General features: G+C 35.8%; 3 protein-coding genes, 1 non-coding gene and 1 pseudogene across 4 annotated transcripts; 2 read left to right on the forward strand and 3 right to left on the reverse strand.

Moving 5' to 3' along the window:
- The first annotated feature begins 15133 nt into the window (after positions 1-15133).
- On the forward strand, positions 15134-16371 carry LOC146937979 (putative F-box protein At3g16210; annotated as a pseudogene).
- Positions 16372-21678: 5307 nt separating this feature from the next.
- Positions 21679-24282, reverse strand: LOC146937980 (serpin-ZX-like). Its single transcript, XM_085757812.1, has 3 exons — positions 23803-24282; positions 23130-23276; positions 21679-22389 (listed from the first exon to the last, which is right to left on the reverse strand). The coding sequence occupies exons 1-3, from the start codon at positions 24190-24192 to the stop codon at positions 21757-21759; spliced, it is 1170 nt and encodes a 389-aa protein (XP_085613938.1). The 5' UTR covers positions 24193-24282; the 3' UTR covers positions 21679-21756.
- Positions 24283-35874: 11592 nt separating this feature from the next.
- LOC146937981 (serpin-ZX-like) lies at positions 35875-37675 on the reverse strand. Its single transcript, XM_085752042.1, has 2 exons — positions 37207-37675; positions 35875-36870 (listed from the first exon to the last, which is right to left on the reverse strand). Exons 1-2 carry the CDS (start codon positions 37594-37596, stop codon positions 36082-36084), a joined length of 1179 nt encoding a protein of 392 aa, XP_085608168.1. The 5' UTR covers positions 37597-37675; the 3' UTR covers positions 35875-36081.
- A 16471-nt stretch (positions 37676-54146) lies between these two features.
- Positions 54147-54253, reverse strand: LOC146937982 (small nucleolar RNA R71). The gene has a single exon (XR_015033815.1). It is a non-coding gene; the product is annotated as a small nucleolar RNA R71 (small nucleolar RNA).
- An 8890-nt stretch (positions 54254-63143) lies between these two features.
- On the forward strand, positions 63144-63709 carry LOC146937983 (uncharacterized). The gene is made up of 2 exons (XM_085749560.1): positions 63144-63362; positions 63455-63709. The coding sequence occupies exons 1-2, from the start codon at positions 63144-63146 to the stop codon at positions 63707-63709; spliced, it is 474 nt and encodes a 157-aa protein (XP_085605686.1).
- Positions 63710-72089: the final 8380 nt, after the last annotated feature.

The following is a 72089-nucleotide window of genomic DNA, read 5'->3' on the forward strand; positions in this document are numbered from 1 at the left end:
GTTGAATCTACTCCTTAATCACTTGCTTTGTGTTTATCTCTATGAAATAGCTCTAACCTCTCTCTTAGAATGTATAAAAATATCTAATGGAATAGTGAATGACCTAAAAGAGAGGTAAAAATGCTATTTAAATGGGCTGTGTTTTTGTACCTGCGCTAATAGCGCATTTCACGCTAATAGCGTGGTAAGTCGGCCTATAATCTGGCCAATTGGAGTGTGCCACGTTGGTCCTTCCCCTGTTTTCTTCGCCCTGGTTACGCTAATAGCGTAGTCTTCTAGAGCTTTTACGCTAATAGCGTAGATTACGCTAATACCGTATTTCTTCAAACCCAGCTTCTGCTTCGCTCCAGGTACGCTATTGGCGTACCTCTCTGGACCAATTACGCTATTAGCGTGGAGCTAATAGCGTGTTCTTCAATTGTGCTCCAGGAATCACGCCCCAAGTACGCTATTGGCGTATCTCTCTGGAACTTGGCATCTCTTGATCACGCTAATAGCGTATCACACGCTAATAGCATAGCTTCCTTGAATTTTGACGTTCCTTGTTCCTTGCTTGTATTTTCCTGCACAAAAAGGGTAGAATAAGGTTCAAAAGCATAAATGACATATTTGCATAATATTTGGAGTTTTCCATGGAGAATCTTGCAAAACAAGTCACTAAAATGCCTAAACTACCATATGAAACATATCACTTTTGAACACTTATCAAACTCTCCCCAACTTGGCTTTTTGTTTGTCCTCAAACAAATCAATCGAAAAGGAAACCTACAAGGCTTTGGACAAGGTTTTCAAAATGGTGTCAAACAATTCAAAACAAAAAATTTCAAATGGTGATTCAAATATGATCGCGCGGGCAAGCATGAAGTCCTCCGCTACTCTAGATGCAAACTAAGATTGTGAAACAAGTCCTAAGCACAAACTATACATCATAAACTTCAAAACATAAACATAACTATCTATGAACCACACCTAACACACTTCTTTAAAAGTAAATGAAATACTATGATAACAATAAGTGAGGGTAATGAACACACATTCAACAATCATGCTAACATCCTGATTAAGATAGGTGTCCATCCAAATATCGTCTCAAAAAGCACAAAAGCATGGATCAAAAGGTCTTTCAAGGGTTATAACTTGGCCGGGCTACAAAAGAAATGTCATATGTGGGGCTATTGATCAGAAAGCCTATCAAAGAGGAACATTCTTTGTATCACAACTTGAAATCCATAATCTTCCCTACCAATAATTACAACCTTTGGTGATAAACAATCAAACCAATAACCTTGACAACTTATTCTATTTTTGATTTTTTTTCTTTCTTTTTCTTCTTTTTCTTTTCTTTTCTTTTCTTTTTCAAATGTACAACTTTTTCTTTTCTACAATGTTGTCAGGTTATTTTAACAATTTCACCAGAAACTTGACATATAATGCCTCCTTTTCTCCCCATCTTGAATACAACAAAACTCTAATTGAATGTTCCCCTATCCTAAGGCAAGGGACAAAGTACAATAAAGTTAAGGGTTCAACAAAGTAAAAATATCAAAGTCCTATAAGAGTCAAGCATGAACTGGATTTTTGAAAAATTTCAGGCAAATTCAATGAGCATTGTGCTTATGAATATTGACAGTTCATGTTTGAGGACTTGATTCATTTGGCTCAGATTAGGGTATCAGATACTCGCTCTTCTCACTGGTAGGCTTTTATGTGGTCAATTCGGTTAATCTAAATTCAAAAAGTGCCTTGATCCTTTCCATGCTTTCAAACAATTCAAAATAATTATCAGATTTAACATAACAAAAACAAGTTAGACGGTGATTATCGGTCTCCAGCATATATATACAACAAATTGAAGCTACCTCACATTTATGTTAAGTACTAAGTGGTTCAAAAATATTTATGTTTATGACAAGAATTAAATGAGATATATTTTGTGTAAAGTACAAGTTTCAAATTCTTATTAAAAACCTAGAATAACAGGAGACCAATACCTTGGCTTTACGCTTTCTCACAATTAATATCATTATCACTCACCTGCTTTTGCTTAAACATGGCTCCATGGAGCACTTTAAACTTTATTGTTCATGAGCAATTTTCTTTTGAGAGACACAAGCAAGAATTAAACAAAAAAAAAATTCATCCAAAGTGTAAGTTAAAACAACCAGCTAAGTTATTCAAGAAATTTAAACTTAAAGTACCAAAGTATCAAGTCGAGCACCAAAAACCACAGTGCTCGAAGAGTACAAAATACAACAAAATTAAAATAAAATAAGTACCAACATCAAATTAAAAACATCAAGTTCGAAAGCAAAAACGAAAAACAACACTAAAAACTCAATAACAATCACTGATCATCATCTGCGTCGTCCATGTCAAGATCGACATTATCATCTCCATCTCCAGCATCATCATCCCCAGCATCAGGAGTAGCCTCATCATCAACATTACCCACCCCCACAAAAGGACCTGTCCTGCCCTCAGGCCAGCTAACATAGGCCTGGTACTGCTCATGTGTCATCACCGGGTAATCAGCATTCCCCGGATACATATGAGTGTTATACAGATGCTGATGGATGCTCATGTTGCTTCGATAAACAGCCTCGTTCTGGTCCATGATGAAGGAATTCTGGGTCCGCACATATTGGTTGTGCAACTGCTGTTCCTGCATAAAAGTTTGAAAAGCTGCAAAATCAAAAGAAGTGCCCTCAGATGGGCCACCTTCATCATCTGAGAAGTGATACTGTGCTGCCCTCTGCTCTCTCTTCAACCAAGTGTGAATGGCAGTGTCATTAATGGTGCCCTCAATGTCTTCATCAAAGGGTCCAGCAATGGTCACTCCATTGGCCTTAAGCAAACCCATTATAAGTCCAGGATAAATCAGAGCAATCTTCTTAGCACCCGTAGCACACTTCAAAGCGACCTGCTTCATCTCATTGGCTATGATCCGAGCAATGTCTACCTGAACCCCTTTCATAATACACCAAAGAAGTGGTAAAATAGCCTTTGGGGCATCTGAAGTGTGGGCTCTGGGTAAAGCATTATGGACAAGAAACTGGAAAACTAAACATGCCTTTGCATTCATCTCTTTGGTTAGGGCATGTCTGATGTCTCTATTGTCTTTCCTAACAAAGTACCTACCCTTGAGCATGATATCCCTCTCAATTTGCTCATATTTCCAGTTACCTTGAGCATTCCTTTTGCCATAAGTACACAAGGTGGGCACGGTTGGGTCAGGAGAAGACTCTAAGACTAAGCAATTGTCAATGAAGGTATTGATAGAATCTCTGTCAAAAGGGATTTCTATCCCTCTGACATGGGAAGTTCAGGAAAAGACATCAGCCAGGGTGGTGGGGGAGCTGTTAGGTACAGCATTGCAGTAAAATTCCCTCACTAGGTCAGTGTTAATCTCAATGGCTGGACAAATAAGTTTGTGCCACTTGCGATCCCAGAAAAAATGGTGCATATCCACATTTTGGCCATCAGGGTTTATGTCAAAAGACTTCTCATGCCAGGTTTTGTATTGTCTCATCTTATTAAACCTGGCATAGTGGACAGGTGTGGGGAAACGGTTATCAGGTTGGGATGCAGCAAAGGTAGAGGTAGATTTGCCTCTGGGACGTTTGGTACCGGAGGTCTTAGGAGGGTTCTTAGGTGCCATCTGCAAAACAACTAGGAAACACCAACATATTGTATGGAAAAAATTAGCACAAACTGGAATTGATCATTTAAAAACATCAAAAATTTTGAAAATCTGGGCAAGTCTGAAGAACCACGCTAATAGCGCCTGCCACACTAATAGCGAAATTTTCTGGAAAAATTTCGCTATTAGCGTATTTCTTCGTTCCTGCAATTTTCAAATTTTCAAAATCTTTGTTCCTGCAATTTCACAGCACAAACCAGCATATTTCAACCCTAGGTTTCATCCTATGTCTCAACAACACAATAGAATCATGAAAAGGAATCAAAATCACAACATTTGCACACAAATCATTCAAACCCTTGTTTTATTCAAAAATTTACAAATGGGTCTAGATTCAAAAAGAATGTTTGTTGCATGTGGGTTATGATTTTTGTTCCATTTCAAACTATAATTAATGAACAACAACCTCTAATCACAAAGCAAAATTCTAACCCTAACCTAACCATTGCTAAACATGCCAAAACATGGATTTTTTCAAATTAAAGACAATGAAAGGAAAAGAAAATCAAACATGTTAATGTAATGAGCAGCAGCACAAATGCAAGAAAGAATGATGCAAAATGGGTGCTTGACTTGAATTGAAAAGTGGGTTTGAGTTTTTAGGGTTAGTGTGTGAGAGAGAGTAATTTTGTGTGTGTTTGTGAGAATGAGAATGAAGAAACTGTAAAAGGGAAAAATGAGGGGTTGTGGGAAGTTAAGGGGAGTTAATCCCCTGGGCCCACCAAATTTTTTTTTTCAACACGCTGAAGCTACGCTATTAGCGCAGCTCTCTGGAGCTTCCACGCTAATAGTGCAAATCACGCTAATGACGTGAGGCTTCAGGATCAGTTTTTCAAAGTTGTTTCATTTTAGCTTTCAATGCTTATGAACTACTACTACATGCTATAAACATAAAAATACTTACAAAACTGGGTGTGACTCCCAGCAAGAGCTTATTTTACGTCATGAGCTCGACGCATTTATTGTGAAGAAATTCTTCATGGTTCGATTAGTAAAATCGTCGACATACTCCGATCAAATTCACCACCGAAATAGGGATTAAGCCTCTGCCCATTCACTGTCCAGTTGGATTTTGTGACAGGATCCTCAAGTTCAACAGCTCCATATGGTTTGACCTCTTTAACCATGAAAGGTCCGGACCACTTAGATTTCAATTTGCCCGGAAAAAGTCTTAGTCTTGAATTGAAAAGCAACACCATTTGCCCCGGCATAAATTGTCTCAGAATGATCTTCTTATCATGATATTTCTTGGTCCGTTCTTTGTAAAGCTTTGAAGACTCATAAGCTTGATTTCTCATTTCTTCAAGCTCATGCATTTGAACTTTTCGTCTTTCACCGGCTTTCTCTTGATCAAAATTTAGGAATTTTAGTGCCCAAAATGCTTTGTGTTCAAGCTCAACCGGTAAGTGACAAGATTTGCCATAGACCATTTGAAAGGGAGTGAGACCTATAGGAGACTTGTAAGCAGTCCTATATGCCTACAAAGCTTCATCAAGTTTAGCCGACCAATCCTTCCGAGATGTAGAGATCGTCTTCTCAAGTATTCATTTGACCTCCTGGTTGGAAACTTCTGCTTGTCCATTTGTTTTCGGATGATAAGGTGATGCTACCTTGTGCTTAACTCCATAGTGATCTAAGGCTTTGGCAAGTTGTGCGTTGCAAAAGTGTGACCCTCCATCACTAATGAGAACTCTTGGTGTACCAAACCGGGTGAATATATTCTTCTTTAGAAACTTCACTACCGTCTTGCTATCGGCTTTAGGCGATGCTACGGCTTCCACCCACTTTGAAACATAATCAACATCTACCAAGATGTACTCATTGGAATATGATGAAGGAAAAGGGCCAACAAAATCTATACCCCAACAATCGAACACTTCCACTTCAAGGATGATTTGTAGAGGCATCTCATTTCTTTTTGACATTGATCCGGTTCTTTGACATTCATCACAATGCTTACAATGTGTATTAGCATCTTTGAAAAGAGTTGGCCAATAGAATCCGGATTGAAGTACCTTTGTGGCGGTTCTTTACTCGTTGAAGTGGCCTCCATAGGGTGAATTGTGACAGCGCCATAGGATCTTCTTTGCCTCTTCATCATCCACACACCTACGCAAGAGATTGTCCGCTCCAATTTTGAACAAGTATGGCTCATCCCACACATAGTGATTAGCATCATGGAGGAACTTTTTGCGTTGTTGCCATACATAATCTTTCGGAATGAACCCGGTTGCTTTGTAGTTCACCATGTCGGCAAACCAAGGTCTCACGTTGATTGCAAGCAACCTTTCATCGGGAAATTCTTCACAGACTTCCGGTTCATTCTTTGTCACCTCATTGTTTGTCAACCTTGAAAGGTGATCAGCTACAAGATTCTCCGTGCCTTTCTTATCTTTGATCTCTAAGTCAAACTCTTGAAGCAACAACATCCATCGGATGAGCCTTGGCTTTGAGTCGGACTTAGTAAGGAGATACTTGATAGCTGCATGGTCAGTATAGACAACAATTTTGGAACCTACAAGGTAAGAACGAAATTTCTCCATTGCATAAACTATTGTAAGTAACTCCTTCTCAGTGGTGGCATAATTAATTTGTGCCTCATTTAAAACCTTACTTGCATAGTGAATAGCATGAAAAATTTTGTTCTTACGTTGACCCAAGACTGCACCAACAGCATAATCACTTGCATCACACATTAATTCAAAATTGGAGCAATGATTATTGGTGCAGTGGTCAATCTTTCTTTCAAAGTTTCAAATGCAAAAAGACATTCTTTATCAAAAATAAAAGACTTATCTTTGTTGAGCAAGTTGCTCATAGGCTTTGCTATCTTTGAGAAGTCTTTGATGAATCTCCGGTAAAACCCAACATGGCCAAGAAAACTCCGAACACCTTTGACATTCACCGGTGGTGGAAGCTTTCCAATAACATCGACCTTTGCTTGGTCTACCTCGATACCCTTTGAAGAAATCTTATGACCAAGGACAATACCCTCGGTAACCATGAAATGACATTTCTCCCAATTGAGCACCAAGCTAGTTTCAATACACCGCTTCAGCACGGTATCCAAGCTATTCAAACACATATCAAATGATGATCCAAAAACTGAGAAATTATCGATGAACACCTCCATGCATTTACCAATTAAATCGGAGAAGATTGCTTGAACACACCGTTGGAAAGTTGCGGGTGCATTACACAAGCCAAATGGCATTCTTCGATAAGCAAAAATACCAAAGGGGCAAGTGAAAGCCGTCTTCTCGTGATCATCTGGGTTGACGTCGATTTGATTGTAACCGGAGTAACCATCTAGGAAGCAATAAAAGGATTGACCGGAGAGTCTTTCAAGCATTTGATCCATGAAGGGCAATGGGAAGTGATCCTTCCTTGTTGCTTGATTAAGTTTTCTATAATCGATACACATCCTCCATCCGGTGACGGTTCTAGTTGGGATCAACTCATCTTTATCATTAGTGATCACCGTCGTTCCTCCTTTCTTGGGAACTACTTGAACCGGGCTTACCCAAGCACTATCCGAGATTGGATAGATCATGCCGGCTTCAAGCAGTTTCACTACTTCCTTGTGCACCACCTCTTTCATGTTTGGATTCAAGCGGCGTTGCGGTTGTGCTACCGGTTTGTAGTTTTCTTCCATCATAATCTTGTGCATGCAATAAGATGGACTTATCCCTTTCAAGTCGGATAACTTCCACCCTATCGCTTCCTTGTTGGCTTTGAGGACCTCTACCAACTTTGTTTCATCATTGATAGACAAGGAGCTACTAATGACCACTGGTTTTGTACCATCTTTCTCAAGAAAAACATATTTCAAATTAGATGGTAAAACATTTAATTCTACCTTGGTGTCATCATCTTTTGCTTCTTCCTTGAATTCTTCTTTAAAATCTTCAAGTATGGCTTGATTAGGAAGAATCTCCTTCAAGGAATCTAGCTCCTTCAAACACTCTTCAATGTCTCTTGCTTCATCTTCATCAATAGCATTGAGTGCGTCCACCAAAGCACTCTCAAGGGGTGTTCTCTTGTGCAATTGCTTCCGAGTAGTCAAGATGACTTCTTTGGTTGCATCCATTTTGAAGCATGCACCCTTGTCTTTTGAGTACTTCAAGGCTTCCCGGATGTTGAAAGTAACCTCTTCATCATTTACCTTAACCTTCATGATATTATAATCAAGATCAATCATCATCCGAGTCGTCTGCATGAAATTCCTTCCCATTAAAAGAGGCACATCCTCATCTTCTTCGACATCCATAACCACAAAGTCAGCCGGAAAAACAAATTTTTCCACTTTTACAAGAACATCTTTAGCCATACCTAGTGGTTTTGCAAAGGATTTGTCGGCCAATTGCAACATCATCCTAGTCCGCTTTATACAAAGGTCACCAACTCTTTTGGCAACAGACAAAGGCATGAGATTTATGCTTGATCCAAGATCAAGTAGTGCTTTACCTACATGTGTTGTGCCAATAGCTACCGGTAGAGTGACTCTTCCCGGATCTTGCTCTTTCTTAGGCAACCTTCTTTGAATAATAGCACTACAATTGGCATCAATTTGGATAGTCTCTTCATCATTGACTCTTCTCTTCTTGGAAAGGATGTCTTTCATGAATTTTGCATAGACCGACATTTGCTCCAAAGCTTCTGAGAATGGTATATCAATTTGCAACTTCTTGAAGAGTTCAAGAAACCTTGAGTATTGCCGCTCTTTTTATTTCTTCGATGGAGCATGTGGGTACGGTAATTGTTGAGCCGCCACTTGCTTCTCAACTTCATTTTTCTTGCCTTTATCTTGCCCCACATCTTTCTTCTTCCTCTCCATCTCCTCTTGTTCAACTAGTTCTCTTTTTTCATTTTTTTCTTTTTCAACTAATTCTCCTTTATTTTCTATGTACACATCCTTCTCTATCTCCACAACATCCTCCTCGAACTTCACTAGATCCTCCTCATTGACAACATCTTCAACCTTCTTTTCAACTATGATATCATCACCTAGCCCCTCATTAATCACCTTACCACTCCGTGTCGCAATAGCTTTTAATTACTATGCTTTGTTATGCTCCTTAGGATTTGGTTGTGTGTTGGCGGTGAACGTTCCCACTTGCGGATTACCTTGAGCCATTCGTTGTGCTAGTTGACCAACTTGAGTTTCAAGGCCTTTGATTGACGCGTCGATATTCTTTTGATTAGCCATTGACATTTGCATAAACTGATTCAAAGTCTCGTCGGTGCTTTGGGAACGGTTAGGTTATTGAGGGTTATTTTATGGTGGGAATTGATATTGGTTATTGAATGGTTGTTGGAATTGAGGGTATGGTGGTTGGTAGAAGTTGGATTGTGGATATTGGTTGTTGTAAGGGGTTCTCCAAGGTCTTTGAAAGTTTTGGTTACCCGGATATCTTCCTTGAAAGTTGGAATTACCCGGATTTAGAGCTTGTTGTGAGCTTCCGGCTTGTTGTGGTTGGTTAGGTCTTTGTTGTTGGTTTCCCACATAATTGACCTCTTCTTCTTCACAAGAACCAGGTGCGGGACAATAGCCGGTGGAATGATCTTCCGTACAAAATTCACATGTGTTGACTTGAGATGTTCCTCCTTCTTTCATGAGAGATTCGAGAATTTGCTTTGGCATGGCTCTCATCTCTTTTTGCATAGCCTCCATTTGTTGAGTGAGGAGCTTATTTTGAGCCAAAACCGCATCATTAGTTTCTAGTTCAAGAATGCCGGTTTTCCGTTGTTGAGGATTCCGGTTGTGAGATGATTTTCTAGTGTTGAGAGCCATTTGGTTTATAATCTTTACAGCTTCAGTTGGACTTTTCAAAGCTATAGATCCGCCTGCACTTGCATCTAACATTGTCTTGGACTCACCTTGAAGCCCTTGACGAAAAAGGTAGATTTGCATTTGGCTATTATAACTATGCTTCGGACAATTCCTAAGCAAAGATTTGTAACGCTCCCAAGCTTCACATAGTGTCTCACTTTGGCCTTGAGAAAAAGTTGTGATTGATGTCTTGGCTTCAAGATGCCTATCCTCCGAAAAGAACCGCTCTTGAAAAGCTTTCTCTAACTCAGTCCAGTTTTTCATCAAAGAAGTAGGTTGATCTATGTACCACTCCTTAGCCTTACCAATTAAAGAATGAGGAAATAATTTGGTAAACATGCTCTCTTCCTCATCTTCCTTCATACCAAGAGTACCGTCGGTAACATAGAAGTTGGTGAGATGCTTATAAGGGTCTTCATGATCCATTCCGGTGAACGGGTTTTGAGTAATCAAATGTATCAACCCCGACTTCAACTCGACTTGCTTGGTATTTTGATTTCCAAGGCTTGCAAGCCTTCTTGGACTAACCCAACATGGTAGTGCATTCTCATCTTGATTTTCATTAGCCATGACTTCACTTGTTTCCCTTTCCGGTGATGATGGTGGAGAAAAGCGTAAAGAACCACTCGGAGATAATGTATGAACCGAACCTGACCGAGAAGGTATAGAACTAGAAGAGCCCGGCTGAGCCAGCCTGGCTAGTCTCTTAGCTTCCTTTGCTTGTGCCTTAAGTAATCTAGCAGTTTTCTCAATCTCCGGATCAAACTAAAGTTGGTCTTTTGCAATTGTACCTCGCATAAACAAAGTTCACAAAGACTATACCTGGAGGTTAGCATAAAAATAATGAATGATATATGTGTATATGTATATGCATGAAAGAATTTTGTGCAAAATTGACTTAACATGACAAAATTGTTTCAATACTTATAATTTAAAATCCGCTACTCCCCGGCAACGGCGCCATTTTGATGCAGAATTTCTACATGTCATATAACTATGTACACGTGAGTATATATAGGATCGTTTTCCGCAGGGAGTTGCGTTAATCATAAGCATTTTCACAATGGTTCACATTAAGGTATCCTTTATAAATGGTTTGTTTGTAAAACGCTATTCCTAAACAACATAAAAGTAAAAACGAGAGAAGATCAAACTATTTCGCTTGCGGTATAAGATAACAATCAAGCATAACAACAGCAATCTCTCGATCGATTAACACACTCTAGCTTTATAACCAATATTATCACAATCATTTCTACAACATCCTTCGTGTCCAAAGCGATATCGTTATTTCTAAATTATCGTTTAAACATTCGTGTCCAAATCCCTTAAACGATAACAAAGTCGATCGGATAACTTAATCGACCGTGTCCAGCCTGATTAAGTATCCGAAAGCATTAAATTCATGATTAAAAGTAATTATCAAAGGTTTACAAACTTGTCAGGAATGATATAACTTAAGATAGATTGTTATTCTAGTTCTAGATTCAAGAGTTCGTATCCAAATCATCTTGAATCTCATTGAAAGCATTAAACATAAGAATAACAACAATATTGAATCATTAAGCTAGAACCTTATACATTAACAGATCAAAAGATTACATAATAGCTTGTTTTGTTACCTCAATACTACAATAGTAGATGATAGCTACACATAGACATGTAAACTATGCAAAGGATGAAGGAAAGATGAAGATTTCATGCCAAGATCCTTGATGTCTCAATGAATCTAGGGTTGAATCTACTCCTTAATCACTTGCTTTGTGTTTCTCTCTATGAAATAGCTCTAACCTCTCTCTTAGAATGTATAAAAATATCTAATGGAATAGTGAATGACCTAAAAGAGAGGTAAAAATGCTATTTAAATGGGCTGTGTTTTTGTACCTGCGCTAATAGCGCATTTCACGCTAATGGCGTGGTAAGTCGGCCTATAATCTGGCCAATTGGAGTGTGCCACGTTGGTCCTTGCCCTGTTTTCTTCGCCCTGGTTACGCTAATAGCGTAGTCTTCTGGAGCTTTTACGCTAATAGCGTAGATTACGCTAATAACGTATTTCTTCAAACCCAGCTTCTGCTTCGCTCCAGGTACGCTATTGGCGTACTTCTCTGGACCAATTACGCTATTAGCATGGAACACGCTAATAGCGTGTTCTTCAATTGTACTCCAGGAATCACGCCCCAGGTACGCTATTGGCGTATCTCTCTGGAACTTGGCATTTCTTGATCATGCTAATAGTGTATCACACGCTAATAGTGAAACACCCCGTTTTCCCAACATAAAAATTTAATCATAAAATCAGAGTATTTTGATGACAACGGAATGTCACATACTTCATTTAAATCATAAAATGGATAATAATAATTATCCTTCAAATTCAACATCATGAAAATCTTAAAACTGTTGAAGCGGAAAATAGTTCAACATTTAAAGTCTTGGCACGCATGCCTTATTGGAAAATCTCATAATTAGTTCATAAAAGAGACACGTAAGGAATAGAAGTAAAAGCAAGCCCCCATCCCGTTACGTATCAGAGCACCTAGACACCAAGTGAGGAGTCCACTCACGAACGCCTCTAATCTTTATTACCTGCACATTACCCACGGTCGAGGCAACATATACGCAGAAGCGGTGAGATTTCATAATCAATACATTAAGCATATAATCCAATAAAATGCATTTAACAACTTAAACATTAATAACATATCAACAATTAACAATTAGCATATTTTTCATTTCATAACAAATACAATCATCAAATACCATTACTAATTTTCATCACAAATCATAATCAACTTAACACTCAACTTGACGACACAACTCACCTTTGACCATGCAACTCTATCAACTCAACAACCACTTGACAACACAGCTCATCTTTGACCATGCAACTCTATCAACTCAACAACAACTTGACAACTTAAACATCATGAAACTTCTTGATATGCAAATGCATGTGGTACCAATCAACAACAAAATGAGCATAATAGGCTCTTCAACGTGTGAGCACAAAGGATGCCGGGCCTAAAGCCCCCAACTTTAATGAGTATGCAATGAACTCAACTTCCAACAACTTAGACAACAACATAAACAACTCATACGACTCATAATCATGGACCACTCCTTAAATTCCACAACATAGACCGACTCATGCAACTTCAAGACACTAACAGTCAATAGCAGGGAACAGCAGCAAGATATAGCATTTAATAACATTTGAATGCGTTAACATCATCTAAGGAATGAATTACATCAACATAAATATCATAAAGCATCATTATAACATTCATGCAACCACACTTCTAATCTCAGTCACCTGAACAGACTTCTGGAGCCTATGAAAGCATCCTAAACAACTCTCTTACTTACTTATAAGGTCAACTCAAGATTACACGTGCGAAAGGATCGCATCGGGACAATTTTGGGCAACTAACAGCCTAACTCGCAGTGGCGAGTAACTTTGCCCGCAATGGCGACCAAAGCGTGCATTCTGGGTTCCTAAGTCCTTACTCGCAGTGGCGAGTTATTCTGCTCGCAATGGCGAGCTTACAGGTCACTCGCAGTTGCGAGTTGCATTGCTCGCAGTTGCGAGCTCTGGGTTCTAGCTCGCAGTTGCGAGTGTTCTTGCTCGCAGATGCGAGCGATGAATGTCAGTACGGCCAGAAACCTAAAAATCACAACTTTTCACCTATATTCATGATTCCTTCATCCAAATAGCATCTAATTAACATCTTAAGTAATATCTAAGGTCTGTACACTAATTTTGCATCAATCTAACATCTGTTCATGATTCAATCATCAAAATTGATCCTAAACCTAATTCCCAATTCTCACCAAAACTTAACTTAATCATGCTAAATTCATCCTATAGAATTATACCCTTAATAATAATGAAAATTAGTCTCACCCTTACCTGATAATAGCAGAATCGCAGCCATCCCTTGGTTCTTCTCTCTTTTTGACTTTTCTCCCTTTTTCTCCAAAAACGTACGTACTATTTTTCCTAACTTATGTCTGTCTATTTATCTCTCCTTTTTACTCTTCTCACTACTAATTGCTCATCTCACAACACATCCCAATTTTTAATTTTTTTATTTTATTTCTCATATCTTATTTTATTTAATAATAAAATAAGCCATAACAACATAACAACTTCACAACAACATAAACCCCACATAATTCATTCATAAATCATATAACCACTCGACTTCATGAATCATAAAATTCACACATATCAAATCATATAACCACTCGACTTCATGAATCATAAAATTCACACATATCAATAATGAAAATCACTTAAATCATATATATATAAATATATCTTAAATAATCAAATAATTAAGACGGGCGTTACAACTCTCCCCAACTTATAGAATTTCGTCCTCGAAAATTTACCTCAAGCAAACAACTCTGGATAAGACTCCCGCATCTTATTCTCTAGCTCCCACGTCAAGCTTTCGCCAGTCGTTCCACTCCAAACTACTCTCACTAGAGGTATTTCCTTGCCTCTCAACGTCTTCATTTTGCGGTCATCAATCCTCAAAGGTAAAGTCTCCACCGTAAGGTTGTCTCTAACTTGCACATCATCATTCTGAATCACATGGGACGGGTCTGGGACATACTTCCTTAACTGCGACACATGAAACACATCATGCAAATTCGATAAATGCGGTGGTTAGCCAACTCTATAAGCCACCATGCCAATTCTCTCTGATATCTGATAAGGACCAATAAACTTCGGAGTCAACTTCTTAGACTTCAATGCACGACCAACACCGGTCATCGGAGTAACTCTCAAGAACACGTGGTCCCCTTCTTGAAACTCAAGGTCTTTCCTACGCTTATCATGGTAACTCTTTTGTCGACTCTGCGACGCTTTCATCTTTTCTTGAATCATTTTCACTTTCTCAGTAGTCTGCTGAACAATTTCTGGTCCTAAAACTACACTTTCACCTGTTTCAAACCAACACAACGGAGTCCTACACTTCCGACCATACAAAGCCTCGAAAGGTGTCATCCCAATACTTGAATGATAGCTGTTATTATATGTAAACTCTATTAACGGGAGATGATAGCTGTTATGGTTAAGTTTTACTTTCATGGAAATGATTTTTAAAACTTAAAACAAACATTGAAATATTGAATTCCAGATATCGCATTTTCATGAGTAACATTAGAATCCTTGAAACAAATACACCATAAAAATTCATTTAATAATTACTAAACTCCATAAATTAAATCAGGAAAAACAAAATTCCAGCTGGTGCAACTTAGAAATACAGCTGTTCTCTTCACTTTTGGTATTGCAGAATGAATTAAATTAAATTGGCATTTAATCAGAGTAAATGCACTGCTTAATGTGCAAAACTTATTTCGGTATAAAATTTGATTTTTATTTCCTTTTATAATTTTTATATGCTGATCACCATATTAAATATCTTTTTTACACGCTCTCAATTTTTTATCAACAATAGTGCTCTCAAATTTTGATTTCCCTTTTCTTCTATTGTAACATAACATATTCTTGATTGGTTTTCACTTGATAGCAACTGCTATTCTTGATTGGTTTTCACTTGATAGCAACTGCTCGTACACAACTAAAGGAATCAATGGCACTCACTAAAAAAAAAGGTTAGCAATCATATACCTCGTGATATTTCTTTTGTTATTCTATCCAAATTGCCTGTGAAATCTCTCAAGCGTTTTACATGTGTGTGTAAATTCTGGGCTAATTTATTTGAAAAACCCCAATTCATGACCATGTACCGCAACAATTTATTCCTCTCTAAATACGATGATCATCATAATTCAAGCTTCCTCCTAAAGCAGACTCCTGTTTTTTTGATTATGATAATCATGATAATTTATTTTTGCTTCTTGGTGAGACGTTTGAGAATAGTGTCAAGTTAGATTGGCCACCTCCAATTGATGTGGATGGCGAAGGTATTTTAATTGCTGGTTCTATTGTTAATGGTATACATTGTCAGACAAAGTTTGTCTTTGTCAAGGCAATGGAAGAGGTGACACCACTTGGAATGCGCAAAAAATTGTATTGTGGAACCCATCTACAGAGGAATTCAAGGTCATTCCTAATGGCTCTTTTGAACATGCAATTCTGAAAGCCTTTCCTCCTGGCTCTGTTTTTGAAGATCTTCCTGTTATGCCTACTATTGTTAACATTCATGGTTTTGGTTATGACCCAGTGTTCGATGACTACAAGCTGATTTGATGTTTTTGTTTTTTTGACAATCTCGAGAAGCATGATCCAAATGTTGAGATCTTATGGCAGATATATGACCTAAAAACTAACTGTTGGAGGGATCTTCAAGTTGAAATACCAAATCATCTTTGGAACGACCGGTGGCAAGAGACTGGTTATGCGGTGTACTTGCAAAGAATGTGCCACTGGTGGGGCTATGAATATTATTTTGGGGATAAGGTGTTGGTATCATTTAACTTGAGTAATGAGGTCTTCATTACAACACCCTTCAACCATAATTATGGTAGATTTGCTAAACACATGGTGGTGTTGAAAGAGTCCATTGCTATGATCGAGTATCAAGATTCTTCTTGTCTTTTCATATCAATTTTGGGTGAATTTGGTGTGGCGGATTCATGGACGAGACTTTTTAAAATTGGACCCCTACCCGGTGTGGTCGAACCTATTGGAGTTGGAAAGAATGGCGATATATTCTACGTAAATTATGATGAAGAAGTTTCAAGGTTTGATTTAAATGATGAAGTGATTGAAGATATGGGGGTTAATGGAAGGCATAATTGTTGTCAAATGGTTATTTATAATGAAAGTCTTCTTCCAATTGGAGGAATGCATGGTTGATTGTTTTCCTTAGCATATAGCTTTGCACAAGAGGTTGAAGAGTATGGTTATTAGGAATGGATGAGTGTGTTATTATTATTTTTTTTAAAAAAGTTCTATTAAATGGATTGTAAACTATCCATGTTATATTTTGAAAGGATAATGATGTATGGTTCAAATTGTATCAGACAAACAAATAAACGAAGTCTAGATGTTTTTCATTATCACCCATGATGTCAACATATCTCCATGAATTCCACCAAAAATGGAAATTTAAGTTTGAACATCCAATATAAGCTATGTATGTGTTGTTTCGTTGGTTTTCGTTGCTGGTAGATTGTTTGCTCTTCTTTATCCAATTGTAATACTCATTATAATATGAGTAAAATGTCTTCTGTTATCATGTTCATATGTAATCCAGATGGTTCTATCTATAAATACAAGGCAAGACTTGTTGCAAAAGTATTGCATCAACAAGGAGGCATAGATTCTCTGAAACATTCAGTCCTCTGGTCAAACCTACTACAATTTGTGTGGTTCTCACTATTCCACTCTCACAAAACTTGCTTATCAAGAAAATTGACATCAACAGTGCCCTTTTAAATGCTGGCTTATCTGAATCCATCTACATTTGTCAACCTCCAGGATTTATCAAAGGTCCGATTGGTTCACTAGTTTGTAAACTCAACAAATCTCTCTATAGTCTTTAATAAGCTTCCGGATCTTGGTTCCAAAAACTCAATTCATATCTCACTCAACCAGGTTTCAATCCACTAAGAATATGACATTTCACTCTTCACCAAAATCACTCATACTGTTCACCCTTCATATGCCTATCTATGTTGATGATGTGATCATCACATGACATTCTTTCCAAGACATAAATAATTTCATCTAATAAAAAAAATTGGCGTAAAGGTCCAGCAATGAGGCAAAATATCATAGTTTGGCATTTTTTTCCCAGTAAAATCTTATGGCTGCAATCACTTCTTCATGAGTTCAAAGTCCCTCAATCTATGGCACCAAAATATTTTGTGTATACTTTTAGTGAAGTTCTTCTTGCCTCTAATCATATCTTCCACCCTCGCACAAAACACTTTCAGTTGGACGTGACTACTTTATACGAAAAAAAGTTGAAGCTAAATATCTCCAAATTTTTCATATTCCTTCTTTTGAACAAACATATGACTTGCTCACTAAAGAAAATTCCATTCCTTCCTTACTCAAGTTTCGCACCGAACACAAAGTTTAGAGTTATATTTATTCTAGTTGCCCCCATTAACTTCCGGTTACACCCCGATTTAATGAAAATACCCTTCCACTCTTTTTAAATTGTCAACTATTACCCTTTCTCTTTCTCTTCATCCTCTTCCTCTTATTTTGCAATTCTAATCATTTTTACATGCTCATAAAAAACAAGGGATATCAACAGAAGAAAATTATAAACCATATTGTTTCTGATTTCTGTATTTATTGGCATCAAGTTGGAAAGTTTTCTTGAATGGATCTAGGGCCATTGCAAGACACCTCACCCTATTTATTGCTTCTTCTGACATCTAAGAAAGCAAGTGTTATTATAAAACTAATTAGGCACAAAAATAAAATCCAGAATCTGATTTCTGTAGATGTGCACGTTCTTTGCTAAGAGGAAGTATATGTGGTATATTTGGTACCATTCTTTTTGCTACTAATTCGGTGTGCATTACCTGCATGCATACAGGTAGGTATATGCTTATACATTTGTCGACCACTTATTTCCAGATTGGTCCTTTGCTTGGATCTCAAGGTATTAAGGCAAGAACGAAAGTTCGAGTTCAACTAAATATGCATGGTACTTTCAGTAATGAATCAGATACAATAAATAAGAAGTTTCATTTTCCCATTGTGGTACGAATTATGTGTTTTTCGTAGAGATCTAGTTATGCACAAACTTTGTGTGGCTTCAGTTGATCAAGGGTGATGTGAATGATCATCATTCAAATCTTGGCTTTGATAATCACAATAATGTACCTAGTTTTTTTTTTTTTAGTTCCGTTGTAACATTTTGCAGGCTGATTGCTCGCGAAAAGATAAAGCTAATAGAAGGCTTCCTATTACAGTGAATGAGAATATCTATACTGGAATGACAATGTCAGAGACTTCTGAAGCCCATGAAAAATAACACTGGTAGTTAGCCCAACAGGACAGGGCTGTGGAGCTAACCAAAGAAAAGAAGAATAGTTTGGAGTCCTATGTCTATGAGATGGGGAGTAAGATACTGATGCAAAATCAAGAGTTCCTTGAGGCATCCGTTTCAACAATAACATTTTGACTCAAATTCTTACCGTCCATGTAGTAGTTTGAAATTTTGAGACATTTCGTAGGACTCTTGGAAATAGTTGAGTTATGAAAACATTGGTAGCATCTAGCTCCTATGTAGAAGGTTGACATCCAGGCATCGTGTTCTTATTGGAGGAGTCTAGTTTCGTGGAACAGAAAAAAGTAGAATGTAGTTGAAAGATCTAATGCACAAACGGAGTGTTGATCCACTACTCTTCCTATATCCAGACTTGTAATGTTGGACATGGTGGTTCAAGATGCAGAGTAGACTATGAAATTGATCTGTGACATTCAAGAAACCTTGCACGTTGCCTCTAACTTGTTGTTTCTGATGCAGAGATAGGTTGTCATTTCATCAAATGAAATTTCTGTTCTAGAGAAATAACTGCCTCTTTCGTTAATTCTGTTGATAAGCTAGTAGATCTTCACAATTCTCTCAGAGGTTGAAGGGTAGTAGACAATAGACATACATATACGCAATAGGATTAGTGCATAAGACGAATATGCATCAGCTATATTTGTGAGGGAGTGTTAATATGGTTTGATTCGGTTGGTGTCTTGTATCAAAGAAAGTATTAATCTGCTGTGAAATGTGAATAGATATATAAATCCCCTAAAATTTGAGGGTTTAGATTTATTTTGTAATTTATGAATATAAATAGATGAGAGGTTTTCACTCAAGCAAATCCAGATATTCAAGGTCTGAGAATAATTATTCACAAGAATAACAGTTAAATGTCAGTTAATTAAACATACTTCATGTCTAATAAAGATCCGCATGATATGAATAGATCTGATAAAGAAATATTTCTCGTGAATCGTGATCATTCTGAATTACACACCTGCTTGTGCAAAACATTGTTCATATGTTTCTATGAATATGTTTATTATTATCCCTTGATTTTGTATCAAAACATAAAGTGATTGATGGTCATTGGTCCTTCCAAGGATTCTAGAGATTTTTTTATGATGTTTTCTCTAATATTTTCTGATGTGATATAGTTTCTTCAAATGAATCAAATAGATTCGTGGGGAAAAAAATGCTTGAAATGTGTATGTATTATTAGTGTCGTGGGACATGTTTGTTCACTGTGCTAAACAAAATTCACAAAGTTAATTACTCCCTCTATTCTCAGGATTTCAACACTTAAATGGTCCTGATAATTTCATTTGAAATGAAACATACAGGAAACTTGAAGGAAGAAACAGGGCGTGGATTTTATTAAACGAAAAGAAAAACAGAGAAAATAGAACATAATCATCTCTTACTTGGAAAAGTACTCTTGCTTGGAGGAAGAAATATCACCTTCATCGTGTACTCATATTTCTATAGGCTAATTCTATTTTACTCAAATAAGATGGTGTTGAGTTTGTTTTTCATAATTAGATCAATAAGTTCAATCATATATCTCACTTGATCTAATTGTGGGATTATTTTATCAACAATGAAAATCAGTGGCGGAGTCAAGAATTTTATAGAGTCTGGGCAAAATATTTATCGCAAAACGTTACTTCTTCCTACGAATAATTTCAAATTTCCTGCAGATAATTTCACATTTCCTGCGGATCCTAAACTCCTATGGTATTACCTCACCTGGAAACCTAAATGAATCCTTGGCAAAATCTGCAGAAAAAGTGTTTCCTGCAGAATTTACACAAAAATTCTCAGGTAAATCCGCAGGAAAAGCTAAAAATTCTAGTAATAGCTGGGCTTGCTCCAAAGAAAGTTGGAGATGAGCCTGGGCTAGTGCCCAGGCTAGCTGGGGGTGGCTCCGCCCCTGATGAAAATAAATATATGCATGATACAACACTTATCCCACCTAAAAATCTATTCAAGTCAAAGACAAATTCAAAGAGTGCATCTGATAACATGGTAAAACACAATTGTGAATTGAAGGAAAGTTGATCAAATACAGCTCAAGAAGTTGGATTGTGAAATCCTCAGAGGCATGTTTCAAAATAAGTTCTACAATGTTTTCCCTCTTTGCTTAAAATTTTCAAGCCATTCCTATCCAATTCTAACCCATACAGGTTTTCAAGTTATCTATCTTCCAACCTCAATAACATTTATGCCACTAGATACACTATCGTAAATGATCTCTACAAGTAATCTTTCTCATAATGAAGACAATACTATCAATTCAAAAATAAAAAGTCATTCTAGTACATGATACTACAGCTAGAGTGAATGGCTTCTAGTGGCAAACATGTTTTAGACATCAAAGGCTCCATATTGAAAGCAAAATGAAGACAGTAGCAACATTGGTACTCCAATTACCTTTATATTCATCAAAGGCTCTGTGGAAGGGAATTTACTTATTCTCTGTAATGCTTTTATTTGTTGTTTTACGAAGTAAAGAAAGCATGCCATATTTTATACTATCTAATTCTTCTATACTGCTATTCTTTCTATAATTGCTGTCTATCAACAAAAGTGGATATAAAGTAAAGAGCAAAGCAACAATGGAATTGTTGTTTGTTGAAAATGTTATCAATCCACCACCAAGATATAAGAAACCATTAGCTGAGTCCACTAAAACAGCTTGTTTAAACAACATAAAATTAGAATATGATTGAAGAAAACTAATTAACAACATTATTTTTACAAATGGGAAGACGGTAAGAAACAATTGTTTTGTTATTTTACACTAGCAAATTGTTATGGAAAAGGCAATTTCAGAGAATATTGGCATACAAACATCGTTATGCAGAGTTACATGCAAACTAATGCCATTCATTTGATTTTTCAGGCCATTCTCTTTCAATTCCCATTTTATTAACATGTATTATTAGGAAATACAAGCTGAAATATCATTTGATTCAAAAAAGAAAAAAACTGAAAAGGTTATAGCCTATTCTTATAGTCTTACCAATATTAATAAAATTACGGAAAATGGGAAGTACTGATATTTTATAAAATAAATTTAAAGAGACAGTTATGGACTCTTCACCTACCTAATACATGCCACTCACACATGTTTTTCATAATGACTATGTTTTTCATAATGACTATGTTTTTCATCATAAATGCATTTCTATTAGGAAGCAGGTTCCCTATTTGTTTATTGGCAATCCAATCTAGTGTAATTACCCAGCAAGAGGGTCGAGCACCTGTCCAACAAAGAGGATTGCTCCGGTCCAATCTTCTTTAATTAGAAATAAGAATGGGTGGTCTGCTACAAAGTCTAGTCGAGGACGAGGAGGACCAAAGGATTCGCAAAAGGCATAGGTTACCGCAGCAGCTTCAGTGCCTTCTTCATTCACTTTGATGAAAGACTTGTGAAATATTTTGGAAACATAAAGCTTTTGATCCTCAACAGAGTCAACCATTTTTGTCAGACCTCCGGTAGAGAAAGGTAATACCACTCCTAACTCCTTCAGCATATCAGAAGTTTCAAACCCAAATGAAACATTGAACCTTGGAATTCTGAAGTCACCTACTTTAACTTGAGAAATAGAATGAAGCTTGTGGTGTAGTGACTCAGATTCAGAAGTCATCTTCTCAACCAAAGCTGAGAGGCCATCTTTCGCATCTGGAAGAATAAAGTACATAGAGAATTGACGGTCATCTTGGCCTAGTTTATAAGGAAGTTTAAGTACTTTAAAACCATCGGAAGCACGAATATATTGATCCTTCGTGCTGGTCATGAAAGGAACCTTGATTGAGCTGCCATTGAGAAGGTGAAAATCATAATCTTTCGTTTTTGAAGCATCAAAATTCTTAGACCATACCATAGTCACATAATTCGCAATTCGCTCCGGTACGTGGTACGGGTACGGGTTCGCGGTACGCTACATGAGAAGAATTCGGTACGTATAGGAGTATAGAGCTTCGGTACGCTTCGGTTCGTGGTACTAATAATAATACCTTATTAAATATAGTAAGCTATCAATAAAGTTTTAAGAAAAGTATTTTTTTACTAGAATTTTAAACAAAACTTAAAATTTATTAGTGAGCAATAAGCTTTTTTTATTAATATAACAATAAAATTGTTTTGGAAGTATAAGTTTTGGTAAGAAAGTAAAGTATTTTAGTTCAAAAAAAGAGTTTACGTTTAAGAAAATTACTATGCCATACGTTTTTTGTAAGCAATTCTTCATTGGGCCAAATTTAACAAAGCCCAATATAGAAAAAAACTGGTCCAGCAACAGAGAAGTCCAATTTCTATTAACCCTAGTTTCATCATCTTCTTCACTAACGTGAAAGTGGCTGCAACAACAGATCTAGGTTTCTTCTTTCTTCATTCTCCTCTCTCTTGCTCGTGCTTTTCTCACTCTCATTCTACAGCTTTGTTCCTCAACTCACGGTTCTCCCACTCTCGAATTTTTGCGGGTACTCGTGGTTCGCTTGTTTCAACGAATTTCTTCACGAATTTGGGAGAATCGGTACGCGAAAGTACCGCGAATTGGTACGCGCGAACCAATTCGCGGTTCGCCGGTCAACCAGCGAATTCTGTGACTATGGACCATACTCCTTTGAAGTAGAGGGCATTAGCAAAGATGAGTCTCGTTAAGCTGTTGACCGCCCCTGGTGAAATAACTTCTTTAACAAGGCCATTTGTTTCTTTTTCAGCCCATAAATTAACTTCATTGGTCACTTCAACAGCCTATAAAATCATATCAAATTTTAAAAAAAAATTAAAAAATAAGAATTGCAAATAGATAAGTTGAGTTCTTTTTCACAAGTGTGGCAGTGGAAGAATTTAACTTTTTGTTAGTCTAATTATCAATCGTTATGTTGCCTAATAAGTTGAATGCTAGAAAATAATAATGACAAAAACGTTGTTTTGCATTCCTTTTTGTAACTCAAGACTAAGACGTATAGGGTGATGCATTTGAATAACATTCATGGAATTGCTTTAATCAATTTAAAGTGTGTGTGTGTGTTAAAAGAGTGAATTATTAGCCTTATACATTTAATGACCTGAAGTTGTACGATCAGAAATCAATGAAGGGGTTATCTATACTTTTTTTGTCAACCCTCGGATTACTAGAGAAAAGGGGCTTAGTAATCCGAAGTTCAAGGTAAGTAAAGGTTATCTCTAAATTAGGTTATGAAATACAATAAACTAATTCTTTGTGAAGTTAAATCCATTATAGGGCATGGATTGTGGTGAAAAAATAGAAACGTACCTTGTTCTGGAAATCAACGGAAGCCAAGTTGGCTTTGTAAACAGATGACAGAATTTGTTTGAAGGTAGGTTGAAGAGGAAGTGATTGTTCAATCCAAACACTATCGACAAAAGAGAGGCGAGGCCCGCCGGTGAGATAAGGGTCCGTGAGTACGACGGAAAGGATATGAGACGCAAAGGAGTTGAGTTGATTGATGGATTTAGAGTGGAGGAAGTCGAGAAGTTGTTGCTGTGTGGTACCCTCAGAGCCGGCAGCGATGATGCTGAGAATAATTTGAATCGAGAGAGGTGAAAACACAATGTTGCTGTTAGATTGTTTAAAGAAGAGATGTTTGACGATTTTGAGTGAAACGTTGGTTTGGTTGATCATTGATTCACGACGGAACTCCATTCTCCTTCAAAGTTAGGAACGACACAAACAAGAAAGAAGAAGGAATCACTGAAGACCTAAGTAGCTATTTAGCAAATCAAAGTCTCGCTCACTGGGCTTTTTGTTGGTTATTATATATACTCTTTAAATCAAAGTTCAAAAGAGATATAGCGTTGCTCTCACGTTATAAACATTAGGGCTTCTGGTTGATTACTACATAAATATAATCTTGAAACAAATTTTTTAGAATTTCTTTTCTAACATGTATTTTTTCCTAAAAACACATAGAAAATACATTTTTGCCCCAAACGGTAGTTAACTACCGCTAGCTCCCAGCTGCAGTTAACTACAACTAAGCTTTGTTGCACTTAAAGTGTGGTTCCTAGCAGAGAATCAATTGTGATTTTACGAGTTTCGGTCGAAAAGTCAAAATAAATCGAGGCTTATTCGGAATGCTACGTAACTTTACAGATCCTCTATATGTATTTTCATAGAGGTGTGAAATTACGAGGGTTTAGAAACTCGAATTTTACGTATACATTTATCCAAATTCAGTTTGTGTATTCTTATGTAAATCGATGTATGCCTACATTGATAAATTTTACGTACATTTAGAAACTCAAATTTTATGTAAATTGAGTTTGCATATGTTTATGTAAACTCAATTTGCAGAAACTTAAATAACCAAGTTTACCTTCATCTCTGCAGTCAAAATAAACAAAAAACACAAAAATTTGCAAGAAAACTCGTCAAATTCAAACACAAAATCAAACTAATCATAAATAATCAACCAAAGGAAGTATAAAATTGTATAAAATTGTAGTCTTAAACTCGTGATCTTGCAGAAATTCAACATAAACTTAGAACGGGAGCCAATTTTGTGTGTACATGAACCCTTAATTTCCTACATTTCATGCATCACTAAGTAAAAATTTAGGGTACCGTCGAAATAAAAAGGGTTTTATAGGTGTTGTCAAAATAAGAAGTAAAATAAGGAGTCAGTTCATTGACCGGATACCGAGTTTTTAAAAAAAAAATTATAAATAAGGATATCTTAGTGCATATATATGAACTTTTCAAAAATCCCACACCATTGTTTGCTTTGTACGAAACCCAAATGCGTGAAACAAAAAGTGAAGAGTTCCTTTTTCATTGCGGAAAGTACTTGGGTAACTTTGAGTTTTGGTGGCTTTAGTGTATTTTGATGAGAGAGAATGATTGGTTATAAGATAGATATAGAGACAAAAATGCCACGGGATCTTCGCCACTTTAATCCCATGAATCCCAAATGCTTCTTGATTCCACCATTCACAAGGTATATTCAATTCAGATTGCTTCATGGAATCTTAAAGTGAAATTAGACGTATGCATTGTTTTAAAAACTTTGAACGTCAAGTTTACATACCATATATAATCTAAGTTCACATAACTTATTTATTTACCTAGGCTATGTAGACCGAGTTCGCGAACTAACTCTGCGTGAATGAAGATAACTTGATACATAAGTTGGTTCACATAACTTATGGGTTTATGAAGGGTTTTCGGTACATTTGGAAATTTTATTCCGTCTCATAAGTGACTTATTTGATCATTTCACGTGAATTAAAAAAACTGTATAGATGAAATAGAGAGAAAACTGTTTTCTAAACTACTCTTGTAGGTATTGATGCATTCACTATGATCATAAATGAAAAGTAAAAGATATTCAATTGAGAATGATGGAAATAATATTAATTAGAGGGTACATTTGAAAAAAAGGTAGTTAATATTGCATTGAAAAGTGAAATTGGTGGTTTATTTTGAAACATCTTTTTACAAATGGGTCAATCATAATAGGACTGATGGAGTACCTTTTTTTTTTTTTACAATCGGATGGAGTACTTTTTAAGGGTATATTTGTCCTTTCAAGGTGTAACCGGACTTTTTAAGGTTTTACTAAAAAAAAAATCTTAAATTTTTTAGTGTTTTTTTTATGATAAGTTAATTTTTTTCATCTTTATTATGTGTCGTTTTAATCCCTTTTTGTTGGATATTTGTGTGTTAGCGTCACTTTTGCTAAAACAAATATTCATGTGTGATGTTGGATACAATGTTCCAACATCCTAGCACATTTCAGTGTGCCCTGAAGTTGTGCCAAGATTTATGTACGCTTTATCTTTTTAAGGAAACCACGCCTTATTTCTTGTTGGCCAAGCTGCGTGCTTTTTGGTACAGAATCAGTTGGTTTTTTTATTTCCTAATGTTGTGACAACAATTTAGGAAACTTTGGATGTGTTTGGATTGTTCCTAAAGATGTTCCTACTTTTTAGGAGTTTCCATATTTGTTACGTGGATCAGCTTTTGGATCTACTTTTGTTCTGAAGCCCAACAAGACTATTTGACCCGTATAACTTCAGTATATAAACAAGACTTCAAGACCTAATTCATCACCGAAGCCATCATTTTTAGGGTTTTGAGTCTTTGTTATTTGTGAGCCTTTCGTGTATCATCTTAATACATGTTTAGGACTGAGTTTTCAGTTGTAATTTGATCACTTCTCTGAAGCTTTTAAGCAAAGAGATAGGTAGATTGTACACTACACCAAAGTTGTGAAGCAAGGTGTTAGGCAGATCGTGTTTGAAGGTAACTTCATCTGATTTGTTTGTGTTTGTAACCTGATAATCACAGGGGCTGTGATTCGTTGTAGGGTGTGAGATGGGTCTCAGATCTAGGAGTTCCTAGGTTGAAGTCAAGACGGGTAGGTCCTAGGTCTTTAGTGTAAACGAGGAGTTTGCTGAGAGCTAGAGAATAAGGACTACACTAGTGGATTTCCTCCTGGCTTGGTAGCCCCCAGAGTAGGTGACGTTGCACTGAACTGGGTTAACAAACTCACTGTGCCATTTACTTTCTTGTCTTTTATTTTCCTTGTTTATTTATCTCCACTGCTAGCACGATGTTCTAAACATCTCATTCAACATTCGTAATCTGTGTCGAGTGTTGGAACATCTCGTAGAACATTATGTTGCTAGCCAGCCATAATTTCAATTGGCATCAGAGTAGTCACTTTTTCATCTTTATTATGTGTCGTTTTAATCCCTTTTTGTTGGATATTTGTGTGTTAGCGTCACTTTTGCTAAAACAAATATTCATGTGTGATGTTGGATACAATGTTCCAACATCCTAGCACATTTCAGTGTGCCCTGAAGTTGTGCCAAGATTTATGTACGCTTTATCTTTTTAAGGAAACCACGCCTTATTTCTTGTTGGCCAAGCTGCGTGCTTTTTGGTACAGAATCAGTTGGTTTTTTTATTTCCTAATGTTGTGACAACAATTTAGGAAACTTTGGATGTGTTTGGATTGTTCCTAAAGATGTTCCTACTTTTTAGGAGTTTCCATATTTGTTACGTGGATCAGCTTTTGGATCTACTTTTGTTCTGAAGCCCAACAAGACTATTTGACCCGTATAACTTCAGTATATAAACAAGACTTCAAGACCTAATTCATCACCGAAGCCATCATTTTTAGGGTTTTGAGTCTTTGTTATTTGTGAGCCTTTCGTGTATCATCTTAATACATGTTTAGGACTGAGTTTTCAGTTGTAATTTGATCACTTCTCTGAAGCTTTTAAGCAAAGAGATAGGTAGATTGTACACTACACCAAAGTTGTGAAGCAAGGTGTTAGGCAGATCGTGTTTGAAGGTAACTTCATCTGATTTGTTTGTGTTTGTAACCTGATAATCACAGGGGCTGTGATTCGTTGTAGGGTGTGAGATGGGTCTCAGATCTAGGAGTTCCTAGGTTGAAGTCAAGACGGGTAGGTCCTAGGTCTTTAGTGTAAACGAGGAGTTTGCTGAGAGCTAGAGAATAAGGACTACACTAGTGGATTTCCTCCTGGCTTGGTAGCCCCCAGAGTAGGTGACGTTGCACTGAACTGGGTTAACAAACTCACTGTGCCATTTACTTTCTTGTCTTTTATTTTCCTTGTTTATTTATCTCCACTGCTAGCACGATGTTCTAAACATCTCATTCAACATTCGTAATCTGTGTCGAGTGTTGGAACATCTCGTAGAACATTATGTTGCTAGCCAGCCATAATTTCAATTGGCATCAGAGTAGTCACCCTGCCTGTTTTAGGGTGAGATCCAGAGAAGATATTTTTTGGCATTATGGACAAGGAAGGAGGATTTGTGAAAATACCACCTTTGTTGGATGGATCCAACTATGATGATTGGAAATCACGCATGAATGCTTTCCTCAAATCCATAGATAAAAAGACATGGAAAGCAATTCTGTAGCGTTGGGAATATCCTATTGTGCTTGACAAAGATGGAAACAAAATGACTGATCTTAAACCAGAAGAAGAGTAGTCCAAGGAAGAAGATGAACTAGCTCTTGAAAACTCGAAGGCTTTGAACGCTTTATTCCATGGATTGGACAAGAACATGTTCAGATTGATCAAGCAATGCACTGTGGCTAAGGATGCTTGGGAAATTCTCAAAACTACACACGAAGGTACATCTAAATTGAAGATGTTAAGGCTTCAACTTCTAACTACCAAGTTTGAAAATCTAAAAATGATGGAGGATGAGAACATACATGATTATTACTTGAACATTCTTGATATTGCTAACTCCTTTGACTCACTTGGGGAAAAGATGTCTGATTATAAGCTCGTAAGAAAGATTCTCATATCTCTACTTAAGAGATTTGATATGAATGTGATTGCGATTGAAGAAGAACAATACATCCCCAATATAAAGGTTGATGAACTAATAGGATCTTTTCAAACTTTTGAATTAGCCAATGGATTTAAGAAGAAAAACATAGCTTTCGTTTCTAACACTAATGAGGAAGATGTTCAATGTGAAACGGAGACTGATGAAATTATTTTAGATGCAAAAAGTCGAGGCCAAATGTTTAGAACATGTCGTCCAACATCAGCAGAAACAGTGAGTCTCAAAGAAGGGATAGAAACAATGATGAATATTCGAATCGTATAACAGCTTTGACAGGAAGATGTAAGTCTGATAAAGATGTCCCAGAAAGAGATGATGAAAGTGAATCTACTAAGCAGGTGAGTGCCATGACTGGTAGAGTTTTTTCTGACACTGAATCATATGATGAAGAGTTAACTTAAGATGAGTTAGCTGCCTCCTATAAAGGTTTATATGCTAGAAGTGCTGAGGTCTCCAAGATGCTAGTAGAACAGAAGAAGATAAATAGTCAACTGCTAGCTGAAAGAAGTAATCATCTGGCAAAAATCTCTGAACTCAATGATAAGGTAACACTTCTGAACTCACAACTTGAACATGTTAAGAAACAAGTAAGGATGATGACAACTGGTACTGGTGTGCTGGATAAAATTTTAGATGGTAAAGTTAAAGGAAAACCAAATGGAATAGGTTTTGATTATGAACCTCTAAACCAGAAACAACGGAACATGAATTTTGCCTATGCCTTAGAATTCCATGGGTTGATAAGAAAGCAAAAGCAGGACAAATATATCAAATTTGTAGGTGCTGCAGGAACAAATATTGCTTCTATTAAACTAATGTTGAAGCATCCTAAAGAACATCGGAATTCTAAAAACAAAAAGAAATCACCTTGGATATGTCACCATTGTGGTAGATATGGTCACATAAGGTCGTACTGTTATAAATTGTATCCTCAGACTCATGTTCAATCAAAGGTCAGTGGTAAGAGTGTTCAAGCTAGGAAAGAATGGAAACCCAAAAATCCTAAAGTAAGTTCTGATGTGACTTCCTCTGTGCGGATTAGTGTTCCACCTGTTTTGACTAAGTCTGGCAACCTTGTTCAGTCTAGTTTGAATGTTGCTGATGTTGATAAAAGTGTTTTTGTGTTTGCTTTTAAAACTGCTATTGCACCAGATGTTGTGTCGGATGTTACAACATCCCTGGTTCAACCTGATCAAATAAAGTTTGTGGTTGGGTCAGCCTCTGATGATGTAAAATCCCAAAGTAAGAAGGATTCTGATCATGAGGATGGTAATAATGTGTCTGTTGGTGATAAGAATGATGGATCGGAAAGTAATGACCAAAGTGTGTGGAGTTTTCTGATTAGTTTGTCGGAATTTATGGCTAAAAAGGGGGAGTATATGTGTTTGTTTTGTTTTGCCTGATGTTGTACCAGATGTTGAAAACATCTGTTTGCATGTGAAATTCTACTTATTATGCATGCTTGTATTCAGGGGGTGTAGTATATGTTTGTTAGTAGTCACTTTATGGCTGAAAACATCCAGTTGTCTGCATGTTTGTGTGGGAATTTATTTTTCCCATTCTGTTTTTATGAGGCATATGATGTGTGTTGTTTCCGCTGTTGCACCTCTGAGTTTCTTTAGTGTAAGTTCTGCAAGATGTGTTCTGTTCTTCATGGTTGTTTGTGTTGATTGAAGAAATGGATGTGTGTTATCTCTCGTCTTTGTTTGGATTGGCCTCAGTTTGTTTTAGCCAAAAATTTGCCAAAGGGGGAGATTGTTGGATATTTGTGTGTTGGCTTCACTATTGCTAAAACAAATATTCATGTGTGATGTTGGATACGATGTTCCAACATCCTAGCACAGTTTAGTGTGCCCTAAAGTTGTGCCAAGATTTATGCACACTTTATCTTTTTAAGGAAACCACGCCTTATTTCTTGTTGGCCAAGCTGCGTGCTTTTTGGTACAGAATCAGTTGGTTTTGTTATTTCCTAAAGTTGTGACAACAATTTAGGAAACTTTGGATGTGTTTGGATTGTTCCTAAAGATGTTCCTACTTTTTAGGAGTTTCCATATTTGTTACGTGGATCAGCTTTTGGATCTACTTTTGTTCTGAAGCCCAACAAGACTATTTGACCCGTATAGCTTCAGTATATAAACAAGACTTCAAGACCTAATTTATCACTGAAGCCGTCATTTCATGTTTAGAACTTTTAGGGTTTTGAGTCTTTGTTATTTGTGAGCCTTTCGTGTATCATGTTGATACATGTTTAGGACTGAGTTTTGAGTTGTAATTTGTTCACTTCTCTGAAGCTTTAAAGCAAAGAGATAGCTAGATTGTAGACTACACCAAAGTTGTGAAGCAAGGTGTTAGGTAGATTGTGTTTGAAGGTAACTTCATCTGATTTGTTTGTGTTTGAAACCTGATAATCACAGGGGCTGTGATTGGTTGTAGGGAGTGAGATGGGATCTCAGATCTAGGAGTTCCTAGGTTGAAGTCCAGACGGGTAGGTCCAAGGTCTTTAGTGTAAACGAGGAGTTTGCTGAGCGCTAGAGAATAAGGACTACACTAGTGCATTTCCTCCTGGCTTGGTAGCCTCCAGAGTAGGTGACGTTGCATCGAACTGGGTTAACAAACTCACTGTGCCATTTACTTTCTTGTCTTTTATTTTCCTTGTTTATTAATGTCCACTGCTAGCACGATGTTCTAAACATCTCATTCAACATTCGTAATCTGTGCCGAATGTTGGAACATCTCGTAGAACATTCTGTTGCTAGCCAGCCAGAATTTCACTTTTTACTTTGTTTTATAGTGATCTGTGTAAAAACTTGGGTTTCAAGGCTGATCTAATTTTGTCTAATTGTGTGAATTGGATCAAGTTGCTTGTAGTTTGGTTTGATATAAGGTGAGTTCCAAGTACAGCAGTCCTGCAACTCCAGCAAACTAACTAATTTGTTGCATTTGGAAGCTTTTCGACGCAAATCAATATGAACTACTACCTGAAATTGAACATTTGCCAAAATTAGTTTCTTCACGGTATGCTCAGTTTATAACATTTGGCTAATGTGAAGCTCAGTTTCTTCTCGGTATATTTTAATATGTAAATCTATGTGAGCTTTTTTACCTTTATTTTCATATATGTTAATGTTTAAATTCACAGAAAAGTTTATGTTTGGTAGATATATTCATCGTTAGCACAATCAAGAGCTTTCCCTTTTGAGCTGGTATTTCGAATAATCTATTTATAGAATAGAAGCATTGAAGCCTGGATTGTAGACACAAATATAGTATGACATGGGTATAATACAACACGGCTACAAAGATATTTTTGAAATAGAGGATACTATATAGCCTAGATATCTTAACAAACCTTTATAAAACAAAAACCTTATACAGATGCATGAAGTATGCTTGTAAAGAAGGAGACATTAATCACTCCGTATTTATAACAATGTACTTGTGATTATTTGAAAAAAAAAAAGATAATTTGTGCTATATTATAACAAAAATAATATAGTTTCCGCTTATGTCATACTATATTCTAAACCCTGTGTTTGGATATCAACAAAATCATATTTGTAGAACTCAACAAGTTTCAAGAACCACTTAGGAAGTATCTTAAAACAAAGTTTCTAAGAAATAGTATAAAACATGAGTATGGTGCTCGAGACAGGTACAACACCGATACTTTTCCTTTTTTATTTTTTGGAGTATCTAGGCGTCATAGTCTTCAAGCTGTCATAGATTCATGTTTGTAAAGATCTCCAAAGTTTTTTTTTCTGATTTCTGTATTTATTGGCATCAAGGTAGAAAATTAACTTGAATGGATCATGGGGCCATAGCAAAGACACCTCACCCTATTTCTGAATTAGGCATAGACTTCGTTACTATGTTGTCTGTGATTATTGCTTGTTCTGACATCAAAGAAATCTAATGTTGTAAAACTAATTAGACGTAAGAATAAAATCCAGAATCAGCTTGGTAGATTTAGCACCATTCCTTGTTCTTTTAATTCAGTATGCATTACCTGCTCGCATACTGGTTGGTATATGCTTACACATTTGTTGATCACTTCTTTTCAGATTGGTCCTTTACTTGGATCTCAAGGTAGTAGGCAAGAATTAAAGTTCGAGTTCAACTAAATTTGCAGTATTGTATCAGATACAGTCAGTGCGAAGTTTCATTTTTCCATCGTGGTATGAATTGTGTTTTTCTGAGAGATCTTGTTATACACAAACTTTGTGTGGCTTCAGTCGGTCTAGGATCATGTGGATGATCATCATTCGAATTTTGGCTTTCATAATCACCATAATGTACTTGGTTTTTTTTTTTGTAAATAACAGCTTTGTCGTCGTACAATTTTGCAAGCTGATTGTTCAAGTAAAGATAAAGCTAATAGATTTCTGAAGTGAATGAGAATATCTATGGTGGAATGACAACGACAGATTTCTGAAGCCCAACAGGACAGAGCTGTGAAGCGAACCGGGGGAAAAAAGAATAGTTTGGAGTCCTATCTCCTATGTCTATGAGACGAGGAGTAAGGTAAATGAGATGCAATCATGACTGGTTTCTGTGATTTGTGATACTTGTTCTATGCAGTCAGACACATGGTTAGATTGATTATGTTTTTTCATTTTGCAATTTTAAAAGCAATTTCGAAGAACTGTGTTTTAGATCAAGTATTGGCGGTTTATTTTTTTTAAGTTTTAAAAACTAGAAATGAGAAAATGTTTTGTTGAACACTTTCAGAAAATATACCAATCAAACGAATATTATACTTTTCAAAAATAGTAATTAAAAAGACATGTATTTTTACTACAAATACGGTTATCCATTGAATTCTCATTTTAAAGGAAAAAAAAATGCTAGATGCTCCTTTTAAAAGAACTCGTGCTATAACTTTATTGTTTCAGATCATCAATGAGAGCAATAAATTAGAACTTTGGCAAGAAGAGAAGGCGCATAAGGAAATCCTTATGCACCGTGCATAAATCCCAACATAATTGCTTCCTACACTCCCAAACGCGAAAACAAATTGAATCATCACTGTCGTTCATCATCATCACCACTGGAATCTTCAATTTCATCAACATTGTCATTCATCATCATCACCGTACCGGAATGCCAAAACCATTTTGCTATGGAAATGGTTTCTGTGAGTTGTACTCCAAAACCATTTTGCTGTGGAAATGGTTTCCAGAATCTTCAATCTCATCATCAACACCGTCGTTCATCATCATCACCATCATCACCGTACCGGAATGCCAAAACTATTTTGCTGTGGAAAACCATTAGATGTACTAAATGGTTTCCGACAGTTGTACTCCAAAACCATTAGATGTACTTAATGGTTTTCTTTGATCCAACAGGGTGCAGTTGAAAACAGAACCGCCGGAAATCACATTCCTGCACCGTTTCCTTAGCATCTTTCGAGATCTTCGTGTTTGCCGGTAAAGCTTTTTTCATTATTCTGCTCACGTTTGCAATCGGTAGAAAAATTGAAACAATTGAAACAAACAATTTGAAACAATCGGTAGAAAAATTGAAACAATTGAAACAAACCCAGCGATCGTGTTTCCTCTGCGATCACGTTCAAACAGAATCTTCAATTACGCCGGAGCTTCATCTTCGCGTTCTGCTGGTTCCTCGGAGAACGGATTTCGGTTTCTAAAACTGTAGATCTAGCTTGTTTTGTTCATCTTTTTGTGTTTTTGTTTGTAAATCTGAGTAGAGAAATGAAAGAGGAGTGATTTGGTATAAAAAAAATACTCCGGCGTGGCGGCTCTCCGACCGACCACCGCGCCGGAGGTGTTTCGACCACCCTTCCCTTTCTTCTCCGATCTGCTGTTTGTAGAGAGAAGATGAAGCTCATGCCTCTTTCCTAGGATTATTACAAGTGTCCAATTAATCTGATGGTTGTGAAGTCTTTATGCATTGTGCATAAGTTATGGCTTATGCACCATAACTTTTCCCGTAATCATATGCTTGATTTAAAAAAAAAAAAATTATGTACGTGCGTATCAGTATCTAATTGTGCACGCACCTATACTACATATTCGGGATTCACAGGGCACAAGTTTGAAAAATGGCGTTATTATTAACTATGTTAAGAGTTACAAAATTAGCTATGTTTTGTTAAAACGTACGTTGTGTGTCAGAGTGACATATTTTAGGATAAAAGGAGTATTAGTTAAACAAAATCAACAAAGCAAGTTACTCATTGCAATTTGAACAAACAATCAATTGAGATTTAAAGTTCTATTAGCTATATGTTAGCTTGTTAGTGTCTGCGATCAACTCAGTTGAGATAATTTTCACTGTTGTGATGTTGTTCCACCCATTTTTCTTAAAAAAGTGACATGTCTAGTATGTTTTAGAAAAAGAAAAAAGAGTAACCGCTGGAAGATGAGTCATTATTCTAACGTAAGCTCAGATATGTTTCTATAAGAAAATGTGAGGTACATAGATACAGCTCATGAATCTAAAGTATTCATGTGTGAACTCCCCCAGAGGTATGTTTCAAAATAAGTTCTAGAATCTTTTCCCTGTTTGCTTTAAATTTTCAAGCCATTCCTATCCCACTTTAACCCATAGAGGTTTTCAAGTTATATCTATCTTCCAACCTCGATACATTCATATGTTCCTGTACTTTTGCTTTTCAGATCCCATTTTCTCCCATGTCACCATATACACTATCATAATTGACCACTACAAGCAATCTTTATTATACAATCCATTGAAAATAAATAAATAAAAGTGGACATCAATAACTGTTACCTATCAACAAAAGTATATAAAGTAAAGAGCAAAGCAAAAATGGAACTACTGTTTGTTGAAAATGTTATCAATCCAACACCAAAATATAAGTAACCACTAGCTAAGCTCGCCTAAAGCAGCATGTTTAAACAACAAAACATCATAATAAGATTGAAGAAACAATTGATTTGTTATTTTACACTAGCAAACTGATATGGAAAAAGTAATTTCAGAGATCAAAGGCACACAAACTAATGACAGTAATTTAATTCTTCTGACCACTCTCTTTCAATTCATATTCTTAAACTCTTACCAACATCAATAAAAATTCCGAAAGTGCTGATATGTTATAAAATAAATCCTAATAAACACTTGTAGACTCTTCCCCTAATACATGCCACTCAAACATGGATTATATCCCTATTAATCTATTGGCATTGGCAAGGCAATCTAGTATGATTACCCAGCAAGAGGATTGAGCACCTGTCCAACAAAGAGGATTGTGCCGGTCAAATCTTCTCTTATTAGAAATAAGAATGGGTGGTCAGCTACAAAGTCTAGTCGAGGACGAGGAGGGCTTATACCCATGGCTGTCAAAGTACCATAGGTTGCAGCAGCAGCTTCAGTGCCTTCTTCGTTTACTTGGATAAAAGACTTTTGGAATATTTTAGAAACAAACAGGTCTTGACCGGCAAGTGAGTCCACCATTTTAGTCAAACCTCCGGGATAGAAAGGTAAAACCACTCCTAGGTCCTTCAGCATATCAGAAGTTTCAAACCCAAATGAGATATTGAACCTTGGAATTCTGAAGTCACCTACTTTAACTTGTGAAATAGAATGAAGCTTGTGGTGTAGTGACTCAGATTCAGAAGTCATCTTCTCAACCAAATCTGAGAGTCCATCTTTCGCATCTGGAAGAATAAAGTACATAGAGAATTGACGGTCATAATAATGGCCTAGTTTATAAGGAAGTTGAAGTACTTTAAAACCATCGGAAGCACGAATATATTGATCCTTCATGCTGGTCATGAAAGGAACCTTGATTGAGCTGCCATTGAGAAGGTGAAAATCATAATCTTTCGTTTTTGAAGCATCAAACTTCTCAGACCATACTCCTTTGAAGTAGAGGGCATTAGCAAAGATGAGTCTCGTTAAGCTGTTGACCACCCCTGGTTGAATAACTCCTTTAATAAGGCCATTTGTCTCTTTTTCAACCCATGAATTGACTTCATTGGTCACTTCAACAGCCTAACAATTCATATCAAATTTCAAAATAAATTATGAGTTGAGCTCTTTTCACAAGTATTGAGAAAAAGTATTTAATTGCTAAATTAGTTGGATGTTAAAAAACAATAAGGACATGAACATTGCGTGTGTGTGTGTGTGTGTGTGTGTGAGAGTTAAGTCAACATGGTAGTTTCAGTCAATTTGAATTGAATCGATAAATACAAGAAAATATAAGATTCGGGAACCCTAATTTGATAGAAAACAGTAAACAAACATGGATTCCTAATGAAATCAAAAATAGAACAACAAGAAAATAAACAATTAAGGAAACCCTAAAACACATTACATATTACATACCTTGTTCTGGAAATCAACGGAAGCCAACTTGGCTTGGAAATCAGAAGAAACGATCTTTTCGAAAGAATTTTGAAGAGAAAGTGTTTGTTCAACCCACACACCATTAGCGACAGAGAGGCGAGGCCCGCCGGAGGGAGCAGCGTCTTTGAGGATGACGGAAACGAGGCGAGAGGTGACGGAGTTGAGTTGATGGATTGATTTGAAACTAAGGAAATCGAGAAGTTGTTGCTGTGTGGTACCCTCAGAGCCGGCAGCGATGATGCTGAGAATAACTTGAATCGAGAGTGGTGAAAACACAATGTTGTTGTTGGATTGTTTAGAGAAGAGATGTTGGGCGATTTTGAGTGAAACGTTGGTTTGGTTGATCATTGATTCACGACGGAACTCCATTCTTCTTCTTCTTCAACTTAACGAACGGCACGCGAGATGAGAGAAAGCAACTTAACGACGTAGAGGAATTTGAGAAGACTATGAGCATTGAGACACTAGCCACTTGGGACCTATTATATACACATTACCCCGGTCGTAGACAAATACTTAAATGCCCTTTCATCATGAGTCGGTCATGAAAAAAATTATTTTTTATATTTTATCAAATAATCAGATAGTTAATAAGATCGTAACCAACAATAAAGATAGTTCTTGTTTGATTTTTGAATGAAATAATTTTTTTTTCGGTAACAAGGTTAGACTATACTTTTTGTCAAAAAGAATTATATTATATTTATTTAGGTGTTCACATCCAAATTGATCAAAAGTAAAATAACAAATCCATCTATAAAAATAGAGTACCACACAAAACCAAAATTTATTGGATGCACTTTTGTAACAGCTGTTCAGATCGAATTTTGTATTCTTTTTCAAAATTAGACTGAATCGCATACATAAATATTAGTATATTATTTGTATGTTCTCGTGAGTTTAACTCAGTTGGTATGGACAATGCATAATATATGCAAGACCACAAAAAAAAAGTATATTTATATTTATTTTATTTTTTTTACTATTTCATGTGTTTCAAATCTTGCTGTCAACTTTTTTAGCGTATTATATGTTATACTTTGCATCAAACATATGATTTAAATGTATGCTTATAATATTAATTTTAATAGTTTTTTTTTTTACAAAAATGTAATTTAGATAATAAAAATCGATCTAAACTAAACCGTATAAAATTGGATCGAGCTAGATCAATTTTTTTTAGGACTCGCCCAAATCAAACCGAACCGTGAATAATTAAATTTTTGGATCAAATGAATTTTAGCATCATAATCAATCCAAACTGCACCACGAACAACCATAATGAATGAAAAAAATTAAAAATTATCCTTTGAACTCCTAAAACTTGGTTTTGTATATTTTTTTTCCTTCACATTTCTTATGATGTTGCATCATAATCGATCCTAAAACTTATTTAATACTAACAAATACAAGCTAGGATAACCGGCTTCCTTGTCAAAACGAGTACAATATTTGGTCCTTTAAACCCCCTAATTGTGATATTACGTTTGTCTCAGATCTCATTAATCATGATATTCGATGTTGGAATGCCCCTTTAATTAATAAAAAATTTCTTTCTTTTGAGACTTAACAAATTCTTCAATTGTCAATATCCTTTTCACAATTACAAGATGAATTTGTTTTTAAAACAAACTCCGTTTTGTACGAAATTTTTTGTAAAGACTCATAAAATTATTCATGATAGATTAATGCAGTAAAAATAATTTCTCCGTCGGAAATTTTCACAGCCGAACACGTCGTATAAAATGATCGGATAAAAAGTTATTTTATCGGTAAAAATAATTTCAGACATTTTTATCAGTATCACGTATAACTGTCAACCACGATCGATTGCGTTTAAAATTAAGTGACGTTTATAGAAATGAAAGTGGAAGTATAATCATGATGAGATTTTTTAGAAGTAACTAAGTGTATATGCTTAAAGGAATGGGTAGAACTTATATTAATTAAAGAACCAATTGTAACTAGTAAAGTCTAATGATGATTTGCTTTGCTGAGATAGAAAATGTATACTTCCAATCTCTTGTTCCTCACACGGTTACACCACACACATAAATACTCTAATATTTTTTTTTTACTTATTTATATACATGTATGTATACAAACCATAAGTTACTCATTCACTTCATTTTCTATCTTCTTTCTCGTTCATCTCTCTTCTTCTCTCTAACTTCTCTCTTCTCTCTTCTCTCTTCTCTCTTCCTACTTCTCTCTCTATAAAACCATATAAACCTCCCATCTCTCTTATTCCTTCATTCTTCTTCCTTTCTTCTCTCGTCATTCTCTCTTCTCCCTAGTAGTTCTCTCATCTTCTTTCTTTCTTCTCTCTTCTACAAAAGAAAATTCCAAGAACCATTAGAAGGTAATAACCCATACAACCTCTACTCTTTCCTTTATTTTGATTTCTATTTAAAGAATCATAAACTGAAACATAAACCTCTAATAAGAATATGAACCAAATCACTTTGCAAGGCTTCATCCTCCTCTTCCTTTTTGGCCAACGGCCAGTTTGGTGGTCTTTTTCTTACTGTTGTATTCTTCCCTGCTGTTCTGCTTGTTGTTGTTGTTTTACACCTGTGGTTGTATGGTTTTTTTGCAACCCTTTTCACTTCTTATCTTGGATGTTGATATCAATAAATCTTTGTTGCTTCAAAAGTTAAGAACTTGTGTTTCATAAAACTTTTTATTGTTGACTCTCTTTGTGTAGTTTATAAACACGATCCTTTCCTCTTTTGTATCTACTCTATTTTTTAGTCCCTAGTCCTTCTTTCCCTTCCTTAAACTAAAATTGATATTATTTTAGATGTCCTTTCTTTTTTTTCCTTTTCTTTTTATAAGCAGTCAATGAGTAGCAATCAATAGTCAATATTTATAAGCTTCGATGAAGCGTTTTAAATTTCGTTGAAGCTAAGTGTATATAAAAAAACAGTTCAACGTAAGTGTTGAGATTTTCATCTTTCCCTTTGTGTATATAATTTTGATTATGTATATACATAGATTAGGATTGCAATAGCCTTATATTTAATCTCTTAAAACAAGAGAATCAATTTTGTATTGCTGTGAATATATACATTCAATGGTTGAGAGCCTAAGCTCCAACTACTCTATTCATGTCTCTCATTTTTAAGAGACTTGAAATTAGAGATTCAATTTTGTATTGTTGTGAATGCATATTAATGGTTGAGAGCTAAACTCCAACTATTCAATTCAAGTCTCATTTTTCTTTTTTTGAAATTTTAATCATAGATTATAGAGGAAATTGCACTCACCTCCCCTAAGTTCTATTAAAATGGAAATGACACCCCCTCTAGTTTTAAAATAAACAATAACCTCCCTTAAGTTTTTATCAAATAGACAAACATCTCCCTTCTTCATTAACACCGTTAAATTGTCCGTTAACTATTTCTTTTTTAATTAAAAAATCTTGCACGTGTAAACATGTGTAAATTTTCATATGCTAAGGTGATGTAATCATCACGCCATACATCTTTTTGCAGTAACTAGCTAGTATCTTACTCCATTTTCCCTCCTTACAATGTTGCTTATTTCATTTGCAGGTTTAGCTTTTCAAATTGTTTAGTGAATACTGAATAGTGAATACTGTCATAATACTCTCATCAATTTGAGAGTTGGGTGATATACATCAATTCTATATTTCACATAAAATCAATAAAGAATCAAGATACCTGTAATTAGATATTTGCCAAGCCATATTATAATTTGCCATATGATAACATACATACATATATAATATGCCAAACTTGACTGTAACAAGCTGCCTTGCTACCATTTTTATCTGAGCTTTGTTCTTTATGTCGAACCCTTAGTTTTTACTGCAAATATAACAATTGAGTAAACACATAAATTCATAACCTAATAGAATAAAAAGAATCTGTGAATGAAAAATAAGTATAAAAACAGCACAGTATATAGATAACAGTTTAATAACCATTAGAATAAAAAGAAACTGTGAATGATCAGAGATGACAACGACAAGGTGGAAAATTAGTGACTATGGAGAGAAGATAAAAGATTTCTGTTAGAATATCATGATTTTTGGCAATGTTTTGAGAGAGAGGACACACACAGATTTTTGTATCCTAACGGAGAATTAACAGAATTTAACAGAGGGGAGGTATGTGATGATTTAGAAAATAGAGGGGAGGTTTGTTGTATTAAGCTAAAACTTAAGGGAGGTTATTATAATTTTCCCTAGATTATAATTTTTTTAAGATCTCCCTTGTCTATTCCTCTTTTTTTTTTTTCCTTTCTTTTTTCTATTGCTTCTACTGTCCTTCATTTTAAATGTTTAAGTGCCACATTGATGGCTTTGCATTAATGAACAATTAGGCCCCTCAGCCATTATATAATCATTTTTCATAGTTTTGAAAACTAGGGTTATCAGTTTGATTGAATTAGGAACTAATCGGGTGTTCATTCTTGTCATCTGTTTAACAAAAAATATAACAGATGGTTTTAGACAATGTTAAAAATGAGGTGAACCAAATAAAAATTGGTACAGCGCTCAAAAACTTGTCAACAGAGATAGTTTTGAACCATTCACAAACCCTACCTCAGCCAGTTTTATATCCAATTTTATTTATAAAAAAAAAAAAAAGTGAAATACACGCTTGCTTATCCAAACATTGATTTTTTAACCCCCGTATATTATTCATAACTTGTTCATAATTAGCTAAATATACTTTCGAGTCCTATCTTATTTTTAACATGTTTTGGTCCTTTATCTTTTAAAAAATATTCATGTTTGTCCTTTCTACCATCCAAACGTTAGAGAAAGTTGAAAACTAAATCTATACGGCATCCTGCTTATCAAAGTCAGTCACATCAAATGTTCTCCTTTAGAGACATCACAACAAAATCTCCTTCAAATGCTCATGAAACCACCGCCAATTCTTTACTTTCATTTCTTCACGATCTATTATCACATACATTTATTATTTACATTAAATAATTAGTATATTACTTAATTAATTAATTGTTCAATTCTATAATGGTTCAATCGATTAATTGTCTATTTCCAAGTGTTGTTCTGCAGTTGGGTTTTCATTTTGTTTACCCTCCTAGTGCAGCGTAGTGTAATTTGCTCAATTCGGGTATGATTTGTGCTCGAATGTGAGGTTTTCTTATAAATTTAGCTGTTAAGAAAACAATAATTACTATTCCTATTGGAATAAGCTATTTTCACCTTTTTATATGTTTTTGGCTTGTCACCATTCCGATTTACCAAATGCTGCGCTTTACAAATCCAATGATTTGTTCATGTTGTTTAATGTGTGTGTCTGATTTGTCAAACCGCATACTCTTTGTTTTCTTTGCTACAATTTGAAGATAATGACAAAAATCTTCACGTGGCACTCAAATATGCAGTAATGACAAACAAGATTAGCTGACAAAGTGTATGGTACATTGTCTATCGCTAAATTCTGTTACAACTTTGAAACTATTTATGAATTATGCTCTGTAGACTGTAGTAAACAACGATTTTTCTATATATTATCACCGGGTGGATTTGATTTGAACTCCATCTCTTGAAATTACGAAGTCAAAATCTTACCTATGAGTTAACACTTCATTGAAAAGAATAACCATAGAACTTCAGAAATTCTTTAAAGTGATATGTATCCTACAAATGGCATCACAGTGAAACTTATACCACAGGCAGCAGTCCCCAAACCTTAGAGCTAGCCAACTCACTGAGTGCTGAGATTGTTTTTAAATTAATCTCAACCATGAAAATGGTCGTGCTCCGGTCCGATTCACCTTTTCGGTCGGACGGACCGACCCAATATATTGCTGCCACGTGGTTTTGTTTTTAGTGGGTAGAAAAATGTGTTTCGGCCCTTTTACAAAAACACCCTTAATGAAATGTGTTTCGTTTTACCAATATGCCCCTGCCCCCCCTTTCATTGTCTTCTTCTATACTCTTCTTTCACTCTCTCTAAGCTTGTTTCTTTCTTCGACTGTTGATCTTTGGATAATCTTGGAGCTTGTTCGTCGTTCTTCAAGGTACAATATCGTCTTTCTTTCTCCCTTAATGTAATAATCTGGTATTATACCGTTTCGTACTCATTTATAATATATGGTGTGATCATAGAAAGTTAGAGACTTAGAGTTGTTCGCCGAGAAAATATTGTACTATTTTACTAATTTAAAATACTTGCAACATTGTTCCACTCAGAAATTCCTAATCCAGGGCATAGCATAGCCAGTATTGTAAAACATGCAGACTTACATTGAACGATCACTAACGATTCAATTTAGTCCTTAAACTATTTTAATCAACTATCATTACTCTCTTAAATTTGGTGTTTTAGGTTTATCTTTTAGTATAAGGACTAAATTGACAGTTTATTTTTCAAAATTATCGAACCAACAAGGGTGCGTTTGTTTTGGATTATTTTTGAAAAAAAATCTATTTCTTTTGAGCCCGTTTGTTATAGTTTTTTTAAGAAAAAAAATCACTTTTTAAAAAAAAATCACTTTTAAGAGTTTTACATCCGTTTGTTACAACTTTTTAAAAAAATCAGAATCTAAAAACAACTTCAAATGAGAAGCTTTTAATAGCAGCTTCTCAAAAAATAGATTTTTTTAGATGAGAGAGAAAATATGATTTAAAAGATTGAACTAATTTTGTAACAAAAAATCCCTTTTTATATAGTTGTATCCAAATAAACTAGATTATTTGTTTTAAAAAAAAGTGATTTTTATTACGGTAAACAAACGCAAAATAGATTCTGATTTTTCATAAAATCTCTAAAATATAATCTCTAAATTATTTTATGTCAAAAGCACTTTTATTCTAATCTAACAAACGGGCCCTTTATAAAAAAAATCACTTTTGTTATTTTTAAGTGTTTGTTTAGGATTTTTATAAAAATCATTTTATAAAAACTACAAGTACAACAAAAAGTTGATGGACCACGCTCGTTTGTTGCACTGGTCAGCATGATTGACTAGAACAACAACAACAACAACAAACGAGCCAGTCCAAATTAACATTTTTTTTTCCTTGACTGGTCAGCATGATTGACCACGTTTTTTCCCTCAATCATCAATAAACCTCTTCCTTTATGTCGATCCTAATAGAGGCTATGGACGGTTTATTCCAAATTCCAAAATATCAGTAAAGGCCCGTTATTTTTTGAAGTCACCGAATCAGGGACGGATCTGACCACGGCATGGTGTGACAAGTACCACACCAGCCCAGGTCCAATTTTTACTCATATATTAATAGAGACACGGGGAAATATTATAGTTGTTGTTGTTTCACTGACATTCTTTCCTATTCTTTGTGCAACAATTCTTTACAGGGTTGTCATCCTCCGAGTGCTTACCATGGAAAAGGTGCTGATCGAAAGATACAGGTGTCCTTTTTTTTGTATCTTCTTCCTCATGTACACCAACATAAACACCTTTATCTTCTTCCCCAAGGAAAGATAACGTGTTTATGTTGGTGTACATAAGGAGGAAGATAATATGGTTGATGCTGAAGATTATGATATTTTAGGAGGCAGACTTTCTTCGTAGTTTTCGATCAGTTATGTTGGTGTAGACGAGGAAGAAGATAATACGGTAGAAACTTCTAAAGTACGGTTACATCTCTGCCAGGTGAATTTTTTCCCTACTCGTTTGGGTCATTTTTTCATAAAATATGTCATTTTCCTTCATATTCATCTGTTAAGGATTCTGAGACAACACAGGGGAATTCAAAAAGTGGGCTATTTTGTGGGGGTACGAATTGATATATAAATAATTGTAACACTGTTTCCTTCTTTGATGGGGTTGTTACTAATTAACATGAATATCTTTTGATTTGTAAATAAGATGCTGACTGTGATCATTCTTTCGTTCTAAAAATACTTCTAGAGGAATCGAAACCATATTTGAGTTTCAATACAGGGTTGCAAATACATGTGTTAGATAATCCATTCTTTTCTTTCCTTTGTTGTTGTTGTTGTTTTTGTTCCGCCCAGGCTTCTCCCTTCTCTTCTGTTGTGGGAAAAGTGGCGTTTATTTTTTTTTATTTGATTTGATTCAATTTTGTAATAAGTGGGATTTGTAGGTATGTTCATATTTTGATTGCGCGGAAGGACCTGTCGGAAACAGCAGACTAGGCCATGCTCAAAACGTTGATGATGTTTCCAATAAAGTTTTGTTGGACGAGCAAGGTAAACTAGCAATGAAAAGTTATGAATATTGCGTCCTATAAGCGTCGTCGGAGGAGTCAGAAAAACTAGCAAGGATGTAAATGAAGCTGATTTTAGGGTTGTGGCGGTTGTATTCTTTTTTTGGTATGCTTGTTGTTGTTGCACTGAAAATGTAATTTAGTTTAGCATATTTCACTAAATCTTGTGCTGTTAATGTAAATGGATGATGTTAATATGTGCTTTCTCTTAGTTCAGATTTCAACTTATGTAGCATTTGTATCAAAACTTTGCTTTCCTTCCTCCAACTCTAAATTATGCTCTCACACTAGCATCAAGCTATGATTTATATAGCTGACTTTTCCAATCAGTTAGATACATTTGGTTGTAAGTAACTCCAAAAACTCAAACAAACAAAAGAACAGTATAGGAAATAGCTATCACAAATTTTACAATAGTTTTACAAGTTTAGGCATTCAGTATTGATCTTTCTGCTAATAACTTGTTTGTAGAAGTTCCACTTGAATTATTTTATCTTATTCAAGTTCAAACTTTGAACATATCTCAATAATTTGAATTGAACAATGCAGTGAAGTTCCAGTGAAGTGAAGCATTCCTCTGGTGAAATTTATATGTCTGGATAAATTAAAGAATAATAATTGATTCAAGTCATGCTTCTTGCTGCATTTTATATATATCTTATAATTACAAAATCAAAGCATAAATGTTCCATATGTTCCAACCAAAGTACATATATAATCAACTCAAGCAGGAGAAACGTTGAGTATCAGTTCCCGTCAATATTTTCCCAATCGGATTGAACAAATAAATACGAACAAGATTATGCCAGCTTGTGCTGAAACAAAACTTTTGAACACATCAGCATTCAGCATTATACATGTTTATTGAGTACAACATTTTTCATGTAGAACTACAAATTTCATGTTAGCAAAAATGTTACTATAATAAAGTTAACAATTAACACTTGCTGCAACGTTGTTTTCATTTAATAGAACTTACATGACGATTGGAAATTTAGAAAGAAATCACAAAAGGAAGATCAAATAAAACTCACTTGAATGTCAGATTTATTAGACGACAAACCAATGAGATATACTTCTTAATTATAAACTAGAATATCTATATCTCAATGCAATTGATCTTTAGAAGAAAACTAAATGGCTTAAAGAAGTGGCTACACTTCCTTCACCGTTTTAGAGTTAGAATGGAACAGAGTGAGCCAACGCTCAGACTCAGGTGAGTGAGTTACAGAACATCACAATTCTCAACTCCTGATACCTTCACTCTTGCCTTGTATTCCTCAACCAAACGTCGTTTCATGGAACACTTTGATTTATGCCTTGTCAAAAGTCAAAAGCTCATTTGTATTGCATAGAGAAGAGGCACAAAGCCCATGATTATTTTACTCAGTGATATATGATGAAATCATGGGTGGGCTGACTTTTAGTTGTTGAATGTTGATTATGTATTGATCAGATATTTATTCATCGTGAATTTAACGGTCTGTACATGATAAAAATTTATTCATCTTTTCTCTTATTCGTTGATTATATTATGTGGTTCTTTAATTTTCGGGTTGCAGATATAAACTGAAAGAATGACAAGGGACTCAAACTTTATGATCCTGGATATTTAAACACTGCTCCTGGATAATAGTGAAGGTACCATTAGAAAAAGCACCTTTCCGGAAGTGTCATATCTTATATGCGAGTATTTTTCAGAATTTTTTACGCATGTTCATGATTCTTCTGCATTGTCTTGTATGCAAGTTTTAAAGTCTTAAGCTGAATTATTGGATAGACACGGCATATGGTAAAATTACAAGACAAGAAAATAATTAAGCACTTTATTCCAGAGCCTGCTATAGTCTACTATAGCAACATAGCAGCCAGCCGCTTCTATTTTGAAATCTGTAGTGGGGTGATTTTCTGTAGCGGCTATCGTACCCTCTTTATTAGCAGCCAAAATCATGGTTAGTACTTAATAGCGGTCACTTAATGCTTCAGAAATTTATATTATATTAGGATTTTTAGGCATTTTAGGAGAACAAAAGATCAGTTTCAATATCTAGAAACTTACTTCAAGCATTCAGATGTTTAAACTTGTTTATGTTTGGCTTTTTTTTGGATATTTACTTATTTGTTTTGTTTGTAATCGTTAACGTTTTATTGTTATTTAATAATATTTCATCAACTTGATAGTCTTAATTATTTAATATGTATAAAATGGATTCCAAACAGCTGTCATCCCGGTTTTTGGAATCGGCCTCTACTCATCGCTATTACCGAATATTATAAAATTTGATGATTTTATATCTCTTTCACGTTTATTTTTGTTCACACAAGGTAAGCGAAATAGCACAAGGAAAACAGAATCTTGCACCTCAATGAAGCATGGGTAGATGCCAGTCAAAGTTGAGGATTTTCAATTACTTCCATTCAATTGCAGGAAGGATCCATCCCTAAAATCTGCAGTAAAAATTTTCCTGGTACTCAGAAAAAGTTAAACTTCGTATAGATTAGTTGTCAAGATACACGAGTAAGACTAAATAATAAAAACCACTGATTACGTTGTTTCTTGATGGTTTGAAAGATACAGAATTCTGTCAAACTATACTATCGAAAATCCTTTCATTCATTCCAATTCTACTAGTAATAAGTTTGTTCCATATGTTTTAACAAATGATATGTGTTCAACATGTTAGTTATGGGTAAATTACTTACAAAGACTTTGGGGCTTTTTTCCTTTTGATGTGCTGAATGGATGGACCATCAGTTGTGCATTGTTGATGAAAGCGAGTACATGGATTTGTATATGAGAATTACCTTTGTATATATGAAAGCAATCATAGATGAAAATATGCACCTCTGCCATGCACACCTAAGTGTTGATCAATCCAATCTTAGTTATGAAGATGATGAAAACGATGATGATTTAGCTGCCGAATTTAACCATGATGATCTAAAGCAAGAAGCTGATGAAGAAATAAAGGAAGAGCTTAACCATATGACTGGTGAGGAAAATATTGAGGAACTACATGCAGCTACTGAGATTCACAAGATCTACGGCCGTGTGATCATATAATGATAGACGACTCGCAGATGATGTAAGTCACGATATCAACAACACAACACTTTCAGATGATGCCGATGACATCAATCACACACATTTTGGTGACCCCGATGAGGTCGATCCACTAGAAATCAATCCAACAGAAGATTTTGTTAATCCTCAACTTTCTCATGTTAATGATATAAGTGAACCACCACCAACTGATATGGCAGAAATGGAAGTATCTTAACATTCTTCTATTGAAACTCATGGGGATATTTCACAGAAAGGTGATTGTAGTGTTGATGTATAGAGTCCATACCTAACATTATTTGTAGAGAAGAAAAATGCAAATTTTTTAGGCAGACTTAATTTTATGAGAGGTGATCATGCCCTGTATAATTATTTATATACATTTTTTGATGTGTCATTTGCATTTTCCTTACATTAGTGTGTAGTGGATGATTTAGCAACAATCATTGCATATATTAAAATTGAAATTGTATATTGAAATATTAATATGTGTAATGCTTGTTACTGATGATGTATTGGTGGTTAATGTCGAACACAGTATATGTTTTTATTTTTGCGATGAGTTGTCTTATCGTAAGCGGACGTTTCCACGGTCCTAACTCAAGGTAGGTGAACTCTTTATTTTATAAATCTCTCTAAATCGTAACATATATATCCGTTGACACCAGGTGTCAAACTTTATATTGACACCAAATTATATTCGTTGATTTTATTTCATCCAACGGCTCTCGTTAATTCACCAAATCCACATGAGATCTCGTCTGCACTTGATTAATGTTATTTCTTTGGGGGTGAAAGCTTCTACAGCTCTCGACTCTCCTTCTTTTATTCCCAATTTCCCATGTTGTTGAGATTCTTGAGAAAACAATCGTATGATTGAAAATTTGATTGTTGATTTACATTCCTTCGTGAGGTTTGTCTATTTTGTTAGTTACTAAAACTCAAACAAACTTATTTGGTTTGTGATTGCAAAAAATATTAGGTAATTAGGTTAAATGTTTCCATTCCTTCGTATCCGGGAGAAAGAAAAAGAATTGTCATGGAATTTCTCAGGGTAGATCGATTGTGGAGAAAAGAAATTGATTTCTAATTGCAAAAGGATACTTAAACATACTTATATTTAAATCTTTTTTACAAATTGTAATTGCAAATTGATTCTATATATTCAACGTTAGATGGATGAACGATCTGAACGTTTGCAACCAATCGAGGAGATGAATGAAAACTATAAGCTGCATAAACGAGAGATATTGGAGGCAGTAGAAGGTAAGGGCTAGAACCGTAGAAGCTGCATAAGAGAGAGAATTTTAGAAGCTTTCACCCCAACGAAATATCATGAATCAAGTGTGGACGTCATGAATCAAGTGTGGACGAGATCTCATGTGGATTTGGTGAATTAATGAGAGCCATTGGATGAAATAAAATCAACGAATATAATTTGGTGTCAATATAAAGTTTGACACCTGGTGTCAACGGATCCCATATATATATATATATATATATATATATATATATATATATATGAGACAGGATCCGTTAACACCAGGTGTCAACGGATTCGTTGACACCAAATCTCATCCATTGATTTGATTTAATCCAAAGGCTAATTTAAAAGTGCACGGTGAAACCAATTTTTTTTTCCACCTTCGTACTTCTTTTGTCCCAAACCCTCAATTGCCTATGCAGTCTGTTCATCGCTTCTCTCTCCCATTGCTGCCCCATCGATGGTTTTTGCTCTATCCAATTAATGTCAGGTAGCATAATTAAACCAATTGAGTGGTTTATGATGGAGGATTGAAAGCAATTCAATTGGGCGTTTAGGGAAAAAGGTACATGATTTGGTAAAAATTCCAACATTCAAATTCTCACAGAGGTACAATCCAAAATCTTCCATGAATCACTACTTTCTTCCAATGGAAAAAGTTTATTTGGAATAACTTGTCCCTGCAACAAGAGCGTGTGGCAGTGGAAGAAAACAAGGAGGAGTTTCATGATTTTTGTTTTTAATAATTGGAAAAAAATAATAGTATGTGATTGAGACAAAGTACACTCACCGAATAGAGACGTGAATTAAATATGAACCTTTGGATTAAATCAAATCAATGGATGAGATTTGGTGTCAACGAATCCGTTGACACCTGGTGTCAACGGATCCTGTCTCTCTATATATATATATATATATATATATATATATATATATATATATATATATATATATATATATATATATATATATATATATATAAATTATTCTTTTTTAAAATTGATTCAACAATAATAATTTATTATGTATCCTATCATGTTGTTTTTAACACAAATCATTCTAACTTATCAAACATTAGATTAAACTATGATATAATTATGTGTCATTTATAGGGTTGCTTAAAGGTCATTAAAACTAAAGTTGGGGTCTTTGGGTCGCAACATTTTTCACAATTTTATTTAGGGAAAATAATTTTTTGAAATAAAAGTTTTCATAATTTTTTAATTTTCCTTTTTCTGGAAAAAAAAAAGTGCCTAAAATTCCTTTATCTAGGTCCAATAAAATTGAGAATTACAAAATGTAACTTAGACGAAAATAAGTTCTCTCAACGGAAAACATAAGGTTTAACAAATTGCTACCTACTCTCAACAGCTCTGCTGGTTTTGCACCCACCATTTCCGATATCTTACAACAGCTTGATGGGCAACAAAAGCAAGTGTTTGGGGTTACCTTATGGAGTTTGTGGAAACACGGAAATAATAAGGTATGTAATGACATAACAGAATCTGTCCAAACAATTTGCGAACGAGCAGGAAACCTTCTCACTGGTTGGAAAAATGCTCAAGTAACTAGGAATCAATGGATCAGTCAAGTGGAAGTGAAGAAGCATGAGAACAAGTGGACAAAGTCAAGCATAGGAAGGTATAAATGTAACGTTGATACGTCTTTCTCTGAGTCATTGAACATGGTAGGAATAGGAATTTGCATCCGAGATGATGAAGGACGATATGTCTTAGCCAGGTCGGAATGGATTTCACCTTTGGTAGATGTAGACTTGGGGGAAATGTTAGGTATGCTCTCGGCTCTTCAATGGGTTCATGATCTCCAGCTGGTTAATGTAACGCCCTCCTTTTTATTTAATTATTTTAATTAGTTTTAGAATATATTTATATATTTATATTTATATGAGGGATATATGATTTGTTGAGATTAGATGTCTTTTTATAATTTAGTTAATATATTTTGTTGAGTGATATTTTGTTATGTTATATGTTGGTATTTACTAGCATAATATATTTGTTAATTGTTATAGATATATATTTGTTATTTGGTGTATTATTATATATTTAGTAGAGAAATATTATTTATTAGAATATGAGGATTATTAGTGTGAGTGGATTTGGGGGTTAGAATAGAAAGAAGAATAAGTTGTTGGGCCTAAATAGATTTGGGAAGAATATTTTAGTATTATCTTAATATATAATCCTAAGGTTCACAATGCATGCTCATTGTGAAACCCTAAACCTAAACCTAATCCTGCCATTTTTGAGTTAAAAAAATTTTCTGAAAATAGTCTCTGCAGGGAGTTGAGGTAGATGTAGACTTGGGGGAAATGTTAGGTATGCTCTCGGCTCTTCAATGGGTTCATGATCTCCAGCTGGTTAATGTAACGCCCTCCTTTTTATTTAATTATTTTAATTAGTTTTAGAATATATTTATATATTTATATTTATATGAGGGATATATGATTTGTTGAGATTAGATGTCTTTTTATAATTTAGTTAATATATTTTGTTGAGTGATATTTTGTTATGTTATATGTTGGTTGATGACATTCTGTCATTACGTAATATTAGGGACTTATTGTGACATTTTGATAGAGTTCTCATGCAATTTATACTGTTCTGGAGTGCAAAAAGCTTAAAATTTGAAGTCTGTTCGAAGGAAATCGCGCCACGCCAATTTCAAGCCGTGCTGCGATTTTTGAAGCAAAAATACACACTTCCTGTAAAGGGGAAATCGCGGCACGCCAATTAACAAGGCGCGGCGCGATTTTGATGGGTCAGGCCCATGACTTCTATAAATACTGCACTCAAGCTGAAGAACAAGGGTTACGATTTTGGAGAGCAAAGTGCGATTTTGAGACATCGGAGACGGCTAGAAGGGCGATTTCTTCATCCTTTTACCAATTCATGTATGTTTTAATTATTTCATTGATTATGCTATTTGTAAACTCGATTATGAGTAGCTAAATCTCTTAGAGATTAGATCCGAGATGAATCTTTGTAACCCTAATTGACACATGTTGCTGTGAAACTCTATTTTGTTTATGAATTCAATTCTAGTTTATTCAATTCAATTGTTCTTAATGCTTTTTATATCTTGATCACATATAACTTGATTTCGTGAGAATGAATGACCACTGACCATGGCTTTCAACTTAGACCTAATTGAATTGTTCTAATAAACAGGGTTAGTCTAGGAATAGATAATCGTTTGTTAGTGATAATAGGTTAACGTTCGGTAAAACCTTCAAGAATTATTAGACCACCTAAGGAATTAGGGGCTGTAGTTTAAGAAGAGGGTCCTAACTCAAGGGATTGATTAGGGCTAATTTGTTAATCATCGTAAACTAGAAGAGGGTTCATAACAAATAGGTGCAGTAGACCAATTAGGGGAACTTAGAGGATTCGACGGATCTGATCTCATCTTTCTCTCCTATTTTCTTAATCAAATCTTTTCTGTTTCTTGATTTAATTAAAATCAAACCAAATCTACCGCCTAGTGGCAAAACAAAATAAATTTTATACATCCTAATTATATAACGAAATTGAATTATTGAAGTTAAAAACAGTCCTCGTGGGAACGATATTTTTACTACTTCGATAGTATTTGGTGCACTTGCCAGAGATCTATCAAGTTTTTTGCGCCGTTGCCGGGGACTGTTGAATTATTTCAACAAGGCAATTACGTTATAATTTAGGGTTTTTGCAATTTACTTTTCTGTTTTTAATTTTTATTTTTCTGTTTTCATATTCACTTGATTACTTTGCGTTGTGCAGTGCTACTAAGGTATTTTGCTGTTTATGCGAGGTAAACAGAGCTCTGACGACTTAGAGTACGATCCGGAGATTGAAAGAACTGCTAGAGCACTTCGGAAAGCTGTCCGATCGCAAAGGTTAGCTCAATCCGTTCCACCGGGTGTTCGAGAACAAGTACCGGAGCAACTCTCAAGTGAATCTGAAACAATCTCTTCTCCTAAATCTGCAACTATGGAAGGAGAAGGAGTTGTACCACCAAGACCTAAGCTTGGAGACTACGGGTTAGCCACTCATCGCGGTCAACTGACCCACACTTTTCAACCAGCTAACCCCGTAGCGTTCGACATCAAGACAACTGTCCTCAATGGTTTGAGGGACAAGCAATTCGATGGGACTGAAGCTATGAGTCCTCATGAACACTTGAGCCGTTTTGCTGAAACCTGTGAGTTTTGTGTGCAACCAGCCACCGTGACTGAAGCACAAAAGAAGTTAAGGCTGTTTCCTTTCACCTTGACGGGAAGAGCAAAAGATTGGTTGCTAACAATTCCAAACGGGACTGTCCAAACATGGGAAGAGTTAGAGCTGAAGTTCTTGGAGAAATACTTCCCTATGTCTAAGTATTGGGACAAGAAGATGGAGATCTCTAACTTCAAGCAAGGAGAAGGTGAATCATTGTACGATGCTTGGGAGCGATTCAACTTGCTTCTCAAGAGATGCCCTAATCATGAGTTCACCGAGAAGCAATACCTCCAAATCTTCACTGAGGGGGTAACACCAAACACTCGAATGTTCTTAGATGCTTCCGCGGGAGGTAGTCTCAAAAGTAAAACTGATCATGAAGTTCAAGCTCTAATTGAAAACATGGCTGGCAATGAGTATCGTGATCAAGCTAAAAAGAAAGAAAGAGGAGTGTTTGGGGTGAGTGAACAAACTGCTATCCTTGCTAACCAAGCAGCAATGAACAAACAAATCGAAGCTCTAACTAAGGAGTTTCAAGGCTTCACTTTGGCTCATAAGCAACAACAAGTGGCTGCAATCAAATGTGACTTATGTGGTGAAGAACATCCCAACGGTGAATGTGTTCCGGAAGGATCAAGTGAAGAAGCTAACTTCATGGGAGGATATCAAAGGCAGAACCAATACTACAATTCAGGCATTAATAAGCATCCAAATCTAAGCTACTCAAACAACAATGCTTTGAACTCTCAGATGCTAACTCCTCCTCAACAACAACAAAGGAAGCCATCAGCTCTTGAGGAAACTATGATGAACTTCATGAAGATGACTCAAGGCAACTTTGAAGAGATGAAGAAGAGTCAAGAAGCTGAAAGAAAGAACAATGAAGCTTCTAGGAAGATGCTTGAAACTCAACTGGGGCAATTAGCTAAGCAGTTGGCTGAACAAAACAAAGGCGGATTCTCAGGTAACACTAAAGATAACCCTAAGAATGAGTCTTGCAATGCTATTGAACTGAGGAGCAAAAAGGTTTTGACACCTTTAGTTCCAAAAGCTCCAAAGAAGGTTGATGAAGTAGTTGAGGTGGAGGAAAATGATGTAGTTGAAAAGAATGATGAGGGTGTAGTTGAAAAAGAAAATGATCATGGAGTAGTTGAAAACGAAAGGAAGAAAAAAATAGAGGGAGAAAAAAGTGAGAAATTAATTGATGAAGATTCAATCTTGAGGAAGTCGAAGAGTCAAATTTTGAAAGATGGAGACAAACCACAGGTTATTCCATCATATGTGAAGCTTCCATACCCTCACCTTTCGAAGAAGAAAGAAAAGGATGAAGGCCAATTCAAGAAGTTCATGCAACTTTTCTCACAACTTCAGGTGAATATTCCTTTCGGTGAAGCCCTTGATCAAATGCCGTTGTATGCTAAGTTCATGAAAGACTTGTTGACTAAACGAAGGAAGCCTAAGGATGATGAGAACATAGCACTTTCTGAGAATTGTAGTGCTATTCTTCAAAAGAAGCTGCCACCTAAGCTAAAGGATCCTGGTGCTTTTACTATCCCTTGTTCAATTGGACCGGTAGACATTGGAAGAGCTTTATGTGATTTGGGAGCAAGTATAAATCTGATGCCACTTTCAATGATGAAGAAGCTTAAATGTGGGGAACCAAAACCAACAAGAATGACCATCACTTTAGCTGATCGGTCAATCTCTTACCCTTTCGGTATACTTGAAGATGTGCTAGTCAAGGTTAATGACTTGGTATTTCCAGCAGATTTTGTGATCTTAGATATGGCTGAAGATGAGGATATGCCACTCATTCTAGGAAGACCTTTCCTTGCAACTGGCCGTGCTTTGATTGACATTGAGAAAGGAGAGCTAATGTTGAGATTCCATAAGGAGCAAGTAGTGTTTAATATATTTGAGGCCATGAAGCACAAAGATGAAAATCCCAAGTGTTACCGGATTGACATTGTTGAAGAAATAGTTAAAGATGACTCTTGTGAACATCAACCAACACACCCTCTTGAACGTGCAATTGTGAATTCTATAGAAAAAGGTGAAGATGATGAAGATCTTGAAGTAAGTGATTGTGTGAAGCAACTAGCAGCAAGCAAGCAAGAGTTGGGTCCGGTAAAAACAGAAGAATTAATGGGTAAGCACTCTATAGATGCCCCTATTTTGAGTGGAGAAGGAGAGAAAAATCCAGAATTAAAAGAACTCCCTTCTCACTTGAAATATGTTTTTCTCACTAAGGATGCCTCTAGACCAGTAATCATCAGCAATACCTTGACACCTTTGGAAGAAGAAAAATTGATGAGGGTGTTAAGAGACAATCAAGGAGCTTTGGGGTGGAACATTTCTGATTTAAAGGGTATTAGTCCAGCTTATTGCATGCATAAAATACACATGGAGGCTGAATACAAACCGGTGGTTCAACCTCAAAGGAGACTTAACCCAACAATGAAGGAAGTAGTAAAGAAAGAGGTGCTGAAGTTACTAGATGCAGGTATGATCTACCCTATCTCAGATAGCTCATGGGTAAGTCCAGTTCATGTGGTACCCAAGAAAGGAGGAATGACGGTGGTAGCAAATGAAAAAAATGAATTGATACCTACCCGCACCGTCACTGGTTGGAGAATGTGTATAGACTACCGGAGGTTGAATACCGCAACAAGGAAAGACCACTTTCCATTACCATTCATGGATCAAATGATTGAGAGATTGGCTGGCCAAGCTTTTTATTGCTTCTTGGATGGGTATTCAGGGTATAATCAAATTGCAGTGGCTCCGGAAGATCAAGAAAAGACTGCCTTCACTTGTCCATTCGGTGTGTTTGCTTATCGAAGGATGCCCTTTGGGCTGTGTAATGCGCCAGCAACCTTTCAAAGGTGCATGCTTTCCATCTTCTCTGATATGATAGAGAAGAACATTGAGGTATTTATGGACGACTTTTCTGTTTTTGGTAAGTCTTTTGATCAATGCTTGTTCCATTTAAATGCTGTACTTAAAAGATGCACTGAAACTAACCTTGTTTTGAATTGGGAAAAATGTCATTTTATGGTAACTGAAGGTATAGTTTTGGGGCATAAAATAAGTGCTAAAGGCATTGAGGTGGACCAAGCTAAGATAGAGGTTATAGAGAAACTTCCTCCACCAATCAATGTTAAAGGAGTGAGGAGTTTCCTGGGGCATGCCGGTTTCTATCGGCGGTTCATAAAAGACTTTTCTAAAATTTCCAAACCCCTCTGTAACCTCTTGGTCAAAGAAAACGAATTTAATTTTGATTCTGAATGTCTAAATGCTTTTTCTTTGATTAAAAACAAGTTGGTGACTGCACCAATAATCATTGCACCCGATTGGGATTTACCTTTTGAACTTATGTGTGATGCAAGTGATTATGCTGTTGGTGCAGTCCTAGGCCAACGCAAGAACAAATTTTTCCATGCAATTTACTATGCAAGCAAGGTTTTAAATGAAAATCAAGTTAACTATTCCACAACTGAAAAGGAATTGCTTGCTGTAATCTTCGCATTGGAAAAATTTCGTTCTTATCTAATAGGCTCCAAAGTCATTGTTTTTACAGATCATGCAGCTCTCAAATATCTCTTAACTAAAGGGGATTCAAAGCCTCGACTGTTGAGGTGGATCCTATTATTGCAAGAATTTGATCTTGAAATTCGTGACAAGAAGGGAGTCGAGAACGTGGTAGCTGACCACCTCTCAAGGCTGGAAAATGATGAGGTAACAAAGAAGGAGAAGGCCATCAAGGCCGAGTTCCCTGATGAACAGCTGTTTGCTATTGGAGAAAGACCTTGGTTTGCTGACATGGCAAACTTTAAGGCCGGTAACATAGTTCCTGATGATATGACCTATCCTCAGAGGAAAAAGTTCTTCAAAGATGCGAACCACTACTTGTGGGATGACCCTTATCTGTTTAAGATAGGTACTGACGGTTTGATTAGACGTTGTGTTGCAGGTGAGGAAGCACATAGTATCATGTGGCACTGCCATAGCTCAGCTTATGGAGGCCACCACAGTGGAGAAAGAACAGCTGCAAAAATTTTGCAAAGTGGATTCTGGTGGCCAACCCTTTTCAAAGATTGCCACGACTTTGTCACAAGATGTGACAGATGCCAAAGGACAGGTAACATATCAAAGAGGAATGAAATGCCCCTAAAAGGAATCATTGAAGTTGAACCATTTGATTGTTGGGGTATTGATTTTATGGGACCATTCCCTTCCTCTTACTCTTATCTCCATATTCTAGTCTGTGTTGATTATGTCACAAAGTGGGTTGAAGCGATACCATGTGTTGCTAATGATGCCAAGACGGTTGTCAATTTCCTTCAAAAGAATATTTTCACTAGGTTTGGAACCCCTAGAGTATTGATCAGTGATGGGGGGAAGCATTTTTGCAATAATTTTCTTGAAAATGTGCTCAAAAAGTATAACATTAAGCACAAAGTTGCAACTCCCTATCACCCACAAACTAGTGGTCAAGCAGAGGTTTCAAACCGACAGCTGAAACAGATTCTGGAGAAGACAGTTGCGTCAAATAGGAAAGATTGGTCCAGGAAGTTAGATGACGCACTGTGGGCATATAGGACAGCCTTTAAGACCCATCTTGGGTTCTCACCCTATCAGTTAGTATATGGGAAGGCATGTCATCTTCCAGTCGAGCTAGAACATAAAGCTTATTGGGCCATTAAGGCCTTAAATTTTGATCAAGTAGCCGCTGGTAAGAAAAGAATTTTGAAACTTAATGAACTTGAGGAGATGAGGCTTAGAGCGTATGAAAATGCACTCATCTATAAAGCCAGGACAAAAAGGTATCATGACAAAAACTTAGTGCCTAGGGATATTAACTGTGGACAACTAGTTTTGTTGTATAATTCCAGGTTGAAGCTGTTTCCTGGGAAGCTCAAGTCAAAATGGTCTGGACCATTCTTGGTCAAAAGTGTGTCACCATATGGAGCTGTTGAACTAGTGACACCTGAAGGAGATCGAAGTTTCAAAGTAAATGGACAAAGAGTTAAACCATACCTAGGTGGCGACCTACCTAAAGGAAGGGTGGCACTCATTCTGAAGGACCTCTAAAGATCCTTAGCAGTCAAGCTAGTGACGATAAAGAAGCGCTGGGTGGGAGGCAACCCACTAGATTTACTTTGTTTTTCAATACATTCAGTTTTTATCTTCTTTTTAATGTCGAAGTCCATTGAACTTATTTCCCTATTGTAATTGCTCCTGCACTTGTTTATTATTAATGAATTTGTTTTGTTTCATGTGACCTATTCCAGTTTAGTAACAGTTGTTTGATGAAACGGTATTCCAAAAGTTCTAAAGGAGGGGTGACTTGATTCAAAGGCGAAGTGTACGGCATTGCTAGGTAGTCACATACTCCCAGAAATCTCAGCCATAAGGTTCATTGCCAAATTTTGTTTTTCAATTTACTTATATTTAGATTAGTTTTCCATGCAACTACATTTCTAGAACTTGCATTGTTTCTCTATTATTGATTGGTCTTTGTCAATTACACACTGAGGCAAAAGTGCTTGGTCCTGTGAGCCTTTTTGAAGCCTACCCTGTTTTAATTTGCTGAATTTATCCTTTCTTAACCAATTGTGAGCCGGTAGGATTAGAACTTTTTGTTCGGTGACAAACTACATTACAAGCCTAGAGACTTTTTAGGACTTATCCCTTAATGAATTTCTGAGTTAAGGCATTGTAGAATGTTGCTAAAGATTAAGTTTGGGGTTGCTATTGGAATTTGCAACCAACTAAGTTTGGGGTGGGGGTACTAGAGAATAAGAGAACAAAAATGAAAGAAATATGAGATTGCCATGCAAAATATACACAAAAATGGTGTATCAAAAAAAAAAAAAAAGAAATTGAATGATGAAAAAGGGACAAAACATTTAAAATCCGAGTAACTTCAAACTCGATTGTCCCTAAATGTTAAAAATATTCTCTAGTACCTTTGCATTGATTGTTATTCCACAAGGTGAATGATTGAAGGATTGAATTTTGTGCTATAACTTCCGTAGGAATGCCTAACTCAAATTTTGTGTAGCCTACTTATCCAAATATATCCCACCTTTCACCTAAGCCCCGTTATAACCCTAAAGACCTCAAAAGTGTGTAATGATATTGACTTTGATTGATGTTTAGAAACTTTTCAAGCGTATGGTAATATGTAGACCTGCATGTCGACTGGTAGAACCCTGTTTCAATTTGATGCGAGGAGTTGTGAATTGGTGGATGCGAACAAGTCAAACTAGCTCATCTTTAGCTAGAAGGAGAATGAACTTTTGGGTACTATCGTTTTGTCAGGTAACTGTTATTTTACTGTCGTTTGTCACTGTTGCAAGCAAATTCCTTGAGGACAAGGAATGGTTTAAGTTTGGGGTTGTGATGACATTCTGTCATTACGTAATATTAGGGACTTATTGTGACATTTTGATAGAGTTCTCATGCAATTTATACTGTTCTGGAGTGCAAAAAGCTTAAAATTTGAAGTCTGTTCGAAGGAAATCGCGCCACGCCAATTTCAAGCCGTGCTGCGATTTTTGAAGCAAAAATACACACTTCCTGTAAAGGGGAAATCGCGGCACGCCAATTAACAAGGCGCGGCGCGATTTTGATGGGTCAGGCCCATGACTTCTATAAATACTGCACTCAAGCTGAAGAACAAGGGTTACGATTTTGGAGAGCAAAGTGCGATTTTGAGACATCGGAGACGGCTAGAAGGGCGATTTCTTCATCCTTTTACCAATTCATGTATGTTTTAATTATTTCATTGATTATGCTATTTGTAAACTCGATTATGAGTAGCTAAATCTCTTAGAGATTAGATCCGAGATGAATCTTTGTAACCCTAATTGACACATGTTGCTGTGAAACTCTATTTTGTTTATGAATTCAATTCTAGTTTATTCAATTCAATTGTTCTTAATGCTTTTTATATCTTGATCACATATAACTTGATTTCGTGAGAATGAATGACCACTGACCATGGCTTTCAACTTAGACCTAATTGAATTGTTCTAATAAACAGGGTTAGTCTAGGAATAGATAATCGTTTGTTAGTGATAATAGGTTAACGTTCGGTAAAACCTTCAAGAATTATTAGACCACCTAAGGAATTAGGGGCTGTAGTTTAAGAAGAGGGTCCTAACTCAAGGGATTGATTAGGGCTAATTTGTTAATCATCGTAAACTAGAAGAGGGTTCATAACAAATAGGTGCAGTAGACCAATTAGGGGAACTTAGAGGATTCGACGGATCTGATCTCATCTTTCTCTCCTATTTTCTTAATCAAATCTTTTCTGTTTCTTGATTTAATTAAAATCAAACCAAATCTACCGCCTAGTGGCAAAACAAAATAAATTTTATACATCCTAATTATATAACGAAATTGAATTATTGAAGTTAAAAACAGTCCTCGTGGGAACGATATTTTTACTACTTCGATAGTATTTGGTGCACTTGTTATTTGGTGTATTATTATATATTTAGTAGAGAAATATTATTTATTAGAATATGAGGATTATTAGTGTGAGTGGATTTGGGGGTTAGAATAGAAAGAAGAATAAGTTGTTGGGCCTAAATAGATTTGGGAAGAATATTTTAGTATTATCTTAATATATAATCCTAAGGTTCACAATGCATGCTCATTGTGAAACCCTAAACCTAAACCTAATCCTGCCATTTTTGAGTTAAAAAAATTTTCTGAAAATAGTCTCTGCAGGGAGTTGAGGTAGATGTAGACTTGGGGGAAATGTTAGGTATGCTCTCGGCTCTTCAATGGGTTCATGATCTCCAGCTGGTTAATGTAACGCCCTCCTTTTTATTTAATTATTTTAATTAGTTTTAGAATATATTTATATATTTATATTTATATGAGGGATATATGATTTGTTGAGATTAGATGTCTTTTTATAATTTAGTTAATATATTTTGTTGAGTGATATTTTGTTATGTTATATGTTGGTATTTACTAGCATAATATATTTGTTAATTGTTATAGATATATATTTGTTATTTGGTGTATTATTATATATTTAGTAGAGAAATATTATTTATTAGAATATGAGGATTATTAGTGTGAGTGGATTTGGGGGTTAGAATAGAAAGAAGAATAAGTTGTTGGGCCTAAATAGATTTGGGAAGAATATTTTAGTATTATCTTAATATATAATCCTAAGGTTCACAATGCAGGCTCATTGTGAAACCCTAAACCTAAACCTAATCCTGCCATTTTTGAGTTAAAAAAATTTTCTGAAAATAGTCTCTGCAGGGAGTTGAACTCGCAACCCATAGCTTCCATCCAATCACTTTAACCACTTGACCAGTAGCTGTTTTGGTGTTATAATTTTGCTTCCACTACTACATATGTCATGTTGCCCTAACCCTAATTTAATTTCGGTCCCACTTTAATCCATTTAATTTAATTCTGATTTTTGAACTTCATTCTGCAGTTGCGGTTACAAAGGCTATGATTGAAATGTACATAGCCACAGTCCTTTGGTTTTCTCCATTCTACAATGAATGCCTTGCGGTTACAATCATTTGAGGAGTTTTGCTCTCCTTTATAAACAGCATATCAGGATTTGTCTTTCCACCATTGCACAGGCATGGCTTTCCACCATAACGACGTGGCGATGCTCTCTTACAACATGTTGATTGGTATGTATGCGCAAACTTTTCTTAAAAATATGATGCTTTCCCTATACAGTTTCCTTATTTTTGCGGTTTGAAGATGATGTTTGGTGTGTCGTTTTTTGCAGCACCGCTTGATCCCAACCCAGTGACCGAAATCGATATGATGATCAACGAGCTACGCCTTAAGTATAGGACATACATGGTTGAAGTTGACGTTGAATATGTGTGTGGTTTTGTTGTGGTCTGTTCTCCTTCCATCTGTTATTCTTTTTTAAAACCCTGACAATGTTATTTGTTTCAACAGGGTGCTGTTCTGTTGCCGATGATGTTTTCCCGTGATTTTGGAGACTAGATCCAACAATATGCTACTCTGGTGGATCCAAAACACAATCAGTTTGAAGTGGTGGTTGAAAGGAATAACCAGGGGATTTATTTAACAAAGGGCTGGCACGTTATCCGTGATTTCTACAAAGTGCAGTTTGGTGCTTGGGTTACAATTGTGTTTATGGGAAATGGAAGGTTTGGTATTAGAATCAAGAACAGGTTTGGTAAGAGAATTCGTTGCCCAACCTTTAACCCACCGATGAATTTTAGGGTTCATCGCAATGCTGTTCCGGTCACCCTTGATTGGTTTGTTCAAAGGCCATTCATGCATGACGAGGTGAACTTTCAACTCACGTATGAGAAGAAGCTTGCTGTTGCTGATGTTGAAAGTGGATTTTTGGTACATGTTAGCTATCATCGTGTTAAAACAATTACAAGTATTTGTTGTGTGTTTTGTGAATAAGGCTGAGACATTTTTTTATGTTTTTTCAGGAACCTGCTGATATTGGTTTTGCTCAAATGGCTTTGGATAGAGAAACTTCGATAATAGATGTGGTGGACGAAAATGGCAACATATGGAACTGCACCCTTTGTTTTTCGATGGATCCTGCTCCAAACTTCAAGATTGGAGGTGGTTGGGAGCTTATGGTCAAGGCTAGAAGGTTCACAGAGGGTGCACGTGTGGTGATTGGTGCTCCTGCAATTGGCCTGAATTTAACCCTCTACTTCTGTGTGATTCGTCGTTGAGTCTAAGACATTTTGTACTAAGCTTTGATGTAATTTTCCGTTGTGATGTTTCTGTTCTTTCCATTTTCTGTTTTCATGAATAAGATAATGCAATCCTTATATGGATGAGTTTTTTGCATTGCAGCAAGAGTTTTTGTTATATTTTTTTTCTGTTTTCTTTGTGCCAATGAAGCTATGTATTAATATACCTATTATGAGAATTGTGAGAACAATTTAGTGATCTATTGTCTGCTTAATTTATTTGTTGACAGAGCTGCATTGCTGCATAACTCTATTTGATTTGTCAAATTGTTGCTCAACCAGTATGTATATACACATAAACAAAATATGCTCCTATAGTGTCCATTAGGTTAAACACGGTTGGTAATGGTCCAGAACTCTATCATTTTATTGTACACATAACATAATTGTATTTGATCATCATTCCATTGTAAGCTTGAAAGTATTTGATCATCATTCCATTGTAACCTTGAAAAATTCCTTCCTTGCATTTCAATGTTTACAAGCAAGTAGCATATACAAAATCCTATGATGGATGATATACCGATGCATGTTCTGCACGTAATGTAAGAGCTATTTGTAAAGATAAAGTACAAGAAGTTGAAAGATATATAGTAAATCCTACTATCATTATACAAAAATCATGTCTTCTCCAAAAAAAAAAAATTAAAGAAGGTAACATTGCAATCTAACACTAATAATATAAATCCTGTTACGTGTGGTCTGTATAACCCTTAAATGAATTGGCTTTAACTTTTTTTTTTCTTTTGGTACAATAATTGGCTTAAACTTACCATGAAATACATGGTATGATGATTGTGTCCGTTTCCTTTCTATTGCAGATGCTATATAAGATAATGCAATCCTTATATGGATGAGTTTTTTGCATTTCTCCAAGAGTTTTTGTTATATTCTTTTCTGTTTTCTTTGTGCCAATGAAGCTATGAATTAATATGCCTCTTATGAGAATTGTGAGAACAATTTAGTGATCTATTGTCTGCTTAATTTATTTGTTAACAGAGCTGCATTCTTGCATTACAAAATAAAGGTTGTGTTACTAAAATTAACCCATAGCATAGGCGCTTTTGTTTATAGTGGCATGCATATAATAAAAGCTGGTATTTTTAACCTTATGGATTATTGAATTCATGGAACATAGACTATTACTACCAGGGCCTATGAATTTTAATTATAGTCGATATCTAGGAAATATTTGACACATTATTGCTATAGAGTGTACACCAAAAAAATTATTGCTACTTTAAAGCATATACTTATTTAAGCACTAGACAGATTTTTCAGCATTGCATTTGTTGTGAAAGTGACTCAAAATTGGAGTTTGGAGGCCAAAATTGATGTTTGCTGAAAGTACAAATCGGTGGCCGATTTGGAAAATCGGTGGCCGATTTTGGCTGCCTTTTGGGAGGCTTTCTGTTCGGGAAAAATCGGTGGCCGATTTGGAAAATCGGTGGCCGATTTCGCGTGCTGTTATTTTTCAGAAACGTATTTTTGGGCCAGATTTGTTACAATTTTATGGGAGTTTCTTTTACTATAAATATAGGCCTTGTATCAGACTATTTAGAGAGATAGAGGGGGCTGAAACAAGGGTTTAGAAATCAAACTAGGGTTTGTATAGAGTTTGTCTCTTGGCAACAAACTAGGGTTTGAAGGTTGATTCACCTTGGGAAACACTATTAGGATTGAGTCTCTTGGTTACGGGAAGAGGCTGGGATTTGGGTAGAATTAGGCGGGAGACTTATTCTTGTAACCCATTGAAATCTCTTTTGTAACGTTACTCATCATATAGTGGAACGGAGGGCTGCTCTCTCCCCCAGACTAGGTCAATTTGGACCGAACTGGGTCAACAAATTCTTTGTGTTCTCTCTTCCTTTTCTCTCGCTGTTGTTTTCTACTTTTGGCTTGTGATTATAATTGTTCCATACACTTTGATTTTGGTTGCTTAATTATCCCTTGCTCCACACATCAAGTTGTTATTGGTGTGAGTTTTTCATCGAATTCGCAACAATTGGCGCCCACCGTGGGGCAAAGGTCAAAGGATAATCAAGTATCATGGGTTCAAAGTGGGATATTGAGAAGTTTACCGGAGATAACGATTTTGGGTTATGGAAGGTAAAGATGGAAGCGGTGTTAATACAACAGAAGTGTGAGAAAGCTGTGAAGGGTGAAGGTTCGTTACCGGTCACCATGACACGAGCGGAGAAGACCGAGATGGTGGACAAGGCCAGGAGTGCCATTGTCTTGTGCCTCGGAGATAAAGTTTTGAGAGAAGTAGCAAAGGAACCAACCGCGGCATCGATGTGGGCAAAGTTGGAATCTTTGTATATGACAAAGTCTTTGGCTCATCGGCAATTCCTAAAGCAACAACTCTACTCATTCAAGATGGTGGAGTCAAAGGCCATCATGGAGCAACTTACGGAGTTCAACAAAATCCTTGATGACTTGGAGAATATTGAGGTGAATCTTGAGGATGAAGATAAAGCTATACTCTTGTTGTGTGCTCTACCTAGATCTTTTGAATCGTTTAAAGATACCATGCTCTATGGAAAAGAAGGCACTGTTACCTTGGAAGAAGTTCAAGCAGCTTTGAGAACCAAGGAGTTGACTAAGTCGAAGGACTTGAGAGTTGATGAAAACGGGGAAGGCCTAAGTGTTTCAAGAGGGAATGGTGGAGGTAGAGGTAACCGGGGAAAAAGTAGTAACAAGACAAAGTTTAAATGCTTTAAGTGTAACAAGATGGGTCACTTCAAGAAGGATTGTCCGGAGATTAATGGTAACTCCGCACAAATTGTCACTGAGGGTTATGAGGATGCGGGTGCTCTGATGGTGTGGTGTTGTTTGGAGGATGAAGGTGATGTTGGTCACCTTGGGATTGATGCCTAGTGGAGCGGTGATCGTCTGGAGAGACGTTAAACACTCAACATCAGCCTGGAGAGGCGGTGGTAAGAATACTCATGATCTACCGGTTGAGGTGGAGGTTCAAGGAAGACATAGTGGGATGTACTCATTTGCTAGTTGAGAGGTTGAAAGCTCAGCTTTAGGTGGAGTTGAACACACCGGGAGTGGTACGACTATGGAGGACCTTGGGTGCTATGCTCTAGTGGTGAGCAAGGGTTTTCTTCATGAAGACGGAAGGCATTCCGGAGGTTGAAGAATGTATAGCACGGCTTGTGGAATTACCCTAAAAGTCCAAGGGTGATTGGATGCAAGGTGATCTTCAAGGAAGCGGGAGATGTCTCGTATTGAAGAGGTATGGTGTAGTCTTGTAGAACTACCTGAAATTCCTAGTGTAGTTTGGATACAAGGATCTTCGAGAAGGCGGAAGACATTCCGATGGCTGAAGAGGTTAAGGTGTGTACTTGTGGAACTACCTAAAATTCCTTGAGTAGTTTGGACACAAGGATCTTCAAAGGGGCGGAAGGCATTCCGATGATTGAAGAGATTAAGGTGTAAACTTGTGGAGCTACTTGGTGTAGTGGGAAGCAAGGGAAAGAGCAGCAAGGTGTTGATGTTAAATGGGCATCATCACTAATTTGGAGTCAAGGTGGAGATTGTTGTGAAAGTGACTCAAAATTGGAGTTTGGAGGCCAAAATTGATGTTTGCTGAAAGTACAAATCGGTGGCCGATTTGGAAAATCGGTGGCCGATTTTGGCTGCCTTTTGGGAGGCTTTCTGTTCGGGAAAAATCGGTGGCCGATTTGGAAAATCGATGGCCGATTTCGCGTGCTGTTATTTTTCAGAAACGTATTTTTGGGCCAGATTTGTTACAATTTTATGGGAGTTTCTTTTACTATAAATATAGGCTTTGTATCAGACTATTTAGAGAGATAGAGGGGGCTGAAACAAGGGTTTAGAAATCAAACTAGGGTTTGTATAGAGTTTGTCTCTTGGCAACAAACTAGGGTTTGAAGGTTGATTCACCTTGGGAAACACTATTAGGATTGAGTCTCTTGGTTACGGGAAGAGGCTGGGATTTGGGTAGAATTAGGCGGGAGACTTATTCTTGTAACCCATTGAAATCTCTTTTGTAACGTTACTCATCATATAGTGGAACGGAGGGCTGCTCTCTCCCCCAGACTAGGTCAATTTGGACCGAACTGGGTCAACAAATTCTTTGTGTTCTCTCTTCCTTTTCTCTCGCTGTTGTTTTCTACTTTTGGCTTGTGATTATAATTGTTCCATACACTTTGATTTTGGTTGCTTAATTATCCCTTGCTCCACACATCAGGTTGTTATTGGTGTGAGTTTTTCATCGAATTCGCAACAGCATTGACACACAAATTTTAATAAAATCAAGCAGAAGAGTCTTCTTCCCCTTAAAAAATGATTGTTTTTAGTTAAAAAAATTATTTCTTCTATGTGATGTAAAAGTGGATTTTGAAAGTTTGATAAAAGTGGATTTTAGTTGATGAAAGTTTGTTTTTGGTGTTTAACAAAAAAATTAGTATAGACAAAATGATAGTGCATGGATGATGGATAGGGCTGGAAAAATTTGCCCTAGCATTATATACTGTCTTCCGTTAAAAAAATGTTGGTTTTTAATTAAAAAAAAATTATTTCTTCCATTTGATATAAAAGTGGATTTTGAAAGTTTAGTAAAAGTGGATTTTTGTTGATGAAAGTTTATTTTTGGTGTTTAACAAGTTTTTTTTTTAGTATTGTTTATAAAATTGGGTAATCATTCATATATTGGTTTCAAGAAAGAAAAAAACCTCCTTATTGTATGTATTGATTGAAGACCGTTATTTTGTGTGAGTTGGAATATGATTGATTGAGACTCTGGCAGTTATTTTGATGGAATATCAATTGCTATAACTACTGTTAATTCTAATTATTGGGACTTTTCACTCTCAATTTTCATGGAATATCTAATTATGGAGACTTTTATGCTTGATTGAGGAAAACCGTTTTTCATTCATGCCAAAGCTGCGCCCAACAGTTAAAAAAAACTGATATTGCAAGTGACTCTTAGGTTGAGTAGTGAGATTTTAATGAGATACCACAAATTCTGGTGTATATATAGATCATGGATCATCACTCTATTAATCACTAAACATTGAAATCAAAGTTCTAGGTGAAACTCTTCCTTCGTGTGCTTGCTACTACCATGGCTCCACTCATCACTCCTGTTGCCGCCATTGTTGCTGGAAAGATCAACATCAAACTTCGAGTTCGTGTCGTTCATGTTTGGACCGTGTCTGAGTTCAACAATCCAAATGAGGATAACTCTATTCACATGCTATTGCTTGATGACAAGGTTGGTTTTTTGAAATTATATAATGTGGTCTTATATTTTGAAAATTATATTTGGCTCAGGTTGTTTTATATTTCACCTTTGTCTAACTTATAAAAACAGCTTGGAAAGATACAAGCATCTGCTAAAATTTATCATGAATTAAATTTTGTTGTGTCCCAATTGTATTAACTCACTTATAAACTATATGTTTCAAGGTTTGATACTTACTATTAAAATTTGCTTTTAGGATTTTCGCATATGCAATTTTTATGACCCGTGCGGCAGCACGGGTGCAAGGACAAGTAAATAGAGAAGCTTAGGTTGGAAGGAGTTTACCCTAAACTGCTTTTTGGAAAAAAGGAGAACAAGAAAGAAGAGAAGAGAAGAGAAAAGTCAAGAGAAAAGGAGAAGACCTTAGGAAAGAAAAACGCTGCTGCTGATTCAGGAATTAATCTAAGGTGAGGGTGAGACTATCTTGCATTAATATTAAGTTGTTAAATCATTAGATTACATCTAACAAGTTGGGGAGAGTTTGTGAGAATTTGAGAATTAGGGTTTTGAGAGAGATTTGATGATTAGATGATGAAAACTTGTTGAATTGATGTAGAAATTGTGTACAGACCTTAGATAATCCATAGGATGATTATTGGAAGTAGTTTTGAGGTTAGCACCATGAGATTAGGTGAAACTTGAAGAAAATCTGCAATCTGCCCGAATTTTGATATTAAAACTAGTATTGATCGATGCGGAATTGGTCTTAGGTGTAAACACGAAAGTTGTAGGTATGGATGTTAGCTTTCTAATGTTGTTCCCTCAAAAAAAAAAAAGCTTTCTAATGCTGTTGGTCTCACGTCAAAACGATTTATAGAACTTGAGTTATGGTCAAATTACTGCACGTAGGTCACAGTGAATTTTTATGGACTTTCAGCACAACTTTTCCGAATTTAAAATGAAAACTGGTATTGAACGGTACAGAATTGGTCTTAGGCGTAAACATGAAAGTTTTAGATAATTTTGTTAGCTTTCTAGTGACTTTGGTTTGACGTGAAAATGATGTTTGGTCTTTGAGTTATGATGAAAATACTACAGGGAGGTCTTAGCGAAATTGTACGGTGACAACATTCTCTGTTTCATGTTTTTGCGTTTTGTTCATATGTTTCTGTTTTGAATTGATCTTTGTTGTAAACATGAAAGTTGTTGATATTTGTGATATCTTTCCAGTAGCTTTGGTTTGACATGAAAATATGTTGTGGATAATTTATTATGTTTTTACAAAGATACATAGTGAATTATTGTTGATGTTTAAATACGATGTTATATGAAGTTGTTTATGATTGATGAATATGATGTTTTAAGATGTTGTTTATTATCATTTAATATTGTTATATTATGATATGACATGAATTATTTATGTGATCCATATGTTGTCAAGATGTTAAGACGTTAAGATGATAAGAGTTGTTAAGTCGTCGAGTCGTTATGAAGTCATCAAGTTTTTAAGATGTTACGTTGTCAAGATGTCAAGATGTTAGGATGTCATAGATGTTCATGAAGTTGTCTAAGTTGTACAAAAGTTATGTCGTTGCATTAGAGTTGTGTTGTTGCATAGTCAGAGATGGGGGCTTAATGCCCGACAGGTCCTTTATGACCTTAGAGATGGGGGCTCAATGCCCGACAGGTCCTTTATGACCTTAGAGATGGGGGCTTAATGCCCGACTGGTCCTTTATGACCTTAGAGAAGAGGACTTAATGCCCTGGTGGTACCACATGCATAATGAAGATGTCTAAGATGATTTAAGATGATTTGAGAAGTAGAAGTTGCATAGTCGAGTCGAAGTTGTTAAGATGTTGAGATGTCAAGTTGTCAAGTTGTTAAGATGTCAAGTTGATAAGTTATTAATGAAGTGCGATGATGAATGAAGACGAATGATTTATGATAAGATGTTACGTGAGTTATAATTATGTTGATATATGAAGTTGATTACGAATTTGATTATGAAGTTGTTTTCGGTAATGCTATGTTTTGATAATAATACTTATGTGAAATTACATGATGATGCTTATAATTATATTTGATATTAGGTGTTGATGCTTATAAATAATGTTCGATGAAATGTGGTGATGTTTGTGATTAATATTGATGCTTTGTGATGATTGTTGGAGACTATTATTTGATGTTATATGATGATGTTAAGATTAGTAATTGATAATATATGAAGATGTTTATGATTAGTATTAAGATAGTTTTACGACCAATATAAGAAGATTAATGACACTAGGAAGTTTAAGTTGTTGAATGTACTTTATATGATTTATATGCTTAATATTATTGTTTGAGAAATCTCACCCCTCTGCTTGGAAATGTTGCTCTTCGTATGGGTAACTTGTAGGTAATCAAGATTAGAGGCGTCGTGAGTGGACTCCTCACATGTGTGTCTAGGTGCTCTGATACGTAACGGGATGGGATTATGTCTTCTATTTCTATTCCTTACATATTACTTATGGATTTTTATGAATAAATTTTGAACAAGACTTATGAGATTTTTATGATGAGGCCTGCGTGCCAAAGACTTTTTATGTTGAATGAACTAATTCCGCTGCGAAGTTTTGAATTACTTATGTTAAATGATTTTGAAGAATAAATTGTTATTTATTCAGTTTATGAATTTTTAAGAAGTGTAGCATTCCGTTTAAAGTTGAATTACTCTGATTTTTAATTATGAAATTTTTACGTTGGAAAACGGGGTGTTACAGTTAACATGGATTTTGAGACGGATACCAAAACTATCGTTGACAGCATCTACGACAATAAGCAAGGCATTTCTGATTTTCATGCTATCATCAATGAATGTAGATACTTGCTTAGTTCTGACTTAGTAACCTCTAATGTGAGGTTTATTAGGAGACATGCCAATGAAGTTGCCCATAGCTTAGCTAGGAACGCTCCATATCATGCTAGTTTCAACAATTATTATGTTATGAAATGCACTAAATTTACTCTTGTCAAAAACAGGTGTGAGCTTTGGAATTTGTGGACGGTTCTAGATATAATATGTGTATTCTATTGTCTCTTTTCATTGTCACTAAATGGGTTCAAATGTTGATCATTATATTCTCATTAAAAAC

Source organism: Medicago sativa, chromosome 3 (genome assembly GCF_051527215.1).
Source record: "Medicago sativa cultivar Bolivia chromosome 3, Bolivia_mono, whole genome shotgun sequence".
In the NCBI taxonomy this organism is placed as follows: domain Eukaryota; kingdom Viridiplantae; phylum Streptophyta; class Magnoliopsida; order Fabales; family Fabaceae; genus Medicago; species Medicago sativa.

What these genes read in the sequence shown, in the direction of transcription:
- LOC146937983 (XM_085749560.1), top strand. Translation starts at nt 63,144, where the DNA reads ATGGGAAATGGAAGGTTTGGTATTAGAATCAAGAACAGGTTTGGTAAG. An exon ending in ATGTTGAAAGTGGATTTTTG is followed by an intron (nt 63,363 to 63,454) that starts GTACATGTTAGC and finishes ATGTTTTTTCAG; the next exon opens with GAACCTGCTGATATTGGTTT.
- LOC146937981 (XM_085752042.1), bottom strand. Translation starts at nt 37,596, where the DNA reads ATGGAGTTCCGTCGTGAATCAATGATCAACCAAACCAACGTTTCACTC. An exon ending in CCGTTGATTTCCAGAACAAG is followed by an intron (nt 36,871 to 37,206) that starts GTATGTAATATG and finishes ATGAATTGTTAG; the next exon opens with GCTGTTGAAGTGACCAATGA.
- LOC146937980 (XM_085757812.1), bottom strand. Translation starts at nt 24,192, where the DNA reads ATGGAGTTCCGTCGTGAATCAATGATCAACCAAACCAACGTTTCACTC. An exon ending in CCGTTGATTTCCAGAACAAG is followed by an intron (nt 23,277 to 23,802) that starts GTACGTTTCTAT and finishes ATGATTTTATAG; the next exon opens with GCTGTTGAAGTGACCAATGA. An exon ending in TCAAAGGAGTATGGTCCATA is followed by an intron (nt 22,390 to 23,129) that starts GTCACAGAATTC and finishes GTATGGTCTAAG; the next exon opens with AATTTTGATGCTTCAAAAAC.